This window comes from Mytilus edulis, chromosome 10 (genome assembly GCF_963676685.1).
Source record: "Mytilus edulis chromosome 10, xbMytEdul2.2, whole genome shotgun sequence".
Classification (NCBI taxonomy): Eukaryota; Metazoa; Mollusca; class Bivalvia; order Mytilida; family Mytilidae; genus Mytilus; species Mytilus edulis.
In genome coordinates, this window is record NC_092353.1 from 84,011,753 (window position 1) to 84,083,841 (window position 72,089).

A 72,089-nucleotide genomic window follows, 5' to 3' on the forward strand; every position below is an offset into this window, starting at 1 on the left:
CATAATCACATGGCAAAATCAAATAACAAAACGCATCAAAAACGAATGGACAAAAACTGTCATATTCCTGACTTGAGGGACGGACAAAAATTTATCAGCAGAAAAATCGTAACTTTCAAACTTATTTAAGAATTGAATGCTTCTTTTTGTAACTTCATTGGCTCAGGGTGTAAAAGCGTTGACCGAAGTACATTTCTAAAAATGTGCGCACGGTTAACGCTTTTACAACCCTTTGAAGTTACATAAAGTAACATTCATTACTTATAATTACATTTTTTTTAGCTAGGATCACGAAAACACGAATGTTATCATATTTTTATTCAATTCACCTGTGCACTTTATTGTGGGACCTCGTGTTATCATGAATAATAAGTTGTATTGTGTAATGCAATTGCTTAAGGAATAACACGTGATGTGCAGTTAGCCAATCAGAATAACGTATTATAATGAAACATACATCTAATGTAATTATATAAATATATATATATATATATATATATATATATAAATGTCTAAGAATATAACTTAAACACGCTAATTAATACATTAAAAAGTTCTATTAGATGTTAAATAGAAATACGCAATATTTCGATAAACAAATTAGCTTCATCGGGCGTGTGCATCTCTCAAGGTGAAATCGGATGCATGACAAAAAAATATTTTTGTAGCTTAATCTATACAAGAGTTGAGAAAAAGTGTAACATATTGATTGATGTTGCATAAAATATGTGTGTAGCTACAACTACATGAAGTTAACATTCAATCTATCTAGGTGTGGATCAGTTTGTAAATAAACTGATGCAGTTACTAAATTAAATTATATAAGTGTCTAAGAATGTAACTTTAACACACTAATGAGTGTGTTATATTAGAAACTAAATTCAACATCAGACTTAACAATCACCGGTCGTTCTATACAAAAGGAAGAAACTGTCCAATTACGAGACACCTCTTAAGAACAGGACATACTTTTGATAATATCACCTTTCAAATAATTGAGGTAAACCAAAATTGGGACTCCGAAAGGAGAAAACAGAGAGAAAGGTTCTGGATGCATCAGCTACGTACTCTTGAACCTGATGGACTTAATGAGAGGGATGAAAAACAGTTCTACCCAAAACCAAAGGAATAAATCATGAATTTTATTCTATTTAACTAAAACAACTATTTGTTTTGATCTAAAAATTGTAATGTACAATAAACGGCAAAAATATGTTTTATATACCCCATCAATCAATATGTTAAACTTTTACACAAATTTTGTGTAGCCGTCATGCTACAAAGATATTTTTTGTCATGCATCCGATTTCCCCTAGATAGATGCACACCCCCGATAAAGCTAATTTGTTTAGCGAAATATTGCGTGAATAATATATAAAATATAACAACTAATTTTATAACACTCATTAGTGTGTTAAAGTTACATTCATAGACACTTATATATGTATATATATATCAAAATTATGTATATATATACATAATTTTGATACGAAATATAATTAATTCGACTTTTGTTTATAATTATTTACATTGTACAAAACTACATATGAGTGTCTGGGTTGTGTTTACTGAATATTGAATCGTTTAAAAAAATAGAAAAATAACAAAATAAACAATGCACAATAATTGATTGCTTATACAAAAATATACGATAAAGAAAAGAGAATAATGGCATAAAGAGAAGAGAACAATGGCATCATTGTATATTTGAGAACATACCATAATCTCTTATATTAGAAAATTAAAAAAAATTCTAGCAAGAAAAAAATCATTCTTCTGCTCCTCTATTCGGTCCCCGTTCACATGACGAAAACTTACATAAATTTTATCTTCCATATGTATAGTAAAGCCCAAAGGTCCAATGATGAAAAAAATGAAAACGTCTTAATGCTTAAAGTTTATAATGAAAAATTAACAGACAAAACCAACTTTAAGACTATATCGTCAAGGATTTGGACATCTCATAAAGTCAGTGGCGTATAAGTAGTAGGGCGAATTGGGCGTACTTTTCCCTATGATTGGAGAAAATAAATGTGTTTAGCACACCTGATCCAAGGGTTCAAGTGAACTATTCTCATCTATTCTCTTTGCGTTGTCGTCCGTCTTCGTCCTCGGTTAAATTAAAAAGAAAGAAAAAGAGTCTAAAAACTCCTCTGAAACTACTGCGCCAATTGAGACCAAAAAATAGGCCAAATATATCGCTTGAGTGTCTATTTAAACTTTGTCCAATGATCCCAACTTCCAAGTAGCATGGAAGACTTTAGATCAGTGGCGGATCCAGAACTTCTTGTAAGTGGGGCGCTGACTGTCCTAAGGGGGGTGGCTCCAGTCACGCTTCAGTGATTCCCTATATAAGCAACCAAATGTTTCCCACGAAAGGGGGGACCCGGCCCCCAGCCTCCCATGGATCCGCCTATGAAGATAGTTTCCCTTCAGGAGTATAACGTTGTCATTCGTGGAGCAGCAACTTATTGGTCTTGAGGAACACCTTAATTCTCCTCAGAGTTATGACTAGGTACGATTTATTTAAGTTGTCGGTGTAGCATGGAGATGACTTTTGTCTGTATGTTCTTTCCTGTTCATCCCAAGAGTTGCTTGTTATAGAAAATGGTCACCCTGCAGTAAAATACTTGCTAAAGTGGGCGATCGACTTACCCCACGGAATATGTATACAGCCACTTCCGTCCAGTCAGATGAATCGTGTAGAATGTCTATCCCGCTCGCTGCGTTTAAACCAGGTTTAATCCACCATTTTCTACATTTGAAAATGCCTGTACCAAGTCAGGAATATGACAGTTCTTGTCCATTCGTTTTTGATGCGTTTTGTTATTTGATTTTGCCATGTGATTATGGACTTTCCGAATTGATTTTCCTCTAAGTTCAGTTTTTTTGTGATTTTACTTTTTTCCAATATTTCCTCATTTTCCAGTCACAGTAATATGATATTGTCCTCAATACGGTCGACATACTTTGCAGAGCTGACCTAGATTTTTTTTGGTCCTGAATATGCTAGAAATTTGAGGCACCTCATGGGAGTATCCAGGTTATCACAAAATCACAAATTTAATCACACAATCATTAATTGTATTTTTAAAACAATAGTATAGTAATCAAATAATCAAAAACACAGTCCCAGATTAACAAATAATTATTAATAAGTAATCATGAAATAAGATGTTTAAATATTTGTCACCGGACATTTAACAATCGACAATTAATCAATCATATATTCGTTTTTTAGTGTCTATATTTCATCAGCCTGTGAGTTTTGGTTGCCCAAAAAACGAAAAAGTTAAATCAAGGTCATATCATGGCATACTTATATCAACCAAGGTCATATGGCATACTTGTATCAACCGAACAAGTATATAACGGTATTGTGTTGAAATGTGGGCATATCGAATGGAAACATCTTTTGGTATTTAATACTTTTGTTAATCTAAACAATTAAATATAAATAAATTTGGTGTATTAACTGTCTTCTGATTGGTTAAAATTATTAGTTTTATTTTCAATGTTGTCAATTTTGATGGCGACACGCCCACTCTGACGTTGTGTATTCATACGCCAACATGTGTGTACGTTGTTATAGTGTAATATAAATAATATAAAAAGTTCTTTAATTGAGCCTTATTTTTTATAGAAACTTATTTATAATGAATGGCAATAATTTATTTTGATTTTATTGAACCATAAAACTAATTTTTGACTCTTCACATTTTACATAATCCGCTCCAACTATGATCAGCCAAAGGCCAAGTGAACATTAAAGCAGATTACTTCCGATTTAAGAAATTTAATTAACATTAGTACCATTATATATCATAATTTTCATAAGTTTAAAAGATAAGTTTGTTGGTTTTAATAAAGAGTTTGGAAGATCAATATCAAGATAGCTACTAGTATCAAAAGCATTTCTCAAAAAATAAAATGCGATACCCATAATTACCCGCCAAAACCATATAGGTGTCTTAATTTACTCTTCAACTTCGTACTTTATTCGGCCTTTTCAACTTTTTTGGATTCGAGCGTCACTGATGAGTCTTGTAGACGAAACGCGCGTCTGGCGTATATATACTAAATTTAGTCCTGGTGTCTATGATGAGTTTATTTACTGGTTTTATCCGGCATCACGTGACGGTATGAATTGTGTTGCATCAAATGCGCTTGTCTTTTATTGTCTCTTCTCTGGTTTTTAATGTTGAAATAATGACTAAAACACCAAAACCAATGACTGAAGAGCAGATCGAAAGTGGATATTAAAAGAAATTATGGAAAATCTAACCTAAACTAACTAAAATGTCCATGTTACATGCATGGCCATGGGGTGTCGTGTATGGACAACACTGTCCACAGTACAAATCTGCTTTAAATTGACTCTAGATAGCAAAGGCAAGACATAATCTAGTCTATAACAAGATTAAGAGAATATGTAAGTTAACAAAGATAAAGGATTTCAGCCAAGTTAATAACTTGCTGATTTTGGTTTGATACAACTAGAGTACGAGCTGTAAATTTATTCGAAAAATACCTGTATGGTCAAAATACTCATATGGTCCGGTCCGTTAATAACCAAACGATCAGCATATATACCATATGGTCATGACCATACGTGTACCGGTTCCAAATACCCATATGGTCCGGAACAGATATACAATTCATTGGTTAAGGTAGTTAAACACCTCCATAACTGGTACTACCTCAGTCCTTAGAATAGGAACTTAGATGTCACCATTGTATAATTGTCAATGAATCGTCAATGAGACAACTGTCCCGGCACCACATACCAAAGTAGGATGGTATAAACAACTAAAGGGCACTCAATGAAAAGCATCCAACAATGAGCAAAGTCAATACTGTATACTTACCTTTACTAACCCTTACTGAGAATTGCAACAGCCTTATTCATTTAGCCTTAAATAATAAACGTCAAAAAATTGGACAGACATCACCCAAAGAAGTTTATAGCAAGGATTTGTATAGTAATTAAGACTATACAAATCTTTGTTTATAGCAAATAAATATAATTTATATATACAACATGTACAAAGGCCCCCGAAACAATTAGAAGAAAATTTATGCTAATTCATAGATACAAAATAAATCATTTCAAGTCAGGTCCAAATGACCTGAAAAAGGATTTCAAGAAATAACTCACATCAATTTAAAAATAGACCAACGACAAAGGAGTAGGTCCGGTAAGGACTCATTTTGGCCTCAAATTTCAAGTTCATCTGACAAAAGATTTTGACCACTTTTTTAACACTTAAGTGTCCATTTCACTTGATTCAATTAGTTTATATGAAAGATTTTATTAAAAACGATCCGATTGCAGCTCAAATATGAAAAATCTCTCAAATATGCCAAAAAACGTCACTTTTCAAATTGTTTTTGTCAAAAATGAAAGTGGCCGCATCCGTGTTCATCCACAACCTTTATATATGTTATGTATTATCATAAAATACAACTTACATTGCAATATTAAGGATGAACACGAATGCGGCCACTTTCGTTTTACACGGAAACCGTCTAAAATTTAACTAAAATGATAGAATTTTGAAGATTTCAGTAATTTAGCATGACTTAATGGTGCTACAACCCGATATATGTGCATTGTATTGTCAAAAACAGCCCATATTTATGTAGCAGAAGCATTCAACTGTCCAATAAATAAGTAAAAGTTTACATTTTAACAATTTTGTAAAACTGTTATATTTTGGGGCCAAAAAGGGGCCTTACCGGACCTACTCCTTTTAAAGGGGCAGTAGCTGTCAAATTCATGGTCACCGATTTGACTCAAATTTTCATATTGTATTTAAAACAATGTAAAACTTTTATCCAAACTATTAAAAGTGTGAAATAAGCAGTTTACAGAGCATAGGGTCAATAATATGTAGTTTCGTTTCGTGTGTATTTTAGTTTAGACTCCATCTAATTAGGGTTACCATATAAGTGATATAAACATAAATATACCAATGAGTAGATATAAATAGATTAAGCCAACACGTGCACTTGAATTTTATATGTCTGTTTAATTTTATTTTATAGATTTAAAATATATGTTTCTCGTCGTTTTTACATGTAGAAGAAAGATTTTTAGGGGATCAAATCAGTCATCAAAGGATTTACCTTTGTTTCACTTTCAATGTTGACATTCCTTTCCTTCAAATAAACAGTACACGTTCAAAGCATGCGTTGTCCATCTCTTGATAGAGGTTTCCCGATTTGCTACGTATCAGGTACGGTTGGTACGTAACACAACCGTTGGTGCTGTTTTGGAGGTACCATTTAATGCATGAGATTATTGTATTCATCATGATGAAAATAAAGAAATTGAATTGCATATCAGCGATAAAAACCTTAATCTTTTATTTTATTACGATTTCACTTAAGTGTGTGTACTCGAGATTCCGCCAATTTAGACGCACCCCTTGCTTGACTGAAAGGGTACAGCGGATCCATGTACGCTCCCTAAGGATTAATGGAGATGTGTCCTTTACAATATTATCCCACCACCAGAACAATCCCCACCCAACACCGCCCAAGGGAGCGTGTAGGACACCGGGAAGTCTGTCATTATGGTGGAGGAAGCCTAAGTACTCGGAGAGAACCACCGGGCCACTCGGTGGAAACAGACAAACCAGAGAGATATCAGAAGATTGATCTCCAGGTCAAAGTAGGGGACAACTTTGACCAACCTAGGCCCCCAAAGTACCCATTCTAGTTTAAACTCCGGTCTGGGTACCAGAGATGTGTGTGAGAGGGTGGAAATTACCCTTCTGATGTACTGATATTTTTAGCACCCGAGTCAGTGAGAATCGAACTCGGGACCTTCAGCACTGTAGCCATCGGTCTTAACCACTAGACCACAAACTCACTGCTTCTTGAAAACCTTGCTCGTGATTTTATACGATGAAATTTATTTTGTGCACAAGAGAATGAATCAAACAGTCCTTACTGGAACCGAGTTGCCTCGACCTTTATATTCTAAATATAGTTTTGCGTTTCTGTATGGCTATGTTTTTGATTTCTGTATATATAGAAAAAGATTAGAAGAAAGAATGTTTTCTAATACTTAAATATAAATTGGAATAATTAGAAATTATTTATTAATAATATCTTATTTGTACCTTACTGGTGTCGTTATTACTACATAGACGGATCCAGGGGGCCTTGAGGCCCACCCTCCCCCTTTCATGGGAAAAATTTTGTTGATTATATAGGGAATCACTGTAGCATGGCTGGAGCGCCCCCCCTTTTTTAGGTCAGTCAGTCAGCCCTTATGAAAAGTTCTGGATCCGCCACTGAACTAGTACACGTGCTAATGGCAAAAATGTGTTCAAAATTGTGTTGACTTCTCATTAAAATCAATTTTTATTAATTAAGCTATCTTTTTGATCATTGGAGCAACATTTTTTCTTAAAACGCAATACACATTGTAAAAATATCGATCTATCTTTTTCCTTATATTTTGTCACTGAACTTTTTAATAAAATTGTTGATTATATTACTTAAAGAATGAATATAAATTTTATGACACTAAGAAAACCATTTTTTGAAATATGTGGTAGAAAAACTGGAGTTATTATTTTAAGTAATATCGTATTCATGATACTAGTACATGTAAACCTGAACAAATTACATTGAAACATTTACCAATAAAAATTGTCCTTAATTTTGAGTCCATAAATCAGTTGTAAATGGTGCAAAAGACATTATATAGCAACATAGTATTTTTCGTAGAACATTACGAAGAGTTAGAAAGACATATTCATATTGCATTAGACTACGTGTAAATATAGCGTCAAATTATTGCCGTTATCAGTAAACAAAATACGCTGTGTTGTAAGAAGTTTTTCTAGCATTGCTGTACGACAAAAGGATTAATGGATCGATATTGGTTAACATTACCCCTCGTAGATTATATTATACTACTCGCATGCACGTGCAATACACAAATTAACTCGCGACAATATTTACCAATATTAATGTAATAACAATATCTAGTGACATAATAATAATAAACGAACAAGATGAAATAACATCGTGATGATAAATATTTCGACATATGAAATATAACTCTTAACTATAAAGCTTTCGCACCAACGGTTACTTGCAACGGTTGCTTGAAAGCATAATCGAGTGCACACAATATTGTTTCCTATGAATACAATTAAGAAGTAACCACATGAAATTAGTCCCAAATTACAGCTAAAAATTCTCAAAACAGTTCTGCATATGATTCCTAAAACATTCGTTGATATTAAGTGTATACATCAATAATTTCCAAAAGTTAAATGACGGCTCCCACTTCGTTCTACGGTTGGCACGGTAGCAAATCGGGAAACCTCTGATAAGGCCCGGTAACTCGAATAATTACAGCACCCCCTTACGGTCATTGTCCTCGAAGTGATCGTAATATAACGACTGGATTATTCGGGTTACTGATAAGGGGTTAAATTGAAGTTCACATGAGTACGGATTTAATGAGGTCGACTAATTCACTTGCAAGTGAATCAGTCATTATCAATATTATTTAGCTTAATTTGACAAAATTGAACCATTTTGGCTGCTAAAAGCGAATTATCATTTCACTATTTCACTTTTATTATTGATTGAACAAAAACAAATCATACTTTAAATTTGTATGCATCTCGTAGCTAGTGCCCCTTTAATGTGCAGTGAATATACTGATCAGGGGTGGATCCAGTCATTTATAAAAGGGGTGTTCCCAACCCAGAACTGTATGTCCCAATTGAAATGCACTGATCGTCCAAAAAAGGGGGTCCAACCCAGGACACCCCCTCTAGATCCGCCACTGACTGATACACAGACACAGTCCACCTCGAATACTTTCAAAAACGTATTCACTGGGGTAAAGCTGATGACCGTAACTGCATTCACGGTCATCCCAAGATGTCGGATGAAAAATTAGGTCAGTTTCTGTATTGTCTGTTAAAGTGTTTCTATATCATTTTCTTTACAGATCATACATTGGAACGATGTTAATTTATAAAAGAATCACTCGGAAATCCCTTATTACTTCTGAGAAATGTGCATGAAACGGGAAATTCGATTTGAAAAAATCGCCAAGATGACCGTAAATCACAATCGAGATGACCGTAACAGAATCAGCGATTCATAACAAGGCTGACCGTAACTGCTTTTAAGATGACCGTAATTTGTAAATGATGACCGTAACTTTTAAAGGATGACCCTCAATTCTAAGAAATATCCGTATTTATATAACTATCTTTTTGTATCAAATGATTAATCGTGTTGGTATACACATAATGATATGAAAGTTTTATCCTATAGGTAGAAGAAAATAAGACGTGCTACAAATGCAAAGATTACCATATGTATCTTTTTTACAGTAGAGGGTTCAATTTTTAAAATGAATTTGCCAAAAGACATGCGTTGCACAGCCTTCAACTGCTCGACAAAAGATTTTTTTTGTTTCTGGGATTCCTTTTAATGACATATAATAAATACAAATTTTAAAAAAATGCCAAAACATTGCATGTAGTACTACACCCATTGATATTATGTCGTCTTTCATTTTGTCGTGCAAATAAAATAACAGAAATATTTTGAAAATATCATTCGAATAAACTAGTGAAGGTGAGCTCCAGCAAAGTAGATCCTTAAAATAGTATTGTACGAAAAGCGTATCACAAGGCGGAACGTTGTCAATTTGTATATATACAGAAATGTTATTCATACAGTCAGGATTCTACTTCTTCAAAATTATCTCCCCATTAAGCCAGTTCATGCTCACAGTCGTAGAAATGGAAGCCATTGTAGGGATGACGCTCTGCCAATTTTGCTCTTGAAAACTGATAAATTTATCCACATAGCACCATTACGATCGATCGTTAATTATATGTCAGTTATATTTTAAAATACAAATGTATCTACTAGCTAATGAGCATTAGTTAATGATCTTGTCTGCATTGATTCAACTTAAAAATATTGTCTGTTTGCATGTCAGATGGAATTTTTGAAAATTCTTAAGCATTTAAAAAAATTCTAATTAAATATTTCGTGGAAGGGCAGACTAAACATTTTCAGTGGTTGAAGATTATAAACCCTAGTTATCACACACACATTTTCATCATCCAAATTAAAAGACTGTCGTCAAGTACTTTTAGAAAAAATAGCTATTTGAACTACGCTACTCTGTTTTTGTGATTCATTAGATAGGTATCTCAATTGACCCATATATTTCATCTTTTCGTACTGTCATTTTTTTACGTTATAAAGTCAACCTGTAGCTTTGATATATAATAATGATAGAATCTGAAGCGAGATGCTACATATATAAAATACTCTTGCTTTGTACGTTTTAAAGACAAAATATACACCCCAAACATGCCCTTACATAAAAAGGTGCACTCGATTTTTCTCTTTTCGATACAATCGTTACCTGTTTTGGGGAATTTTTTCTTGATTCACATAATGGAAGGGCAGACACGAAAATTTCTGAACTAAAAGATTGATATGTTCTCCGTCCGTGATAAAAAAAAATTCGGAGGTTATGCATTTTCTACATCCAACTTATAGATACTATATATAAAAAAGAAGATGTGGTATTATTGCCAATGAGACAGCTATCCAGAAAAGACCAAAATGACACAAACATTAACAACTTTAGGTAACCGTAAGGACTTCAACAATGACCAAAGCCCATACCGCATAGTCAGCTATAAAAGGCCCCGATAAGAACCATGTCGTCGACTTGATATCTTATTGTTTTGCATTACTATGTAATAGATACATTGAAAACTTATGCAAATGGTGTTTTTAAAATAAGAAAATTGTCGTTTTATTTGTTTCTATTAACTTTTTAAAATTTTGCTACTATATCAAACATTACAGTTAACTTTTTATCGCTTTCTCGATAAACACAGAGCTTCGATTCTTTTGTTCTATTTCAAAAGTGTTTCCGCCTGCATATATCAAGACAAATTAAGATTTTAATCTGCTTCCTCTGGACCCATACACATGGGCTCGATTACCAAATATTCGTATGTATTATTAATGTTTTTAATGCTCCATTTATTGGCATTATGTTTTTCTGGTCTGTGCGTACGTTCGTCCGTTCGTCTGTTTGTTTGTCCGTTTGTCCAGCTTCAAGTTAAATAAAATTGAAACTTAGTACACATTTTGCCTATGGAATGATCTTTTTAATTCTAATGCGAAATTACAGTTTTATCCCATTTTCATAGTCCACTAAACATAGAAAATGATAGTGTAGATGAGGCATCCGTGTACTAGGGACACATTCATGTTTCTTCAAATTTTCGTCGTATCGCTGTAAATTTGTGTTAAAATTTTAACGTCGATATCAATAAATATTTCATTGTTTACGAGAAATATGCAATTTACTACCATTGTTATAAATCCTAAATATGGCCAATTATATTATAGTTTAAAAAAAGAAATTTATGAAACATATTTATATCCGCTAACCGAGCCCCTATTGAGATCGACAAACTCAACAAAAAAGCTTTGAATACAATACTTCTTAGAATTGATGGTCATCCTATAAAAGTTACGGTCGTCCTATATAAATTACAGTCAGTCTTTACAAATTACGGTCATCCTTTACAAGTTACGGTCATCTTTTTACCAATCACGGTCATCCTTGTGTTATGTTACGGTCATCTTGAAAATATTTTGATTATGATTTACGGTCATCTTAACGATTTTTTCAATTCGAATTTCCCGTTTCATGCACATTTCTCGGAAGTAATTAGTGATTTTCGAGTGATTCTTTTATAAATTTACATCGTTTCAATGTATGATTTGTAAAGAAAATGATATAGAAACACTTTAACAGACAATACAGAAACTGACCTAATTTTTCATCCGACATCTTGGGATGACCGTGAATGCAGTTACGGTCATCAGCTTTACCCCAGTGGTATTGGCTCTGTCCTGTTACTTAAATGAATATTAATTATGGGACGTTGTATATATTTTTGTTGGTTTTTGGTGATAATTTCAGATCTTGCTTCCAGATGGCGCTGTTAATAAACTTCCTGTTTAAAGCAAACCTCTTTCTTTTTCTAACTCGCCAATAATTCGTCTTTTCGCTGCAGTAGCACAAAATAAATTAAACAATCTTGATGATGCGATGATTTCCTATGATAATTGTGTTTAATAGGTAAGATTTAACATATGCAAATACAAAAATACAGTCTCAAATGACAAATGATGGGACTGGCCTTGTCATTTCGAACATACTCCGATACTCTCCTTTAAAATTATTAAATATACTGTAATGCATTTCGACTTAATACGCGTTATCATACAGCATTCGTTGTAGAAAATATAGGGTGAACAACACACAAATGAAACAACAGTATAGTAATGAGTAAGTTAATTAGAAACAGAAGAAAATAACTTAGTACAGTACATGATGACTACATATAAATTAATGTTAGCTATATATCACTTATCCACTTCCTGTGGAATGTACTAGGTCTATTCGCCCTGAGTACCATCCTGCAAATAGTCTGTTCGCCATGGGTTCATTTTCTCTACCTTTATTAAACAAAAATTATATAAAGGTACATGTATCGAAAAAACAACAGGTCTAATACATGTACAATGTATACGAAAACGAGAAACACTGATGAACCACATCAGCAATCATTAAACAACAGGTAATTGACTTAGGACAGGTGCAAACAAATGCAGCTGTTTTAAATGTTACTTTTTATTTAAGTATGACAAAAACAATGTAAATGTTTTTATCACTTTTCAGGAAGTTGTAACATATTATGGCATTTAGAAATAACAATATGGACAACAGTTTAGGAATGGGACAGTAAGTTATTTTTAGAAACATAAAATTCTTCTTTCTATTTTTAAACATTGTGTAATCACAATCATCATGGAGGGTTTATATTTTATGACACCAACTTCTAGGTAATTGAATTTTTGATAAATTTCTATTGATTTCTGGGTGTAGAACATAAAGTTATTAAATTGTACAAATGTAGTTTCAGATGCTAATTGTTTAAACATTCCTATGGGCATGATGTGTTTCCAAAAAAATATCATTTATATGTACTGCAATTTACATTTTACATATGTAATACATATTTATGTAGATGTATGTCTGATGCTAGGTGTAATGTTATATTAGAAAAAAGAAAAAAATAGTCTTCAATATTTTTTTGAGCATTTTAATTTGATAATGCATTTTTTGAAAAAATAGTGCTGTTTTGAAGTTGGTGATATCTAGATCAATATGTATGAAAAATAATACTTTGTTAATTCAGAAAATTCTTAGTGGAAACCTGGAATACACAGTAAGTATTACACTTAGTTAATAAATACTGTGGAAATCAAATATTAAAAGAAAGCCACATTTGTTTTAATACACATATTGATGTTTATATTTACATGTATGAATGCTTGTAAATTCACAGTATTTTTAACTAAGTTTTCTTATGTTAATTTGTTGTTTTGTTTATGTCTTCCCTACGCTTATTTCCAGAACATTTGCAGCTTTGGTAAATCATTATCAACATTTCTGTGAATAGTCCAGCCTCCTAAACCATAAAATCAACCATCAAAGCAAACCTTTTTATTTTATCATAAAATATTATTGGTTGGATGGTTGCTGAAATATTTCATGATTTTTTTAATTTTCCCTTGATGATTGACAGCTTTTCATATGAGTGCTCACATCCTTTTTTGAAAACAATACAGTGATCTTGACTTAAGGGATCTATTTCTAATTCACATAATTCCTTTTGCTGTCTGCATGTGACAACAGCTTCAAAAACGGTGTCAAATATTCACAGTATTTCAGGAGACCTGGACTGATGATTTGTACAGATCCAGTCATTCCAGTGTTGTAGTACCATGATTTTTTTTAATCTGTTTCATTTTTATGTATTTGACTTATGAATGGACACTCAACACTACACTTTATCACTGACAACAGACAAGAAACAGGGTTCCATGGTTTACTTCTAAGGATTTTGACTTACAGGATTTGTTAGGGATTGTTGTCATGATTGTACATGGATCTTTGGCAATATGATCCTTCCATTTCAGTACACAAACATTAATGTTATTTGTATTTACAAAATCATGTTGATAAAGTTTGTTAATGTTTTGGCCTTATATCACATAAGGCCATAAAAAAGAATAGGTTTGTTTGCCCAAACCCTACCTACCCAGAAAAAAGCTGCCTACCCAAATTCTTTTATTGTCCTGATTTGAAGAAGGTTTTTTTTTATCAGAAAGGCATGAAGACTAATAAACACCACATACTTGAAAAAAAAGAAAAAGAAAATGCCTACCTACCTACTCACTGTCTCAACCTTTGGGTAGGGTTTGGTCAAACCAAAATATTTTTAATTGTGGCCTAATAACTTTATTTGTGCTACAGTATGCTTGAGGAGATTACACAAAAATGACCACATAAGTGTATGCTAGTGATTTATCCCTGGATGCTGATGATTGGGAGTGATTCACAGTGAAATATTCCAATGTACTACACTTTTTTGTACCCTGCACAAATTTATAATAGAGTAGTAAATCTGAGTCATTTCCTCAAGAGCAACACCTGCAAGAATACATGGAAAATAATTCTAAATGAATTATCCTGACAACTTTAGGTGTGATCCTTGAACACAATTGTTACGCTGTTGTCTTTTACTGTATAAGTTATAGGTTTTTGCTCATTTTTGAAGTCAAGCGACCCACTGTATGTAAATATTTGTCCTCTGCATAGCTACTTTATATTGTTTTTTAATGTTCTTGCATGATTTTAATGGCAATGAAACCCAAGCAATGTTGTTCAACAGTTGGTGATTTTGGAAAATTTGATGTCTGTTTAACTTTTCCATGTTTTCAGGAAAACATTTTAACGCTATAAAAATATATATACATATACATGATATAATTACATGTACTGCATTTAAAATATTAATGATTTTTTATGCCCTACCTACGATAGTAGAGGGGCATTATGTCTTCTGGTCTGTGCGTCTGTCTCTCCGTCCGTCCATTCGTATGTCCTGCTTCAGGTTAATGTTTTTAGTCAAGGTAGTTTTTGATGAAGTTGAAGTCCAATCAACTTGAAACTTAGTATACATGTTCCTATGATATGATCTTTCTAATTTTAATGCCAAATAAGAGTTTTTACTATAATTTCACGGTCCACTAAACACAAAAAAATGATAGTGTGAGTGGGGCATCTGTGTACTATGGACACATTCTTGTTTTAATCCAAAACAGATCAGCTGTTCAATTGTGGTTTTCACCATTATTTCTTGAAATAAAATCCATTAAGTTTCGTTACTTTATCATATTTATATACTTATGCTTAACAAACCTGAATAATCCAGTCCCTCCTGTAATCATTTTCTTCTACTTGTGAGGGGCTGAAGTCCCAACACATTCAAACTTTTCAAAAAACCTGAATTTTGATTGGTGCCCTGTGGCAAAGGTGACCAATCAACAGTCCGTTCTAATTTATCAAGATAGGTTAATCCTTAGCTTATTTTGAATGGTCATGATGGTCGATGTCAATTTTTCATTGTAAATGCATTTAGGCATTAATGTACCTGTAGAGTAGCAAAATATAACCACTGAATTATTTTGGTCAAAAGCATAACAAATGATTTTTTTTTTTAATTTAATGGGTCATTTGGTCAAGTAGTCAGCACATGCCCAAGATTTCCAAGCCTGATTGCTTTGATAAGTTACAGTAACATTGTAGATTAATCCCAATTGTAATAAGTCCCTTAGTAATGGTAGTAGTTTGATGTAAAATTTAACATTTTTCTTTTCAGATATGGCGGGCAAAACAGGAAAACCCCAGGAGAACTGTCACCAGGATCAAAGAGACATGAGAGAAACATGGGACTAGGAATTGTGGGTCTACAACCCCCACAACCTCCCCCACCTAATCAACCACCTCCCTCAATGCAGCCTCCATCACAAGCTGTGCAGCCTCCAAAACCACGCAAAACTGTATGTAACACAAGTACAGCTAGCTTTTGTACAAAAACTATGTAACACTAGTAGAGCTAGCATTTGTACCAAACCGTAATACATGTACTACATTTTATTTCAAGAGTATTTTTATTTGTCTTGTTTGTGTAAAAAACTCCCTGGAAGCTTGCATTGACATGGGTATTTTTGTCTCAAATGACCTTATCTGTTCCTCAATTTCACTGATGTTAACCAAAATATATATGGAGACTATGTCAACATGTCATTTGCACTTAATACATAACAGGTAAAATGTAGATTTATTTGTATGCGTAACAATCCATTTGTTTTACAAATATATGAATATACTGTGAGGGAAATATGACAACGAGACAGCACCCAAACAACAATTAACCAACATACATCTCAAGGTCAATTATTGATTAGAATCTCTTGAATACAATGTATAGTCAAGCTCTGAAATCAAGCAGAAATTTGTGAATAAATTAATCAGAAATATTTATAGATTTAGATTCAATCACTGAAACAGATATTTTTCCACTGGACAGTTAAATTTTAAATATTTAAAGCGTGAGGCTATATTTTGAGTTAACGATTAAAATCTGTTATATTTTATTTTTATTTTTAGGGTTTATTTGGGGAAGACGAGGACAATGAAACCAGTATGTATTTCCCACAGTCATCATTCAGAACCGATAGAGATGTAAGTTTACAGTCAAACCTTTCTGTCTGAACTTTTACAAGTTTACATTCAAACCTGTTAGTCTTTCAGACTCAGTGTTTATAGCCAAACATGTTGAAATATCTTCTTCAAATTTAAATTTAAATCTCTTAGATTTAAAACATGGTTCCTGTCAAACAATCAAACAAACACCCAAAGAAAATCCTGACAGAAACTTTGTAGGCATTCGTTAAAATCCTATACTGACATTCGTTAAAATCCTATACTGACAGATATTTGTTGAAATCCTATACTGACAGATACTTTGTAGATATTCGTTGAAATCCTATACTGACAGATACTTTGTAGATATTCGTTGAAATCCTATACTGACAGATACTTTGTAGATATTCGTTGAAATCCTATACTGACAGATACTTTGTAGATATTCGTTGAAATCCTATACTGACAGATACTTTGTAGATATTCGTTGAAATCCTATACTGACAGAAACTTTGTAGATATTCGTTGAAATCCTATACTGACAGAAACTTTGTAGATATTCGTTAAAATCCTATACTGACAGAAACTTTGTAGATATTCGTTAAAATCCTATACTGACAGATACTTTGTAGATATTCGTTAAAATCCTATACTGACAGAAACTTTGTAGATATTTGTTAAAATCCTATACTGACAGATACTTTGTAGATATTCGTTAAAATCCTATACTGACAGATACTTTGTAGATATTCGTTAAATCCTATACTGACAGAAACTTTGTAGATATTCGTTAAAATCCTATACTGACAGAAACTTTGTAGATATTCGTTAAAATCCTATACTGACAGAAACTTTGTAGATATTCGTTAAAATCCTATACTGACAGATACTTTGTAGATATTCGTTAAAATCCTATACTGACAGATACTTTGTAGATATTCGTTAAAATCCTATACTGACAGATACTTTGTAGATATTCGTTAAAATCCTATACTGACAGATACATGTACTTTGTAGATATTCGTTAAAATCATATTTTGTCTCACAGAAATCAGGTTTATAATATGAAGGAATGTCACCGGGGCAACCTTTGGGTGTAAACAAAGCGTTTTATTTATTTCATCATAAAAATTTAATTAATAATATAAAATAATAAGTTTTGAATATTTTTACAAAATCTTGAGATTAGATTTTAAGTTCCATGTATAGTGGGCAGTTTGAGAGTGTAACAAATGGAATCAACCATTTACTATAACGTTTAATAGCTGAGTCACCACTTCTATATATAACCAGAACCTATTTGACTTTACAGATGATGTCATCAGGTTCCCCGTCTCAATTATCAAGTGGATTTGGAAATAGTAACTTTTATTCTCAAGGTAAGAAATTGTTCTCAAAGATAATTGGTTAATTTTATGGCACTGTAAATTCTAATTTTATTTTTAATTGCTACATGTTATGTTTGTTAAAATAAAAAATAAAAAACACTTAATTTTGAATAACTTATTTGTATAAAATATTTGATGAAATTGTAATAATTAATCTCACTTTTATATCTGACTGTCTTGTCACTTTTAACATTTATAAGTAGTGTAATCTTTAAATTGAATATCTTTATACATCTTGTTATAGGTCTCAGCAATTTTACAATGCCACAACAGAGAGGTATAACAGGGCCCCAGTTCAGAGGTACAAGTCAGGGTCATGTGACACCTACCAGCATGCATCTACCTTTAAATTTACAGCAAGCTCCTCAACAGCCATCACCAAACAGGTAAGATAAAGTATATTACTTTATTGTTACAGAGCACAATAGAATAACAAATAAAGGTGCCAATAATCATTACTAAACATACATTTTGACAGACAAAGAAATTAACAATTAAAGAAACAAGAGTTGATTAATTAGATGACTTGAAAATAATATCACTTTTTATACGACCGCAAAATTTGAAAAATTTTTCGTCGTATATTGCTATCACGTTGGCGTCGGCGTCGTCGTCGTCGTCGTCGTCCGGCGTCCGAATACTTTTAGTTTTCGCACTCTAACTTTAGTAAAAGTGAATGGAAATCTATGAAATTTTAACACAAGGTTTATGACCACAAAAGGAAGGTTGGTATTGATTTTGGGAGTTTTGGTCCCAACATTTTAGGAATTAGGGGCCAAAAAGGGCCCAAATAAGCATTTTCTTGGTTTTCGCACTATAACTTAAGTTTAAGTGTATAGAAATCTATGAAATTTTGACACAAGGTTTATGACCACAAAAGAAAGGTTGGGATTGATTTTGGGAGTTTTGGTTCCAACAGTTTAGGAATAAAGGGCCAAAAAAGGGCCCAAATAAGCATTATTCTTGGTTTTCGCACAATAACTTTAGTACAAGTAAATAGAAATCAATGAAATTTTAACACAAGGTTTATGACCACAAAAGGAAGGTTGGGATTGATTTTTGGAGTTGAGGTCACAATAGTTTATGAATTAGGGGCCAAAAAGTGGCCCAAATAAGCATTATTTTTGGTTTTCGCACAATAACTTTAGTATAAGTGAATAGAAATCAATGAAATTTTAACACAAGGTTTATGACCACAATAGCAAGGTTGGGTTTGATTTTGGGAGTTTTGGTCCTAACAGTTTAGGAATAAGGGGCCCAAAGGGTCCAAAATTGAACTTTGTGTGATTTCATCTAAAATTAAATAATTGGGGTTCTTTGATATGCCGAATCTAACTATGTATGTAGATTCTTAATTTTTGGTCCCGTTTTCAAATTGGTCTACATTAAGGTCCAAAGGGTCCAAAATTGAACTTAGTTTGATTTTAACAAAAATTGAATCCTTGGGGTTCTTTGATATGCTGAATTTAAAAATGTACTTAGATTTTTAATTATTGGCCTAGTTTTCAAGTTGGTCCAAATGGGGGTCCAAAATTAAACTTTGTTTGATTTCATCAAAAATTGAATAAATGGGTTCTTTGATATTCCAAATCTAACTGTGTATGTAGATTCTTAATTTTTGGTCCAGTTTTCAAATTGGTCTACATTAAGGTCCAAAGGGTCCAAAATTAAACTAAGTTTGATTTTAACAAAAATTAAATTCTTGGGCTTATTTGATATGCTTTATCTAAATATGTACTTTGATTTTTGATTATGGGCCCAGTTTTCAAGTTGATCCAAATCAGGATTCCATATCAAGTATTGTGCAATAGCAAGAAATTTTCAATTGCACAGTATTGCACAATAGCAAGAAATATCTAATTAATTTTCAATTGGAGTTATCTTTCTTTGTATAGAATAGTAGTTGATAATATATGTTGGAAATTTGCCAGACATGACTATGATGTCATTTTCTATTTTTATTTGCCAATAACTTTATGTAAATAACTTCATTGGAAATTTGCCAGTATAAAATGTTGCTGATGAAGCTTTTTTTCCTTATCTTATCTAAAATGTTTTTAGATAATGTATGTTGGACATTTGCCAGACATGACTATGATGTCATTTTCTATTTTTATTTGCCAATAACTTTATGTAAATAACTTCATTGGAAATTTGCCAATAAAAAATGTTGCTGATGAAGTTTTTTTTTATTGTTTTATACAATAAACAATGTATATTCACTTTTACTACCAACTAATCTTTACCATTCAGTGATAACAAGCACTTTATTTTACATTTTAATATTTTATGATGTATTTAAAAGAGTAGTTATTTTTGCAAACTCCATTAGAAATTTGAATTGATATCAGTTTTGGAAAAAGGGAAACAGGGATGTGAAAAAAAGGGGGGGGGGTTTAAATTTTTCTCATTTCAGATTTCATAAATAAAAAGAAAATTTCTTCAAACATTTTTTTGAGAGGATTAATATTCAACAGCATAGTGAATTGCTCAAAGGCAAAAAAAAACTTTTAAGTTCATTAGACCACATTCATTCTGTGTCAGAAACCTATGCTGTGTCAACTATTTAATTTTAGATTTAAAAAGTTTGAAGAAGAAATCTTTAATTGATTTGTAAAATCTTGACATTTGTTTTGTGTAAAAAAAAAACATGTAATGTCAAAAATTTGATCACAATCCAAATTCAGAGCTGTATCACGCTTGAATGTTTTGTCCATACTTGCCCCAACTGTTCAGGGTTCGACCTCTGCGGTCGTTTAAAGCTGCGCCCTGCGGAGCACCTGGTGTATAATTTACATTTATAAATATCATTTTAATGTACTACTTTTCTTTCTTGTGTATGAGCTTCCTATATTAGGAACACCCCATTACTGGGTACTACATGGTTTCCTTTATTTTCTTGGATTGAGGATTTCTGGCATTTTCATGGATATTTGATTTTGGTGGTTTTTCCATTTAGTCTTCATACATTCCTATTGTTAAATTATAATGTGTTGTAAATTGAAATTCAGGGTTCCCTGGTAACCTAGTAATCCTTGAAAAAAGATATCCAACGAATAACAATGAATCCACAGTATTTCTGCAAAAGCTGTAATGATGTTTGACAAGTTGCCTGTCTTCAACAAAAAAAAAATTCAACATGTAGCTTAACAAAAAAGTAAAAGAAATTGCAAACAATTTTACAATTTTCTACGTTATGTATTTTATTTCATCTTTTTTTAGAAACATAATATCAGCCATCGGAGGACAAAGGAGTGTGATGAACCAAAACAATATGTCTAAAATACAGAACCGACCAATAGGCTCTGGTATGCCCAGGTTAGTCAATTTGTTAGATATAAAAGCTCTCTGTTTAAAATTGAGAAAGGAAATGGGGAATGTGTCAATCGACAACAAACCGACCATATAGCAGACAACAGCCGAAGGCCACCAATGGGTCTTCAATGTAGCAAGAAACTACTGCACCCATAAGCATCCTTCAGCTGGCCCCTTAAAAAATATGTGTACTAGTACAGTGATATTGGACGTCATACTAAACTCCAAATTATACACAAGAAACTAAAATTAAATATCATACAAGACTAACAAAGGCCAGTGGCTCCTGACTTGGGACAGGCGCAAAATTGCAGCGGGGTTAAACATGTTTATGAGATTTCAACCCTCCCCCTATACCTCTAAACAATGTAGAAAAGTAAACACTTATGTCATTCAGTTCATGTGCTACTCACTTCAATGCATTTGAATGGAGACATATAGTTGGAAACCCCACCCTTTATCCTGATTGGGACGCCATTGATTAAAGGTGTATTTTTTTTTTATACGACCGCAAAAATTTTAATTTTTTGGTCGTCTATTGCTATCACGTTGGCGTCGTCGTCGTCCGAATACTTTTAGTTTTCCCACTCTAACTTTAGTAAAAGTGAATAGAAATCAATGTAATTTTAACACAAGGTTTATGACCACAAAAGGAAGGTTGGGATTGATTTTGGGAGTTTTGGTCCCAACATTTTAGGAATTAGGGGCCAAAAAGGGCCCAAATAAGCATTTTCTTGGTTTTCGCACTATAACTTTAGTAAAAGTGAATAGAAATCTATGAAATTTTGACACAAGGTTTATGACCACAAAAGGAAGGTTGGGATTGATTTTGGGAGTTTTGGTTCCAACAGTTTAGGAATAAAGGGCCCAAATAAGCATTATTCTTGGTTTTTGCACCATAACTTTAGTATAAGTAAATAGAAATCTATGAAATTTAAACACAAGGTTTATGACCATAAAAAGAAGGTTGGGTTTGATTTTGGGAGTTTTGGTCCTAACAGTTTAGGAATAAGGGGCCCAAAGGGTCCAAAATTGAACTTTGTGTGATTTCATCAAAAATTGAATAATTGGGGTTCTTTGATATGCCGAATCTAACTATGTATGTAGATTCTTAAATTTTGGTCCCGTTTTCAAATTGGTCTACATTAAGGTCCTAAGGGTCCAGAATTAAACTTAGTTTGATTTTAACAAAAATTAAATCCTTGGGGTTCTTTGATATGCTGAATCTAAAAATGTACTTAGATTTTTAATTATTGGCCTAGTTTTCAAGTTAGTCCAAATTGGGGTCCAAAATTAAACTTTGTTTGTTTTCATCAAAAATTGAATAATTGGGGTTCTTTGATATGCCAAATCTAACTGTGTATGTAGATTCTTAATTTTTGGTCCAGTTTTCAAATTGGTCTACATTAAGGTCCAAAGGGTCCAAAATTAAACTAAGTTTGATTTTAACAAAAATTAAATTCTTGGGCTTATTTGATATGCTTTATCTAAATATGTACTTTGATATTTGATTATGGGCCCAGTTTTCAAGTTGGTCCAAATCAGAATTCCATATCAAGTATTGTGCAATAGCAAGAAATTTTCAATTGCACAGTATTGCACAATAGCAAGAAATATCTAATTGCACAATATTGTGCAATAGCAGTTAATTTTCAATTGGAGTTATCTTTCTTTGTATAGAATAGTAGTTGATAATATATGTTGGAAATTTGCCAGACATGACTATGATGTCATTTTCTATTTTTATTTGCCAATAACTTTATGTAAATAACTTCATTGGAAATTTGCCAATATAAAATGTTGCTGATGAAGCTTTTTTCCTTATCTTATCTAAAATGTTTTTAGATAATGTATGTTGGACATTTGCCAGACATGACTATGATGTCATTTTCTATTTTTATTTGCCAATAACTTTATGTAAATAACTTCATTGGAAATGGCAAAAAAAAAACTTTTAAGTTCATTAGACCACATTCATTCTGTGTCAGAAACCTATGCTGTGTCAACTATTTAATTTTAGATTTAAAAAGTTTGAAGAAGAAATCTTTAATTGATTTGTAAAATCTTGACATTTGTTTTGTGTAAAAAAAACCCATGTAATGTCAAAAATTTGATCACAATCCAAATTCAGAGCTGTCTCACGCTTGAATGTTTTGTCCATACTTGCCCCAACTGTTCAGGGTTCGACCTCTGCGGTCATATAAAGCTGCGCCCTGCGGAGCACCTGGTTTAATATGAAAAAAATCTTTAAACTAAAGTGAATACAAGACATCTTAATGTTGGTTTTTTTTACCACTTTAAAGTTGGGGCTTACAATTTAAGTTAATTATAAGTCCTAGTTTAAGTTCAAATTTATTGATTTTTGTATATTTGTTTTGTCAAGAGTCAGATGTAATGTAATAAGATTAAAAAATAGATGTTGAAATATTAATTATGTATTGCATGTTTTTCAGTTCAAGTACACCAATATCAAATATGAACAATATGAACAACAGTTTTATATTTGGACAGAGTAGTCGACAAAGTAAGTGCTTAGATTGATAGCAATCTATTATTTTATGAAATCCAGTTTTAAATAGTCAACTTATGGTGGTTTTTTTTCGCACACTTAAAACACTGAAGCTTCAATAACAATCCACCATTTGATAAAGGTGAAAATTGAAGGTCACTGATGATCTAGGAGGTAATTTAGTATGAAAATTGAAGGTCACTGATGACCTAGGAGGTAATTTAGAATGAAAATTGAAGGTCACTGATGATCTAGGAGGTAATTTAGTATGAAAATTGAAGGTCACTGATGATCTAGGAGATAATTTAGAATGAAAATTGAAGGTCACTGATGATCTAGGAGATAATTTAGAATGAAAATTGAAGGTCACTGATGATCTAGGAGATAATTTAGTATGAAAATTGAAGGTCACTGATGATCCAGGAGATAATTTAGAATGAAAATTGAAGGTCACTGATGATCCAGGAGATAATTTAGTATGAAAATTGAAGGTCACTGATGATCTAGGAGGTAATTTAGTATGAAAATTGAAGGTCACTGATGATCTAGGAGGTAATTTAGAATGAAAATTGAAGGTCACTGATGATCTAGGAGGTAATTTAGAATGAAAATTGAAGGTCACTGATGATCTAGGAGGTAATTTAGTATGAAAATTGAAGGTCACTGATGATCTAGGAGGTAATTTAGAATGAAAATTGAAGGTCACTGATGATCTAGGAGGTAATTTAGAATGAAAATTGAAGGTCACTGATGATCTAGGAGGTAATTTAGAATGAAAATTGAAGGTCACTGATGATCTAGGAGGTAATTAAGTATGAAAATTGAAGGTCACTGATGATCTAGGAGGTAATTTAGAATGAAAATTGAAGGTCACTGATGATCTAGGAGGTAATTTAGTATGAAAATTGAAGGTCACTGATGATCTAGGAGGTAATTTAGAATGAAAATTGAAGGTCACTGATGATCTAGGAGGTAATTTAGAATGAAAATTGAAGGTCACTGATGATCTAGGAGGTAATTTAGTATGAAAATTGAAGGTCACTGATGATCTAGGAGGTAATTTAGTATGAAAATTGAAGGTCACTGATGATCTAGGAGGTAATTTAGTATGAAAATTGAAGGTCACTGATGATCTAGGAGGTAATTTAGAATGAAAATTGAAGGTCACTGATGATCTAGGAGGTAATTTAGAATGAAAATTGAAGGTCACTGATGATCCAGGAGGTAATTTAGTATAAAAATTGAAAGTCACTGATGATCTAGGAGGTAATTTAGTATAAAAATTGAAATATTTGTTGAGATATGACCTGTATGAGCTACAGATTAAAATTGGAGCAGTCATCAATGCATCTAAAAATTGAGAATGGAAATCGGGAATGTGTCAAAGAGACAACAACCCAACCATAGAAAAAACAACAGCAGATATGTTTAGATTATCATGTTTTCTACACATTGATATCGCAAAATATCAGCTCTGAGCTACAATGTGACCCTTTTTGGCAAGCTAAATAAGGAAGACACTATAACACTATTTACACAACAACAAGTAGAGAATGATAGAGAATAATGCTTAGAATTGAAAAGAAGTTATACCTTTTTTGTAACCAGTAGGTAAACAAGACGAAATATCTATGAAAATTAGATATCACCCCAAAAGAGGCCTGGCTTGTGGATCAGCCGTTTTAACAAAATGCAACCTAGTAGCATGATAGAAACTTTATAGTCTGCATAACGCTTAGTGTATTTTTTATTTGTAGTATTTGGAAATGATGAGAATCAGCCTGGTTTGGATTTATCTGAGTTCCCAAGTCTGAGTAATCGTGGTTCCCTACCAAATAGCAGTGGTGTGTCATCCATACGTAATTATGGTAAGTAAAGATGATGGTTAGGTAGGATTCCGTTATTTTACAAGTAGGATAAAAGATGAAATTGAATTTGAAATTTCTTGTATGCAAATCAAGGGCAATCAACTAGTTTTAAATTACAGCTCGAATAAAAATAGGAACATAGCATTGAAGGAAAAGTCAATTAACCATAGATTCCATATAAGTGTCTGATTCTCAGTACTGTAAAGACATAAATCACAAAAAAAATAGTATCTTATGTAAACTTCATCTTTATGGAAAATGAGGTTTAAGTGCATAAAAAACATGATATTAAATCTTAAGGTAAACTTTGCCTATGAAAGTCTAAAAATTTAATTCCAAGGAAAATTAACAGTATTTTTTTACCTTTGTTTTACACAGTTTTTAGACAGGAATAGATAAATTAAGTAAAAATTCTCCTATTTTTTTCTCCCTCCTAAATATTAATGTTATTGATAACTGTATGCAATATTTATAGGTATGGTGAGTAAACCTGTGTCGGATCAAACACCAGAATTCCAGATACAACAAGAAGACTTCCCAGCTCTACCAGGTGCTACAAGTAAGTTACTGTAAATGCACAAACTTTGGCCATGTTTTTTGTTGATCCTTCAACTTTTTTCGATCCTACTTTCTGTCTTCACCTGTCTTGTCTTAATCGGCGTCCACAAATATTCACTCTGTGGTAAAAGTTTTTGAAATTTTAATAACTTTCTTAAGCTATACTAGATTTTTACCAAACTTGGACAGAAGCTTCTTACAATCAAAAGATAGTATCAAGAGGAATATTTTCTATTAATTTTATACTCATTTTTGTTGAGCCTGTGATTACCAGCTAAAGTAGGCCATGTCTTAATTATTGTGGAATGACAACAGGATTGGGTTCACAAAATAAAAACTTGTGTTGTAAATTTTGATAGCAGGTTTGGAATATTACATTTCTGTATTTAAAAAAAATGATTAATCTGACATTTATTTCTAATGTTTGACAAGCACAACAATAAATACAGACAAAAATATCTGAATTTACAGTAGTTTTGTATTCTTAACATTACAATATGAAAAATCACATAAACAAGTGTAATTAAAAAGCATTAGCTTTAAAGAACTGGATGATTGAAAATTGAAAATATAATTTATTTTGATTATTATGAAGATTTAGAATTAAGAATTTCTGTTTATGTACATTTCTCAATGAGGACTTTTTATGAGGGCAAACATAAAACAATGTTTCTGCATAAATCTCATGCAAATTACTGGTTTATATTGTCATTGTCATGTGAGTGTCATTTGGCATTTAGTTGGGCATAAAAGTAATAAGAAGAATTGGATTGTGCAGTAGTATTGAATCCCCCAAATACAGTTTACGATATTTATGAATGTAAACATATATCAGTAGAAACTTAAATTATAAAAGTGTCTATGTGAAATAAGCACTAAAACTTGTGTTCGTACCCAACAATGTAGTTATATGAGCTATAAAAATATGCTTTTAGTATTCCTTAAATTATGTAAGGTATTTATACACCCTCAAAAACAAAACAAAAAACTTACAATTGCAGATCTGAGAGTACTCACAGTTACTTACAGCTAGTTCATGTAGTACAAAGTTAATAACAACTGAGCAAATCCCATACTGCCTAGTCACCTATTAAAGTCCTTGAAATGACAAATGTACACAATATCAAATGAGAAACTTACAGCCCAATTTAATTTTATATACAAAACAGTGAATGAAAAACAAATATGATATACATCAACAAACGAAAACCACTGAATTACATACTCCTGAACAAATTATGTATGTGTAATTATTTATTTAAAAAACCCTGCAAATCATTTAATCAGTTATTTTTCTTTTTGTAGATCCACCATCAAGTTCATCAGGTGACGCTACTTGCAAAACGGTAAATTCTAAAAATAAAGATAATGATAGAAATTATAATTAAACTTTTATATACTGTAATAGCAGAAATTTTTGTGGAGTATTAAATTTCATTTATTATGTGCAAAGAATATATCCATGAAATTAAAACCACCACGAAAATTTAATATTTATATAATATCACTTCCATTTATTGGAATCCACGAAATTAAATTCCCATGAAATTTTATTAAGACACAAAAAACACGAAATTTTAACCCCACGAAAATTAGTGTTTCTACAGTATTTTATAATTTCACAAATGATATGGGATGATAATAGTCAGTTTTAGCCCAGTTTCCTAATGTGACAATTCTTGTTACTCCACACAATACTTTGTAGTTTTAAAAATAATCTTGCACAGCAAATAACTTTTGTTAGGTGGTGATTGAAAAAAACAATAAAACAGGGGTTGATATCAGATGCTCTTAAAAGGTAAGCATTTTTCTCCACATGTGGCATCCTTAATGTCACCACAGTACTGAAGTGATTGTAGATATTTCAAATAATTGGCACAAATAAGACAGAATCTCAAATATCAACTAGATCTATTTTTATCAAATGTTTAGAGTGAAATAAATACATACTGTAAAAATTAGGTGGATCTAAAGAAGGTCCCAATGATGCTTTAGAATGTCTAACCCCAAATCTCCAGATTTAACTGGGAACATCACTGAAAAATTATAGATCATGTTTGATTTACCTATGGAACCTTTAAACTAGCTGCCTAATCCAAATCAAATATGACCTTCGATCTCCACATGTTTCAGATTACAGAGAATTTTTCTGTAGATGATCTTATTTGCTTAATATTGCAGCCTACAAGTTTATCATCAGGGATTGGGGATACAAGTTTACTGAAGGATGGTAAATATCCTGGTGATAAGGCTCCAAAGAGAGGAATCCAGACACATCAAGATGGTAGGTCATAGGTCAACAGGCTTTACTACTATGTAAATGTCATAATTACAGCAAAATGCCTCTTTGTTTTAGAGGGAAAACGTAAACGTGTATAATAGTTCATTAAGCATGTTTAGTAAAGAGAATTTTTTTAGATTTCAAATAGGGAGGTAATTTTCAAATGTCAATATGTTTTCCACAAGTTCATGTACAAACAAAAAAGACTGGAGTAAAAATAATATAAATACAATGAACTCCGAGAGTGAATTATTTTGTTACCATCTCCTGCTATGTTTATTTATTATTCTTGTTTGGTTACTAGTTTCAAGGATTTTGCAGGTTAATAGAAAAATCTCAGATACTTTTAACATATATACAGATTTATATATTTGGCATAAATTCCCATCTATCATCGGAAGACTTACACATCAGTCCATGGTGAAAGCTAATAATTTTATTATTGTTATACACCTGCTATAAAAAAAAAAAGTGGGGGTATACTGTTAACCTCTGTCTGTCCTGTCTGTCTGTTCATCCATCCCATGAATATTTTTTATTGCATCTTTCTCAGGAACTACATAACAAAAATTTCTGAAATTTGTTTTTAGGTTTATTTGAGTCAGCTATACTGTTTGATTCAACACCAAGCAACTTCCAGTTTACTGAACACTTACATCTTTTTACATATGACACCTAAGTTGAAAATTTCTGTCACATTTTTCTCAGGAACTACATTACAAGGATTTCTGAAATTTGGTTTCAGGGTTTATATAAGTGGGCCCATATCGTGTGATGTATCTTCAGATTCATCACTCAACAACTTCCTGTTAACCGAACACTGATATATTTTTACATTATTGAAATTATCCACTTGTGGCCCGGTTACATCAGTGAGCAGTAGCTTACAGTTTTACTTGTTTTAGCTGAGAGATTTAAGCTGGCCTAATATGAATGTGTTAGGCAGTTTATATTATACTTGTGATATGAATGTGTTAGGCAGTTTATATTATACTTGTGATATGAATGTGTTAGGCAGTTTATATTATACTTGTGATGTGAATGTGTTAGGCAGTTTATATTATACTTGTGATGTGAATGTGTTAGGCAGTTTATATTATACTTGTGATGTGAATGTGTTAGGCAGTTTATATTATACTTGTGATATGAATGTGTTAGGCAGTTTATATCATACTTGTGATATGAATGTGTTAGGCAGTTTATATCATACTTGTGATGTGAATGTGTTAGGCAGTTTATATTATACTTGTGATGTGAATGTGTTAGGCAGTTTATATTATACTTGTGATATGAATGTGTTAGGCAGTTTATATCATACTTGTGATATGAATGTGTTGGGCAGTTTATATTATACTTGTGATGTGAATGTGTTAGGCAGTTTATATTATACTTGTGATATGAATGTGTTAGGCAGTTTATATCATACTTGTGATATGAATGTGTTAGGCAGTTTATATCATACTTGTGATATGAATGTGTTAGGCAGTTTATATTATACTTGTGATGTGAATGTGTTAGGCAGTTTATATTATACTTGTGATGTGAATGTGTTAGGCAGTTTATATCATACTTGTGATATGCAGTGATTTTGCTAGCGCTCGTCACTTTCGTATTTTACGAAAGGGTTTTCTCATTGACGAAGGTATTTCAAATCAATTTCGTCACTTTAATTTTGAAAGTGTAAAAAAAAATTCGCAATAAAATCTATAAATCTACCTGTCTTCATGTTTATGACAAGTTTATGATCTCCAGGTAATTAACATTTTTAACAGGTGTTACAAGTTGTGATTACAACTAATCCGCTTATCGCCATCGGATGGGTCACTAATCCGTTAATTATTATTACATCCCATAATTGAATAACCATCATAATTTATATTTCCCCAGGAAAACCAGTCAGTCGGCAAGTCATTTCAACAACCAGCTAGGAGTTTAGTTTCGTCAATTAATCAAAAATGTAACAACCCGGTCAGTTGGCATTTGAATTTCAATATTTTTCCAACGATCTGAAGTTCATTTGTCGTAGATTCGTCATTCGAAGGCATTTTCGTCATATTTGATTTAAATTTTCATCAAAAAACTTTCGACAATTTCCATTTAAAATAAAGAACTTTAATGTGTTTATTCAAAACTTTCACGAGTTAAACAGGTGCTTCCTGTATTGTGTTCTACGCATGCGTGAAAGTATTCCTTTGACTATTTATAGACTTTAAAAAAACGTAAAATACAAAATCATTTAATCGCGAGAGACAAATATCTCTTACTAAAGGAATTTAAATCAAAAAATGATAATTTCCTGATGAATCCGGACTCGTTTTGAATTTATTATCCACGTGTCACTTCCCGTTTTCGTTTCATTTTAAAACCGAAAGTAGTAAACGTGATCTATTGTTGATTTGTTTACAACCTACTTTCAGTCATTATTATAGTTCCAAAAAGGATTTTACACATTTCCAACTTGAAAGAAATGATTCCAAATATCGATTTAGACCTTTTATATGGATAATGATTATGCAGTGAAATAATCATTGCAAGTTAATTTCTGCTGTGATTCCTTGTTTAAAAAAAATAGAATCCAACTTTTGTTGATCAGGAATGACCCCTGGAACAAACTGAAGAGAAATTGTGAACTAAATTTCTGGATTCCATGTCAGAATCTTTCATAATAATGGCCAATACAGTCAAATCATACAATAACTGCCAATCATGCTGGTGCCTCAATCCCTTAAAATCTGACAAAGTCAAAAGATGAAGCTAGTAATATACATCATTGGCCCCTTGCTTTTACACAAAATAAGGTTGATTTTAATAGCGCGCAAAAGTGACTAAAGCCCTCAAAATCCTAGCTTAAACCCTGGTGATATGAATGTGTTAGGCAGTTTATATTATACTTGTGATATGAATGTGTTAGGCAGTTTATATTATACTTGTGATGTGAATGTGTTAGGCAGTTTATATCATACTTGTGATATGAATGTGTTGGGCAGTTTATATTATACTTGTGATATGAAAGTGTTAGGCAGTTTATATTATACTTGTGATGTGAATGTGTTAGGCAGTTTATATCATACTTGTGATATGAATGTGTTGGGCAGTTTATATTATACTTGTGATATGAATGTGTTGGGCAGTTTATATTATACTTGTGATATGAATGTGTTAGGCAGTTTATATTATGCTTGTGATATGAATGTGTTAGGCAGTTTATATTATACTTGTGATATGAATGTGTTAGGCAGTTTATATTATACTTGTGATATGAATCTATAATCTATAATGATAAACTATATCAGCTGAAGCACCTGATTTCATTGCCATGCTTTGTACAGGATAATGTCTTTTTATTTGAAATGTATATACTGAAAGGTGACCAAAAATAGTTTGGGAACCACACATACTATTATACTTTTCCTAATGATCTAAACATTTTATTAACTGTTTTAATTTCAGGTACTGTATCCAATATTCCAAATGGTATGGTAAATGACCAGTTTGGTATTGTTGGGTTGCTGACATTCATCCGCGCTGCTGAGAACGACCCAAACCTGGTGGCCTTAGCTCCTGGAATAGATCTGACAACTTTAGGTTTAAATCTGAACTCACCTGAGTAAGTGTTTGATAATGTCATACGAGTAAGTGAGCAACAAAGTGAGTTCCAACCCTGCTCGTGCAGGTGCACTCAACTCCAATCTTAATTGACTAGGATTGTCAGTTTTCCTATTGAAGGTCAATGGTTTTTTCTAGGCACTCCGGCTTTCTCCACTAATAAAAACTGGCCGCCAAGAAATAGCCCAAATGCGGTGCTTAAAAATGGCGTTAAAACACCAAAAATAAATCAAACAATAAATCAAAAGAGTAATTAAAGTAAGTGGTTTGTAATGAAGTGAGAATATTTGGCACTAGAGGTATTTAGTATCATAAAGAATTTATCTAGGCACTTTTATCTTTCTTTTGATTTTCCTTAATAATTTAGTTATTTGGAATTAAAGAAGAATCTGGGTATATGTCAATTAGCATCTAAATGGGGCAGAATTTAAGTCTTTTTTATTTGTTTTCAGAGATATGAAATCTAAACTTTTAACTAATTTATGTTCTACAGTTTATCACAGATAAAAAGAGTTTTGTGAAAGTTACAAAAACATTCAAACAGACTATGAAAAGAAGTATTGGAACGAGAGACCTGAAACATAGGTAGAAACACTGCCAAAGCATAAGTCACTATTTTTTGTCATATTTTTCTTATACACCACCTTTGAAATGAAAGTGAAAGTAGAAACATTTAAGTTATCTCCCTTTGTCAGAAAAAATCTACAACAGGGATCAAATACAGGTATAAATAAATATCTTACTTACTAATTGCTGTTGGTGTTTACAGAAATTTATACAGTACTTTCCAGTCGCCATGGAAAGATTTGCCGTGTCGCCCACAGGATATAGGTTAGCATAATGTACAACATAAAAATAACTCGTCTTTATTTGTATGGTGTTCATCTGTTTATATTATTTCAATTCTTTTGTAAAGGGTACATAAGTAAGAAGAAAAATGACCTATGAATAATATATATTTTGGTTGGAAAATGGGGAATTTGATTTGAAAATTGACCAAAAAAATTTAGATTATATAAACAGATGTTTTACATTAAGAATGAAATGTGAATCATTAGACACAATGATTCACATTTCTACTAATATATAGTAAGATTGTCACTGTTGCTGTTCTATCTCATGTTTCACAATACAGAACAATTGAAATAAAAAAAATGAAAAGAAAAAGAAACATTTGAAATGAACAGTATACATGACAAATATATTTAACAAAGGTTCTCCAATAAATGTATCATCTTCAATTGAATACAGTGCAAATTGTGAAATCTAAAAATTAAGGTGTCATAAAAAGGAAAAAAGACATCACCAAAAATTGTTAGAAGATATCAGTTGGAAAATAGTATTATCAAACAAAGAAGCAGATAAATGATGTACGAGGGGCTGGTTAAATAGGAATTTACATTTTCATTAGATAATTTTAAAGCTTAGGCAGATATTGGACACTGTGCATTGATTGAATCAATAAATATGTTTTGGAGAATCTTTACCAAAATGTGAAATTGTATATAAAGGAATAGTTTGTAAAATGCTGATTGGTTTTCTTCAGAAACCTGTACAGTACTTTTCAGTCACCTTGGGCCGATTCACCATGCAGACCTCAAGATATAGGTCAGCTTTTATCAAGTGTTTGCTGTGCTTACTGGCTTATATATCACCATAAGTGTGATCATTGCATGGTTATATAATCGCATTGTTTCATCAACTTTGAACCAAAAATGAATGTCGTTCTCAGGGGAGGTAATTTTGTGTCCTAGAATAACTGTTCACAACTGTAAGTGTAGTTGACATTATATTTATACCTGGATTTTAGTGACCGAGTTGCACAATGTGAACCAACTCTTCTTATTTTACAAACAGTCCAGTACTGTGGATTTATTCTTATTTGGTGGATATCAATTTTTGTGGATTATGTGGATAAGAATGACAATATTTTATAGGGATAATTGCAGACTTTTGCAAAACTACAACTTTGAATATCAACAAAAATGACAGTTTTCCTCAATCCATAAAAAACTGGTACCCACAAAAATGATTGAATCCACAGTACCAGGACTTCATAATGTGAATCAATCCACAAAGTATTATCTTTGATAGTCCCAGTGAAAAATTGTTCCATTGAACTATGCTTTATGATACTGTGGATTCATTATTATTCGTTGGATACCAATTTTCGTGGATTTCATGGGAACAGTCAAACCACGAAATTAAATATTCAACGAATGATAATTTTTCTGTAGGTTTGTATGCAGACTTCAGCAAAACCATGAAATTTAATATCCACGAATATGCAAGTTTTTCTTAATCCACGAAAATTGGTACCCACGAAAATAAATGAATCCACAGTAGTCCATCTTAATTATTTGTCATAAACTTGATCATAGCTTCAGTTGTGAACAGTTATTCAGGAAAAGATAATGACCATAACTGGGAGAGACATTCAAATTTTTGGTTCATTGTGGTATGTTTGTTAAGGCCATACTAGAAACAATTTTTGTTTGCCATGGTTTAAATGATAATAATTTTGAGCTTCTAAAATGTGGAATAAAAAAGAATAATGTGAAATGTTCTTTTTGTTAGCTCTAGCTTGATTTTGGACTATCTAAGAAAAAAAGTCAAGATTAAATATTTATTTAAATTTGCCAAAAAATTGTGGCGAGACAGGTTTTAAAATCATCAATTTGTTTGTTGGATTTGTTTGTGGCAGAAAATGGCAAACAAAAAATATTTATTGTTGGCCTCACAGCTTTTATTTTGTTGCAGTTAAAAGTTGTGTTCACATTTTTTTTCTCACAAAAAATACATTAGAATTGAAAAAAAGGGGAAAAAAAGAAAAAGAAAGAGCAGATAATTCGTTTTAAAAAAGAAACTTTTATTACTTAGATGCCTTTGTCCCTGAAAAAGATAAAGGATAGGGTTTTTATGTGTAGATTTTTTGAATTTTACTGATTTTTCTTTTAAACCTCCAATTAATATAGTCATAAATTCATAATTCATAACACCAGTCTAACATGTCATATATAAAATATAATATGTATAAAGTAGTAGTTATCTCCCTTTGCTTACAAAAATAGTTAATAGTTATCTCCCCTGCCTTTTCTTTGTACCATCAAAGCTATCATTTCGCTGGCCAATACATAGGCATTTATTCATAAATAGAAATAATATGAATTTCACATTAACTGTTTTCGTTATAGCTAATATTTTGATCTGTTAAAAGTCATCAATAATAACATAAATTCAAACTACACTACACCTCAGGTGAATTTTGTCATCTCTACCTGTCCACAGTGGTAGTAAGCTCTCAAGATGGTCTACTCTGCATCCAACCTATGGACTGGAAATGCCATTACCCCGTATTTTATTTTCATTATAAAATGGAGGATACAATACTTTGAAAAATTAGTTAAATATTTTTACAATATCTAAAGTAAAAGTATCTGACAAAATCCACATGAGGTGCGATAAATGACATAGATTTAACAGTTGACTCTAGTAAATGTGAACTTCAGGAGAAGTTTAATTAATATGAATATAGTCATAGTTTTTAAACATTATGATTTGAAGGAGAAAATTTACACTTTGATCGGGACAGGATTCAATTGAAATTTATAAGAGCAAAATTTGCCTATGTTTTCCTACAATATTCTTTGTTAGGCCATATTGATGTCAGTTTGAAATGAATTAACCTCCCAACCTTATCTCTTACAACAGTAAATTGGGGGATCAATTTATTTTTCTTTGAATTGAAGTCAAACATTTTTTCGGTTTCAATCTTAATTGGTACTCTGTGGGCAAAAAATTGTATGAAATGTTTTTTCATTATTCTGACATGTAAAATCTTTAATCATTTTTTGATAACCTGAATATATTTCTGAAAGTTTCAAGAATCTTTCAATTATTGCCCCCTATATGTTATATATTTTTACCATTGTAGCACAAAGACGCAATGTGACATCTAATTTAATTTCTCACTTATAAAGTGTGGGAGACATTTGGCTACTGGGCAGCAATTTTGTTTAACTTTTAGGGTCTGGAATCTTGAACCAAACATATATTTTTTTGAACCCCTTATTAGTAGAAAGCATGCGATAAGAAGCCATTAAGCATCTCAAACTCATGATTTCCTCTTAACCCTTTCCTCCATTGAATTTTTATTTTTGCATACTTGATTCGCATAAGGATTTTTCAATAAAATGCTAGAAAAATGCTTTAAAGTATTAATGCATAGAAAAAAACAAATATTTCATCAAATAAATTAAAGTCAGATATTCCTACGATATTCCTTTTCATATTGGATACAAATTTTATTAAGTCTACTGCAGACACTTTGTAGTCAAAGAGTTTTAACTGAGGTACTACACAGGCGTCAAAAGGCGTCATTATGGAGTAAAGGGGGTGGCATCAAAAGGCGTCACTATGGAGGAAAGGGTTAATAAACTGCCTTGAAATATTCCTTAAACAATGTTTTCTCATTTTGAATCTGCAAATATGACTATACTTTTCACAGTTTGGTCTTACATATCAAAACCAGCCAAATTTTGGACTGAATACTGTATATTGATTGGTTTACTTGATTTAGTGGACAATTATTAGTTATTGGTCCAAAGAAAAACAAACTTTATTATTTGTAGTTTATGATAAATAAAATTCATTCATTCATTTTGCCTAAAAGTTCTCCCCAAAAAATAATTAGAACATTATATTCAGCAAAATTCTATACCTGCAAACCAGTAAATTTTGGACTAAGGTAATAAGTTCAAGGAATTGTATTTGGCCTTGGATGATTTAATATAACTTTAGATTTATGAATATTTTCTTTTGTCACCATTAGAACAGCATTTTGGAGGAAAATGTAGCAATCACTTTTCCTAAATGTGAATTACTTTGTTTTTTTTATGAACAATTGTTTTTTTCTATATCTGCTTTGTTTTTTTATTTAACACACTAAATATTTTTAACAACCTCTTAATTCACATAAACTGTCTACCTTGAGTTGTCTACCTTTGCTAGTTATCAATTAGTAACAGTATAATTTGACTGAATATGGTTGTGTAACTTCTCAACCAATGATGTGTTTTTTTTTATAAATGTTAGAAATAAGTGTAAAAATATTGTTATAACATATTACTTTTCATGGCATCAAATATTTTAGATTTGTTAGCTATAGTATAAGCATGTTCATGGGGAATTTATTTTCATTACAAGTTTGATAAATTGTTTGTTCAAATTACTGTTAAAATATTTTGCAAAAATGAGTAACAATGGCAATAATTGCAGGTTACAAATTAAGTTGGTTTGTCTCTTAAGGTAGCACAATACAAAGATTTTATAACTCCAACTCCCAAGTTATAAAATGCTGTAACTTTCTTAATAATGCTTGAAAATTTATAAAATTTATAGTTTTGGATAGCTAACAGATTACTCTTTCAAATAAATGCAATGTTAGTATTATGCAACAATTATGTTACCAATTATAATGTTAACTGTGTCTAAAATATTTTTCACCAAATTTCCATTTTCAAATGAAATTAGCTTCTGCATAGGTATCCCTAGAGGGTTGATTTTATTTTATGTTGTTCCTATGGCCATTATCTACAAAAGGGTGTCTCAGATTTCAGATAGAATGTATAGAACAAATTTTACACCTAATTGAACATTATCTTCTTTTATGTGGTTAGGATGTTTACACTAATTAGAGATTTATGAGAGAATGGAACACCATAGAGACAATCTGAGACACCCTTTTGAAGCCCATGATGTGTTGATTAAGATTCCGTTAACATTTTCTGTATAGTTAAAGAGATGATAGAGCTAAATTCATTCAAGTGAACTTACCCAGATTTTGCCACTAATTACATAATAATTGATTACATAATGATTGCATAATAAAAATATTGCATTCATTTAAAAGATTAATCTTTTATCTATCTATATATACCTCTCTTATTATTTTCTATGCATTCATAAGAAAGTTACAGCATTTCAAAGGTTAGTGATTGGAAGTAAAAAAATCTTTGTATTGTGCTACCTTAAATTGATTTATTTGTTAATTAATGGTGTCTCAGGCGTTGCTGTTTCAATCAATGGCAGCTATGCTGTCAACAATGTATTAGTTTGTGATTAGGTCAGATCAAGAAGAACCCCTTGTTGCATGACAATCATATTTGGTTTGCAGTTGTATAAGAACTCACACATCTAGTACAACAGAAATATTTTGACCTCACCCCTTCAGTAATGGTCTATGGACATTAAACATTTTTTAAGTTCACATTTTCAAACTTGTTATAGAGTCAGTTTAGGTCAATCATATTTGGTAGGCAGTTGCATAAAAACAGGCCTATTGACTTGGAAATGTTTGCATAGTTTATTCTTTGACTTTGTAACTTTTGTTGTTTACATGTTAAAGTTTGTGTGAAGACAGAAGGCAAGGTCAAAGGTAACTTCTAATGATCATGATCAGTCAATGATATTTGGTATGCAGTTTTATCATTATTGCCAATTTTTAGTTTCTATAGAAGTTCATTGTTTTGGATTGTTTTGTATAGTAAATATGTTAAAGCATTGCTGTTTTATTTCAATATCTGCATCATCCTCTTAAAAAACATAAAGGGGAGACATATATCTGTATCAACAGTTTAAATTTGAGAAAGTTATGTAAATTTTTTGTAAATTTTTCGTGCAGGTTTAAATTGCATTGGTTATATTCATTGACCAAAATAAATGAAAATAAAAACCTTATGAAAAAATTCTGCTTTTATATTTAGAATCATGATTTTTTCATACATGATCATCATGATATTAATTCATGCATAAAGTTCTCACTTAACATATACAAATGTACATGATATATATGAAATATTGCAGATACATTTGTATCGGTAATTCTCAATCTATAAACTTCTTTTTTTTTTATTAGGAATAGAAATACTGTGTATAAACGATTCTTAGAAAAATTGTACTAAAATTTATGTCAAAAAATAATTTTGAACACTGTTTTAATGCATGTGAGATGTAAAAAAATGCTATTATGCAAAACAGGGAAGTAATCTGTAGATTTACTATGATTTTCTTGCATTTTAGATTTCCATGTTCCAGCTGAATATTTAACCAATATATACATCAGAGACAAGGTAGGACTTCATATATATATATATACATATATCACTGATAAGGTACTCAATGTACAATTGAAATATGTATTTGAAAAATGTGGTTTATATTTAAAAGTAAACTGCTTATCCAAATACAAATATGTTTAAGAATGTTATAAATATGACCCAAAAACTTAATTTTGAAGTAACTTTGAAATTTTATTAATAAGGCTTATTAATTCCTGTGTATTACTGGCTGAATCACTTGATATATATTTGTCAATAGTGTTTTTGTGGCCACGCAAAGAATTATGGCCCCGCAATGAAGTTGTCGGTGCCATATAGTTTTAACCTTGTCCGTCATTCCAAAATTCCATCAATCTGTCATTCCGCCATTCCGCAACAAACCATTATATAGAGTTTTTTTCTAAAGAAATTTTTGGTTTGTGAGTTAACCATGATGAGTTACAGATCAAGTTTAAGTTTCGTTCCTCTCCACTAATTTTTACTGAAATTACCAGCTTTGGACTTTGATAAATTGTTGAAAATCACAGTTATACGGACTTTTTTTATGCCCCACCTACGATAGTAGAGGGGCATTATGTTTTCTGGTCTGTGCGTCCGTTCGTTCGTCCGTCCGTCTGTTCGTTCGTTCGTCCGTCTGTCCCGCTTCAGGTTAAAGTTTTTGGTCAAGGTAGTTTTTGATGAAGTTGAAGTCCAATCAACTTGAAACTTAGTACACATGTTCCTTATGATATGATCTTTCTAATTTTAAAGCCAAATTAAACTTTTGACCCCAATTTCACGGTCCACTGAACATAGAAAATGAAAGTGCATGTTTCAGGTTAAAGTTTTTGGTCAAGGTAGTTTTTGATGAAGTTGAAGTCCAATCAACTTGAAACTTAGTACAAATGTTCCCTATGATATTATCTTTCTAATTTTAATGCCTAATTATTTTTTTTATCCAATTTCACGGTCCATTGAACATGGAAAATGATAGTGGGAGTGGGGCATCCGTGTACTTTGGACACATTCTTGTTTTAAACTCTTTCAGATATTGGGATGATTTTTGGCATGTGAGACTACCATCATGTTTGTGTCCACATGTGTTATTGAAATTGCAGATTTTTCAACTTTTTGAGATGGTGCCATTTGTGTTGCTTTGACACATCTAGTTTAGTATATCTGTTAATGAATGTCAACAAATATTCGCCTTTTGTTTTCTTAAAAAACACAACAAAAAACCAAACCAACAAATTCATATTTTTAAGTTTATCAAGATTTGATTATTAAAGTTAAATAAAAACATAATCACTATGAGTATTATGAACCAAGTCTTTTGATTTCAGCTAGCACCAATCAAGTTAAACAGATATGGTGAAGATTTATTGTTTTACTTGTTTTATATGAATGGTGGAGATGTTTTACAGTTGGCATCAGCAGCTGAGTTGTACGTACTTTTTCTTAAAGATTTAAAACTGATTTTGAATTAAAAAAATTACTAGATACACAAAAATTAAATAGCTATTCAACTCTCAAAGAACATACAAAATGGACGTATAATTGCCTTAAACACACCATGTACCCCAATCTGATATTCCCAACAGTTTTCAATCCAGAGGAGCAAGTAATGAAAATGTTTGTAATGACGGAAAAGAAAATCTTGATCCCAATCCCATGTTGCATAATTCCTCCATATTGGAGTAGGATCCAAATTTTACCTACCCACTTTTACAAACCTTTTCATTATTTGCTCCCTCCGCAGTTTTGGACAGGGATTTCTATTGTGTTTAAAGATAAGAAAATCTAAAGCTACACCAAAAGTTTTATTTTTTATTTTTGGGGATTTCCTGACTTAAAATTTTGGCAGATGTCATGGCAAAGATTAAAAAAAATAACAAAACTTGTTCATTGCCAACTTAAAACAGAAATTAGAAACATCCTTGGGTATATGTAAAAGCTCAATATTTATGGCTAAACAGCAAATTATTATCATAAATAAGATTAATGGTTTTACACTAGTAATTTTGGGGCCCTTTATAGCTTGTTGTTCAGTGTGAGCCAAGGCTCCATGTTGAAGGCCGTACCTTGACCTACAGTCTGCACCAAAAACTTTTTTAACTACTAGTCCAAAGACCAATGTTTCGACCAAACAAAGTTTTGCAAAAACTTACTAGTCCGAATGAAATTTTACTAGTCTGAGGCATCGGACTTGTGACTAACCGTGCAGACTGGACCTATAACGGTTTACTTTTATAAATTGTTATTTGGATGGAGAGTTGTCTCAATGGCGATCATACCACATCTTCCTATATCTATTTACTTTCTTCAATTGAATTATTTAAAAAAAAAAAAAGTCAATTTTTCCCTTGTTTTCTTAAGATTTTCTCATAAAAATTGTAAAAAAAAAAGGATTTTTAAAGGATAAACTTACAAGTAAAACAGAACTGTTGTCAAGTATACATTATCAAATTATCTAATGAATCTGGGTTTTCAGGTACAGTCGAGACTGGCGGTACCACAAAGAAGAGCGTGTTTGGATCACAAGAGCACCTGGTGTAGATCCCATTCTTAAAACAAGTACATATGAACAGGGAACATATTATGTGTTTGATACAAAATACTGGAGGAAAGTACATAAGGAGATTTACTTAGAATATGAAAAGTTAGAAGATCGGCCAAACCTGCCACCTACGATGGTTCATTGACAGCTGCCACCAATTGTAATGCATAACTGTTTTAGTATAAATGTGTGTACAGGTGTAAAGAATGAGAGATTAGTGGTGTGAATGAAAGCAGTTCACAGGAGTTGAATTTAGTCAGATTGGCATGAATGATTGATTTTTCTTCAGTTCATCAAACATCAATTCATTTTAATTTATAACTTTCATTTTAAAACAATTTTCATTAATTAAAGTGCTGTTTTAAAGTTTTTAAGTACTAGTTTAATCATTTATGTTATATTTAACAAAAAAAATCTGTTTTGTTATAAAGTATATTTTTAAAAACTCTGTTTTTTTATTAGGTATATTTAAAAAAAAAAAGAGCATTATATTTTTTGTTGGCATTTTATTTTGGAATCTTAGGATTATCTCCCTTGCACCAATTGAATACATATGAATTTAGATGAAAGTTATAACATGCCATTTCTCTTGTGTATGAATGTATGTGTGTTTTATGTACAGTGCAATGTAGTCAATAAATTCTAATGAAACAAGTCTTTGCTATAGTGTTTACTTTTACCTGCCATAGAGTTGTAGTTAATCACACGGTACTTTACCTCTGAGTAAAAGAAGCTCTTCTTGGCATTTGCTGTCTCAACTTTTTGAAAAATGATATTGATCTAGATGATTTGTGTTCTGTATTTGGTTACTTTCCAAATTATATAGATTAAATGCATATATATCAAGGTCACTTTGAAGTACTGGTCCAGAAACACAGTCTTCGTCCCTCAATTTTCATAGTCTACAAATATAGTCCATAAACATGATAAAAGATAGTATGTTACTTACCAAGTTTTTTATGCCTTACCTAAGATAGTAGAGGTGCATTATGTTTTCTGGTCTGTGCGTCAGTTCGAATTATAATTAGAGTTCTGACCCCAATTTCATAGTCCACTGAAGATGGGCAATGATAGTGTGAGTGGGGCATCCATGTAAGACACATTCTTGTTTTATACCCTTTTCAAATGACTGTTTTCAGTCGTACTAAGTTATTATTTACATAGGCGACAAAAGCATTTTTACTATAAAAAATCAGTTTAAAAAGCTGTCATATTCTGAATTTTTAACACCTTTGGGTGAGGATAAACCTTCCAAACACATATGGTGCTGCAACTTATTTTGCAAGAACAAAGTACTGTACTCGGGAATTTTTGAAATAGCATGAAATGAAGATTGATTGATCGTTGATTGTCAGTTGTTTGATGTCCAGTGGAAAATGGTTCATGCATGTACAGGATGAGAATAATTGAACAAAAAATACGATAGAGGTCATGCAGGTTGACTGCCACAGGTATGATGAGGGTATAATGGATAGGGACAGGAATTATGCCTTGAAACAGGTTACCTATCAAGCCCTCAAAGAGTTGTTGCAAGGGCTCTCAACGTGGTTCAAAGAGTCTGGCACTCACTTTACATGAGGCATCCGATTAAATGTCCCCATTCTGACTGGACGCAGCTGTAAACTTGTACTTTCCTCACACCTAACATACAAGGTTTTATTGCTGGTCAGAGGAAGACCAATGGTGATTATATTTATATTCCCTAGTCCCCTTTGTGGTTTATAAATGAAAAAAACATTGTTTCACTGAATTTTTTTCTCAATGCAAAGAGGTTCTTCGTTTTGTAAAGTATGAAATTGATCCATTCTTGCAGAGGTTGTTAAATTTACAAATATTTGCAAGCATTTGAACAAAAAATATGAATACTATTTCTTCACCAAAAGCTAACATTAATGCCCCCGCCATAGCTGAGGTGACAGTAAGTTTTTACCTTATTTGTCTGTATGTAGGTACTTCTATATGTCCCAAAGTTTGTTTCCGTACTCTTTCTTTAGTTTGCTTCAACCAAATGTTATGAAAATTGTTGCAATACTCATTACCACAAAATAAAGATCAAGTTTGAATTTTGGTGGTGTCACTTAAACTGTTCAAGAGTTATTCCTCTTTAAAAATGGAAAAATTGGGTAATATTTTTGCGTTTCCTTTCTCTAACTAGAGTAGCCCTAACCAAATGTTATGAAAATTATACACTGCTTATTATTACAAATATAGATCAAGTTTGAATTTAGGTGGTGTCACTCTTATTGTTCTAGAGTTATGCCCCGTAACAAGCGGAAAAGGTGCTGAATTGTTCGTTTCCATTATCTGAGCTAAGTTTTCTTTAACTTAATTTTATGAAACTTATACACAATATTTTTTACCATGAAACTTAGATCAAGTACAAATGTGCGTAGCATCACTTTACTGTTCTTCAGTTATGTCCCTTTTTAACTTTATATGATATGCAAGAGGCGCATCATTTGTGTCCCATGGACACATTCCCCACTTATTTTTTATTTTATATAGATAAGACTGTTGGTTTTCCTTACATTAAGGTTTCTTTTTTTTTTGTTTTTGGAAGCAGGTAGCATTGGGTTTTTTTTCTCCGTTGGACAGAGTAATCAATTGCACTTAAAGTCTTATTGTGACTGACTTTAAAGCTCTTAAGTTAACTGTATTTTTAGACCTCATCTCAATTATATTTCAGGCCTCACAATTAAATTTCATGCATGGTCTCAACTTTACCAACATAGTGCAACAAGATGATTTTTTTTTTTACATCATATCTACATAATACCTCTTTATAACTTCAATATGATGAAGATTACAAGAAGGCATTTCCCTTTTCATGTCAAGCAATGTATTAATAACATCTACTTGGATATTCAAGTTGTACATAATGTTGTCTAGGTGTACATGTATAACCATACTTGACCCAGTTAACAAATTTACTAAAATATAAATAATAAGTTTGAGGAAGTTGATAAAAAACTCCATGGCATGTGAAATCATTTGAACTTTTTTCTTCACTTGGAGTCGGTCATCGTTGTAAACTTTTCGAACAAACTTATCTGAAATACCCGGTACTGGACTTTAAAGTACCAACTTATACCAGAGTGTACCCGAAAGAATCTAAATCTAAAAATATCCTTTGGTTTGATTAATCAGCAAACATGGCCACTGTTGCTAAAAATAGAATGTAGGGGTAAACTTACGGTATTGACTTTTCTCTGAAGAAGATCTAAAAATAGGTAATCATCACTGAAATCTTTAATTAATTCTTATAGGAGGTATTACCCATGAAGGATGAGTTTTATCAATATTTACAGAAACTACATCAAATAGACTGAGAGAATCTTCAAATTGTTAATATGATCAGCAAAACCTTTAAGATATCATTCAGAATCGTGGTCATTAAACAATTATTTTTTATAACAATTTTCGTAGTTTTTTTGGCAAATACTTTATTAAAAAAACACAGAAACAAAAGTTCAGTACAATAAGATCTACAAATGCATCAACATGTCTGTAGTTTTAAATTGATGCCTTATAGGTGTTATTGCCCTCTAAGTGTATAATTTCTAATTATCAATTTACTAACGAAATATCAATGTCCCTAGCGTCTGTGTCATAGACACCAAAGAGGTGAAGCCTTTTTAAGAATTGATTGCTTCTTTTTGTAAATTTATTGGGGTGTAAAAGCTTTGACCGAAGTACATTTTGTATGAAGCGCGGAAGCGCTTCATTCTAAAAATGTACGCACGGACAACGCTTTTACAACCCTATAAAGTTACAAAAAGAAGCATTCAATACTTATAATTACATGTTTTAGCTATGATCATGAAAACACGAATTTTATATATTTTATTATTTAATTCACTTGTGCACTTTATTGTTGGAGCGCGTGTTATCATGAGTGAAAAGTTGTAATGAGCAATGCAACTGCTTACGGAATAACACGTGATGTGCAGTTAGCCAATCAGAATAAAATATTATAATGAAACATACATCTAATGTAATTATTTCCCTGTATTGTTTCATTCACAGTGAACACCAATTTATAGAAGTTGTTAAATCCTACTTGAAATTGAAATTTCAACAATTTTACCTTTTTTCATGAAATAAAAACGTTATTCAGTCTTTAATGTTGCTGTTGCTTTGATTTTGATAGATAAAAAATTACAACTTTTTTTCTTTTTTTTTTTTGGTTAGATTTGGCATCGAAGAAATATGCTTATCAAATTGAAATATAGCTTCTTCCTATGCTCTGTCCGATATTATTTGGCTTCTTGACAAATTACGTGGTATGGTACCTAATATACACATAAGGGGTGTTAACAAAAAAGTCAATAGTCTTGGAATACCAGGGTTGAGTTCAATATCGTAGCGGCTACGTAGCTGCTATCAATATGTATGTAACAACTAGTATATAGCTACACGTTCAATAGTGAAAATCTACGTAGCACTACGTAGCTGCTACGATATTGAACGCAGCCCGTTCAAGGTATGAACATAGATGATGTGACGTATTTTCATGTCCTATAAGTAGCATCTATCGGGCTATTCAAAACATGATTTACCTATCTAATCGAATGAAAAGAACTCCGGTGGAAAGCCCTAGCTCTTTAGGTTTATTTGTCCTTCAATATTAAAAACAATTAGTGGGACAAATCCTCATAGTTTGACAGAATCTGTTCAAACTGCTGTTTTTACCATGCATTTTCAAGCATTTATATACCCCTGGTGGTCATACCACTTTCTGAAAGGTAAACAAACCATAGGTTTAGTAAGGTAATAACCTAAGGTCGTTAGTCTACTCGTTAGCATTGTTTTACATTTGACATGTTAAGTCTTTTTACATCTTGCTATATTGCTAATTGTTGCAGGCTGTACATTGACCCTTGGTCTACGGTGAAAATCTGTCTCATTGGCAAACATACCACATATTTCATTATTGTTCAGACTATGTTCCTTAGTTTGTTACGGCACATGGACATGACTTATGATGTGGCTTGTTTTCACTGTTTTTGTGTCTTCAGAAAACCATGAGTACATTACGAAACATTTGACGTTCATATGTCGTGTAGTGAGTCTTTCTGCTTGGCGTTTCTGTACACAAAATGTATGCCACTAACTATCCAAGAGCAGAATGAGCAAACCTGGCCTTGAAGGTATAAAACTTTGCTCAGTGCTCGGAGCACAAAAATCATGCTCGAAACATGAAATCCAGCAATTTGATTGGTTGATTTTCGAGTCTGAGTACAAAAATCATGTTCGAAAGTTTTATGACCGTGAAGCCAGGTATACCCTTTTAGGCGAAACATTTTTGAGGTTTAATACATGCTCCAAATTCTAGTAGCCTATCTTTTTTGGTGGATCCTTTTTCGAAAACCACCGCTGAACAGAAAGTCAATGCCTGTGGGTTTTCGTTAGAAACCTTCAATTAAGTTGAGTGCGTCACTTCAGAACTACATAAACACATAAAGTTTCCTTAAATGATTATTTGTACAATTTTAGTCACTAAATACTTCAATTTAGATGATTTAAGATAAAAAATAAGTTCCTCGTGTGCAGTTTTGATTTTATCAAGTTTAAAAGTATCAAAATTACCTCAATATATGTGAGAAAATGTGTATCAATGATACTTAAAACACAATACTTCATTGTTAGGTGTAATTATTGTATTGTACGTTGACTACTTTGATCTACTTTATACCAGCCAAATTGCATGTGTTGTGTGACCAATTGTATGATGGATACTTTATAGGCACTGGCTACGGTTACATTGCAATGTAACAATAATAAAAATGTTAATGTTACATCGGAGACTAATCGCTGGATGCAAGGTTTACGGTTATACATTGTGTATTGTTACGTTAGATTGAAAGATATTGTAAATAAACTCATTGCAGATACCAGGATTGAAATTTGTTATTTGCGTCAGACGCGCGTTTCGTCTTCATAAAACTCATCAGTGACATTTACTGTGGAAACTGCCTTTGTAAATAAATATTTAAAACATATATATTTGCAATATTGAAAAATTTCAAATAAACGTGTTCAAGTTTTATTTTATTACATAGTACTATACCCAGTATAATCGAAGTGCATTAACATAACAAAACCACAATGTAACCGTAGACACTTATATTATTGTTTCATTCGCAATTAATCAGTTCCTTGCCCAGGCCTACATTCCGGCAATTAGTCTCCAATGTAACAATAACTTTTTAATTATGGTTACTTTCAATGTAATCGTAGCCAGTGCCTACTTTATGAACTAAGAGACAAATGGAAAGAGTTGGTATTGATTTGCTTTATAAAAAAGAATGGCCAACGTAGATACAAGTATCTTGTCTTAGGGAGGGATAAATCCTACTTTGTAAAGGACCACTCTGATTCAAACAAAAAATTCTCTGAAACTGATATTATCAAGATGCTTGATTTCTTGATTGACAACATATTTGTTACGTTCGGAGGACGTGTTTTTCAACAGACAGTCGGCATCCCAATGGGAACAAACTGTGCCCCTCTACTTGCCGACTTGTTTTTTTTATTATTATGAGGCTGACTTTACGCAGGAACTTCTTAGGAAGAAAGATAAGAAGTTAGCAATATCCTTTAACTCTACTTTCCGCTATATAGATGATGTTCTTTAACTAAATAATTCAAAATTTGGTGACTATGTGGAACGCATCTATCCCATCGAGCTAGAGATAAAGGATACCACAGATACAGTTAAGTCGGCCTCATATCTTGACTTACATCTAGAAATTGACAATGAGGGTCGGTTGAAAACAAAACTTTAAGACAAAAGAGATTATTTCAGCTTTCCAATTGTGAACTTTCCATTTCTAAGTAGCAACATTACAGCAGCACCTGCATACGGGTATATATCTCCCAATTGATACGATATTCCCGTGCTTGCATTTCCCATCATGATTTTGTTGATAGAGGGTTGCTGCTCACAAGGAAGCTATTAAACCAAAATCATCCCTTCGTAAATTTTACGGACGCCATCATGAGTTGGTTGACCGTTATGGAATAACCGTTTCACAAATAATATCGGATATGTTCCTTACGTCGTAACTACAATCCCCTTCCCTTTCATGTATGTGACCTACAGAATTAGACTATTTACCGGATTTTTAATCACATAAGCAACACGACGGGTGCCACATGTGGAGCAGGATCTGCTCACCCTTCCGGAGCACCTGAGATCACCCCTAGTTTTTTTGGGGGTTCGTGTTGTTTATTCTTTAGTTTTCTATGTTGTGTCATGTGTGCTGTGTTTTGTTTGTCTTTTTCAGTTTTAGCCATGGCGTTGTCAGTTTGTTTTAGATTTGTGAGTTTGACTGTCCCTTTGGTATCTTTCGCCCCTCTTTTATGAGATATCTTATAAATTATAAGATATGTTATAAACTTTATGAGAGACATTTATTGCTCAAATGCATACCTGGTGCAGTTAAATGTATGCCGTTCATGTTATGCATAACGATTGTTATTTAATTTCATCTCTCTTGGGGCTTCCGTTTCGTGGTGGGTTTAATTCTTAAGCAGGGGCTAGCAATTTTTTAGAACGGTTATAGGCCTATTATAGCGTCAAACCCTTACTCTAAAATCAGTATACATGTTTTTGAAAAATCCTCTACACAATTTTAAAATGCTTTTTACCTGTTCTACAAGTCCAGAGTAAAAAAAAAATTCATGAGACAAAATAGAAATTTAAGTGAGCCTAAAAAATTATTATTTTGGGGGGGGGGGGGGTTCTATCTGTAAATATACACAGCCAGACAACAATATATTGAACAATATATATGTTTTTGTATTCTTACTTTTTCAACTTTATTTCATACATGATATTTAACCTGCTTTATAAGACCTGAGGCTTTTTTTGTCTGTTGTTTAACGACATCTATACGTCTCCGAGGCTCCGATAACGTCACTATATTATATATGTCCATCCAAACAAAAACATTGAAAGACTGATATTTGCGTATCCTTACTTTTTCAACTTTAATGTATTTTATTTAAATTTACACGATACTAGTACCAATATATATTTTAAACCTCTGATAATCACTTAATTTTTTTTTTTATATTTTTATGCTTCAAAAAAACTCTTTTAGTCCTTTGATATACCCAAAAAGCAGATTCTGTACACTAAGAAATAGGAACTGAAACTATGTTGACTTTTTAAGTACAAAAGAATTAGATATTTTATGAACAGAATAGGTCCTAGATTTATGTATCAGAACAATGATTTCATAATTAAAGTTATAATAATTATTGGAAAAAACTGTTTTTAATACACGAAATTTGTTTCCTCTTAAAATATACTTAAGGACGAATTAAGTCTATATTATAGGAAGCACTACACGTATTTATCGGGAATACCCAAAATATTTTATAAGATGAAAAGCGAAACAATTCTGCTATAGTGCATGTCCTTCCTCGTGAGGTCTTGGGTGAATTTTAAGATTGTTATGAAAAATGCATAATTTATTTTTGGATCTACAAACTTGGTCGGCGTAAAGCAAAGAAGATACAACTGACAGGTTAGCTGTATATATTTTTCTAATTAAGGTTCAATATATGATAAAATTGAGAATGGAAATGGGGAATGTGTTAAAAAGACAACAACTCGACCAAAGAGCAGATAACAGCCGAAGGCCACCCATGGGTCTTCAATACACCCGGAGGCGTGCTTCAGCTGGCCCCTTAACAAACATGATAATGGACGTATATACTAAACTCCAAAATATATAAAAGAAACTAAAATTAAAAGTCATACAAGACTAACAGAGGTCAGAGACTCCTGACTTGAGATAGGTGCAAAAATGGGGGGGGGGGGGGGTAAACAAGGTTTTTGAGATTTCAACCCTCCCCCTATACCTAAAGCTAATGTAAAATACGTCTAGCCAAAGTAGAAAAACACAAAAACACAGCTATACGCAAAGTAAAACTCAGTTTAAAAGAAGTCCAAGTCCGATGTCAGAATAGGTAACAAAAGACACTGAACAAAATAACAATAAAAAATGTTTTGGATAGTTTTGATTGGGCTCAACATTTGTATTTAATAATATTTTTTATCTTCACATTTTCAGTTATAATTGCCAAAATCTATAATTAAAATTCCTGTAAAAATTATTCAATGTTAATATTGACTGATGATTTTATTTACAGAGAAAATAATATTTAAGTGTAAAAATACATCCTACTCCGATCACCTTTATCAAAATAAGAGATTTGTTTTAACTGAAGTTTTCTTTTGTCACTTGTGGAACAGGAACATTAAGAAGACAGATCAGTATTATGTATATGTATGCCAGATCCAAACGACACAGCTTGTCTTAAGACATACTGGCATATATTTATAAGCAGTTTGCTTCCTAGTACTGTAGTCTTTAATGATCATTTGTTAAGGAAAGACACATTACATTTTTTTCGTATTTTACATTTTCATATCGATTCATGTTCAATCAAACTTCGGTCTGTTCTCTTTTAAAACTGCATTCAGATGATCATTGTATTCGTTTTTTAACCTGTTCTAAAATTAGAGTTTATTGAAAAGTTTCATTTAATAAGTTGATATAAAAATAAAAGCAGGTCATATTTTACAGGGTCTTTGCCATGGGGGTTTTCCCAACATTTGACTCTTAGCCAAAAAGGAAGGATATACTAGTATTTAAAGTGACGTTTGGGTGTAATACTGCACAGTCTCGTACTGACTTCCGAGTGACTTAAATGTTTAAAAGGTATTAAGTGTTATCAAAGTTATAAATGCAAATAAAAAATATTTACTTACATAAACATGGATTAAAAAACATAAACATGGATTTAATGTTGAGATCGTACGAAGAAAACAGTCGGGTATTTTTTTTGTACACAATTTGCTGTGTATTCAATTTTTGTAGAAAATAGTTTTTTTTGTAACATAATATTTTTAGTAATTGGTTTTTTTTTTTCTCTCTCTAGCATTCTTACAGGAGAACAAAAATGCAATATTTTAAATAATTTATAAAAAAAATATGTAGAAATATTTTCTTATAATAGTATTTTTTTTCCTTTTACAGGTGCAGACATGACCAAAGGATCAATAGTATCGAGCAATAGCCAGAATGGACAGGGAACAATCGAATCCTTGAAGAATGATGAACAATCTGGATGCCAGGGAAACCTTAGCAATTTACCTGATTTAAATCTGCACAAGGATAATGTTCCTGGCATTAACATTGCTGAATATGTTCAAAATCTTCCGGAATTTGTTAGAAATAAAATAGCCGGATTTTTTGGAACAGGACTTATTGAACAAGAAACAGTAGACATAGAGAACATAAAACACTATTTAGTTGTCTCACGACATTGTCATCATCTTAAATCAGTTTGCGAATCAAAGTTACTGTCGACACTAAATTCTGTCAACTGCCAGAACTATTTGGCCATAGCAGAACAATTTGGTTTGGTATTGCTACAAACCAGCGCGCATCAGGTGTACAAGAACAATTTTTCAAACAGTACACATCCACTACTCAAATCCGCTGATCTAACCGGTGCACCGCAATCTCAAACAAAGAAAACCTCGTGTAAAACCTTCAATACTTTCTTCACCTGCGATACAACAAGCGGTAAACGAGCGTTAACTACTGTTGTTTTGGATTCAACAGAACAAGTTAAATGTTACAGAAATATTAAAAAGGGGGACAAAATTAGCAAACAGTTTCAGTGTTGTTGTATGCAGGATGCTGAAGACCACCCGCCGTATGTGTACTGGTCGTTTGGAAAATGTTTCTACAGATATGACCCAGTACTGAATAAATATAAAAAGCTTTCAAATTTTCGCTATAGTCGCTCAAAGTTCAGTTTAATTTCACACAATCAATTCTGCTTTGCAATCGGTGGAACATCTGACAGCAAAACAGTTCGTCAAATTGAAGAGTACAATGTTTGTCAAAGGTCGTGGAAAACGGTGTCCACACTTCCGGTCGAGTGTCAAATGTCATATTCAGCCTGCGTGTTATATGACAACAACATTTACATCTTTTCTGCAGCAACAAATAAAGATGGTTGCAGCCAAAACAGGACAGTGGTCTGCGTGTTTGACCCGGTGAAAAAGAGCACAGACATTGTTGCTGAAATACCATTATCGTTTACTCAAATCAAAGCTTGCGTTCTTGACTCACAAATCTATCTGGCTTCAGACGAAGGAGATTTTATTCGATTTGATCCAAGTAACAATTGTTTTGTGAGGTGTCAAAACCAAATTATGAAAAGTAAAGACTTTGGGATGTACACGGACGATGATTGCATTTTTCTTGCAGGAGGCTGTAATAGTGATGGAAAGTGCAATAATATGATCCGGAAGTTCTGTCCCGTTACCGGGCTGTGGACGAGACTCTCTGCAAAATTACCAGACTGCATGGCGGTATATGGAACTTGTCATATAAAAATACCGACGACTTGTTCCATCATACCGTTCTATGAAACAAAACTTTTTGAAATTCCTGCAAAGTGAAAACGTTGATGCTATTCGTAATGATTGTTATTGTTATTGTTTTGTTTGATGTTTTGAATGTTATTATTTTGAATCGTTTAAAATAAATTTTATGGAATAAATGGATTTTTTTATAAATCACATCAGGTAAATTTACAGCAAAAATATTAAATTAATTTTAAATTGTTTTTTTTTTACAATTTGGTGTTAATTGAAGATCTTTTGATTGTATCTGATAATTCTTTTTACAAATTTGAAAAGACTCTGGACGATTTAAAGTTTAGCACACACGGATATTGCTTAAGACAGTGTGTTGTCCTCTTTATGTCGTTTAGTTATTTGTTCGTTGGGTTGATGTCTCATTGACGTTTACCTTTCATTTTCTTTTATTCATACAATTTCGAAAAACGTAAAATTTCAAGAAGTTGTACCAAACTGGAGTATGTGGTGAATAGTTTTAGCATGTTAAACATTAGCCCGATTTATTTTGTGAGTTTATTGTTCTACAGTTTTATTGTTAATTTTGCATTCTAACGGATTTGATTCGGGTTAAACTGATTAAGTTTCTGTAATCGAAATGGTGTCTGCAACATGTCACAGTTATTACAATGGATTCACATGCAGAGAGAGAGAGTGACTTCACTACATGTGCATTGTCTTTAAACTCGCCATTCAGACAACACAAATGTTAAATTTCGATTTGAGGCACATTTGTTTTTTTACAAATATACATGTAGCAACTCAGAGGGAAAATTCAATTTGAGGTTTAATTTATGTTTTAATATATTTAATATTTTACAGCTTATTTTGCATAGTCATGCATGCAGTTGTTACTTAAGCCTCATGTGGAGCTAGAGATTTGTATTGGTCAATTGGTCAATTGGTGCCTGTTTGGCGTTCAGTGGCACAAGTTTCAGACATATTTTGCCTTTTACATTCGAATCCTTATTCATTATAAAGTTTAGAGATGTGAGACAAATATTTATCAGAGTTAAACTGAACTTATAGTAAGTCGATTGTACTTTATTTATCAGAGTTAAACTGAACTTATAGTAAGTCGATTATACTTTATTCTGTATTTCCTTCCCATTTTATCTTTTCTTTATATTTTTGTCCGCTATGAAATATTCTGCAAACCACATCTAGAGCCTCCTAAAAGTTTTGAGCGTATTCTGCCGCGAAATAATGGTTCACATGTAAAAAAAATTATATCACCAATTGACTCAATCTTTTACACATATATATCGTTAAGTAGATCAGACAACTACACAGCTACTTTTGCATAGGTACTATTTCTGTACTATTTCTGTACTTAAAATCTGTAGTAGTGGACATTTTCTTTTAATATTTAGTACTATTTGTTTACTTTAGAATTATTGTAATATTTAGGTACTTGTATTTTCCACTACTTGATTTGTACTTAAAATATTGGTACAAAAACAATACTTAAAATGATCACAGTATTCCATGTTTGAACATCATAACTTTATAAAATGTGAAGAAGACAAACTTTCAAAATGCTAAAAATGTAACCGTGTAACAAAAAATCTGTAGTACTTAAATTTCAAGTACAAATCAAGTACTGTAAAATACAGGTACCTAAATATTACAATAATTTTAAAGTAACAAAATAGTACTGAATATTAAAAGTAGATTTCCAGTACTACAGATTTTTGGTACAGAAATAGTACCTATGCAAAAGTAGCTGTGTAAGCAACTTTTCCGAAAGAAGATTAATTTTTGTAACTTAAAATAGTTATTATTTATCAATCCTCTAATAGCATGAATAAAAACCAAAATTGTGAATAAAAATAGCCTTTATTGAAAATATTCATATGTTAAGAAAACAAAAGAATGCTTAGGGTTCCCTAGCGTAACCTATTTCATTATTGATAATATTTAAGTTTTTATGACAATCAAAACTTTGTACAGTGTGTACAGTACTTAGTGTCTTTTTGTTGTTTGGATATACAAGTACCCGGCCACGTCCACTCTGTGTTTATGTTATATGCATTTCTATTTATCAATGTTATATGCATTTCTATTTATCAATCTGATGAGTAAAGCCTTTTTCAACTGATTTTTATAGTTCGTTCTTATGATGTTACACCACTGTCCCAGGTTAGGAGAGGGTTGAAATCCAACTAACATATTAAACCCCGCTACAATATGAATGTATGTGTCTGTCCCAAGACAGGAGCTTGTAATTCAGTGTTTGTCGTTTGTTGATATGTTACATATTTGTTTTTTGTTAAATTTTGTGCAGAAGTTTCTTCGTTTGAATCGTTTTACATTAGTCATTTCGGGGCCTTTCATAGCTGACTATGCGGTATGGGCTTTGCTCATTGTTGAAGGCCGTACAGTGACCTATAGTTGTTAATTTCTGTGTTATTTTGTCTCTTGTTGAGGCTTGTCTCATTGGCAATGATGCCACATTTTTTTTATATTTGTAACTGTTATTGAAAAACTTAGGCTCTAATATAGTTCTATTTTCGAATTTGAAATATTTACAGAATGATAGTAAAACCGCCGTATACATATCTATAACTTGAGATGTTTCAAAACTCTTTCTCCTTCCAAGATACAGAAGTATTTTAAATCCTTTAATTTATATGACGTTGTTTCACACGTTTTTCCCACGAAATATCTCTCTGCTTATAATGGATTTTGTTTTTTGTTGGAAGGGATGATGTGTTGATTATAAATGCTCGAACGTCTCCTGATTGATCATTCATTTTTTTTTCTCTGGACGCCAGACGATTTTTGATTTAACACAGTGTATATAAATTTGTGTGTTGCTAGAGACCGCATGTTGATATCTAGTTGTCGTTGGGATGCTGTCCAAACGATGTATAACCTACCTCTCTTTTCAAATGTAAAACGCGGTTTTAACCCGCCAACTCCCGCACTATAAATACACAACCAATTATCCGCCGATCAACGGAAAGTAATTCACGTCATTTTGTTTAATATTTTTTACTTATTTAAAAAACTTTCAATATTTAGGTAACACCATTCCGTCATAAGGAAAGTAAACGTATAATATTTTGTTTGACTATAAATAATCAGCAAGAATCGATAATAAGATCAACATGATATTTTTGACAAAAGAATTTAACATTTCAATATAACTTTCAAGTATAAACGTCATGACCGAACTATTTGTAGTATATATATGTCAATGACATGTGTCGATTTTTTTCCATAGAAAATATCTTCAAAGTTCTCCGCATTGGTATGAATATGATATTTGACATTTGTGCTGATTAGTGTAGGTCTTGTAGGACTTGAGTTATAAAATCGTTCAAATAAAACGTCATAATCATATTTTTAATATGCAAATAAAGAAACATGAAGAATATTGTACAACAACACAAAAGATACTATGTATGAGAAAAATAGAATAATGTAAAAAAGAAACCCTGAAAGTTCGATTAATGATTATAAACACTTATATTAAGGTCCAATTAATGACCATAGAAATGCACATAACTCCTATATAAAAGTCACAGGGCCATAAAAATGCACTTTGCTATTATATCAAGGTCACAGTGCCATAGAAATACACTAAACTCATATATCAAGGTCACAGGACCATAGAAATGCCCTTAACTCCTATGTAAAGGTCACAGGACCATATAGAATCATATTCAAAACAGTGTGGTCCTGGCCATTGATTGACGACCTAAATTATCCCATTGACTGGGACAGATTAGGTGAACGTTTGTCTGTAACGACCATTGCTCACCTCTTGCTTATTATAGAATTTAAACTGTGGGTCACCAAAGGTTCTTAACGCCTTTAATAATAAAATAATTCGAAAAATTATTCAGGAATAACCTTTATGTTTTGATTTATATTATTGATATAAATCAACACATCGTATTATTCCGGATTCGTTTTTCGAATTTTTTTATTTAGGTGTTCAGAACCTTTGGTGACCCCACAGATTCAGTGTCTTTAACAAGTACATAGTGAGCAGTGATTGTTACCGACAAACGTTCACCTAATCTGTCCCAGTCAATGGGATAATTTAGGTCGTCAATCAATGGCCAGGACCACACTGTTTTGAATATGATTCTAAATACACTTTGCTATTATATCAAGGTCACAGGGTCATAGAAATGCACTTAAATCCTATATAAAGGTCACAGGGCCATATAGATGCACTTTGCTATTAAATACCAAGGTCACAGGGCCATAGAAATGCACTTAACTCCTTTATATAAAAGGTCACAGGACCATAGAAATGCACTTTGCTATTATATCAAGGTCACAGGGCCATATAAATGCACTTAACTCCTATATAAAGGTCACAGGGACATAGAAATGCACTTAACTCCTATGTAAAGGTCACAGGAACATAGAAATGCATTAACTTCTTCGGGCTTTATCTTCCCTTGGTATATGGAACACATTTACAATTTTCTGTACTTCGGTGAGATTGTCGTGCAATTTCTAACAAAAATTCGTTAGATTTGTGTGTATCTTTTGTAGGCTGCTATCTGTATCTGTATCTGTATAATACTGGAAATGAACTCAAAATACTGAGTAAAACTTATCCAGGAAATGTGTGTGCGCCACTGATGTCTAGTCGCGCGATATAACTGCCTTAAAACTTTCCACAGTTTTACAGTTCACGGCAGCATTTGGTAGTAAGTTCCAATCAATGATAGTTTGTGGAAAAAAAGAATGTTTATAAATGTCAGTATTTGCTGATAAAAGTTTTATTTGTTTGACGTTAGAAGTTCTGGATGGTCTAGTATTAAATTCTATGTGATGTTCAGTGGGGATGGCTACCAGGTCGTTCACTATTTTATACAGTAGTACCAGTCGTTGTTCTCGTCTTCGTTCCACAAGAGGTTTCCAACCAAGGTCTTTCATCATGGAGGTGACACCTAGTACGTCTATAGTCTTTGAAAACAAATCTAGCTGCTCTTCTTTGTATGTTCTCTATGCGATTTATGTCTTTTTGTAGGTATGGGTCCCATACAGTGCCTGAGTAATCTAAGACTGATCGAACTAGCGAGATGTAGGCAGTTTCCTTAAAATGTTTGTTGCAGTGTTTAAGGTTCCGTCTGATGAATCCAAGTGTAGAATTGGCTTTGTTGCAGAATTTGTTTATGTGTGATGACCATTTCAAATTATCGCTAATAATTACACCTAAGTATGGATTTTCATTGACCTGCTCTAATATGTGGTTACTTAGTGTATAACTGTATGTGAGCGGGGACCTGCTACGGTGAATTGACATGACATAGCATTTACTGGCATTAAAACGCATACCCCAGTCCTTTGCCCAGTTGTCAAGTGAATCTAGATCTTTCTGTATTTGGAGTTGGTCCTGTGGTGTCTCAATGGTATTATACAGAAGACAGTCGTCGGCAAACAGACGTACTTGTGATTTTACACATAGCGGCAAGTCATTAATATGACATAGAAAAAGAAGGGGACCGAGGACAGTTCCTTGGGGCACCCCTGAGTCGACGGAACAAGATGAAGAAAATTCTCCTTCGACGATAACTCGCTGTTGGCGTTGCATTAGGAATGATTTAATCCATGCATTTGTATTACTATCAATTCCATAGTTCTTTAATTTGTGTAGGAGTTTTCGATGAGGCACAGTGTCAAATGCCTTACTAAAGTCCAGTATGGTTAAATCAATTTGCTTCTTGGCATCAAAGGATTTCATGATGTCATGCATAGTAATTAGAAGTTGACTTTCGCAGGAATGGCCACTACGGAAGTCATGTTGAAGTGAGGTAAGTATATTGTGTGCTTCCAGGTGTTTCAGGATGTGCTTGCAAACTATGTGTTCAGAGTTTGCAGCAAACACAGGTAAGTGATACAGGTCGGTAATGTGCCGCTGTATGTCTATCTCCTTTTTTAAATATTGGACTGATGTTAGCGTTTCTCCAGTCAGATGGAAGAGTACCTGAGTCTAGACTGAGCTGGAATATGTGACTCATTACTGGTGCTAATTCAATTGAGCACAGTTGTAATACTTTATTTGCGATGCCGTCTGGTCCACTAGCTTTGCTGATGTTTAAGTTTCTCAATAGTTTTTCTACTCCTTGTACTTCGATGTTGATGTTTTTCATACTTGGGTATTTTGATTCATGGGTCTGTGGTAGTTGATCTGATGCGTTTTCCTTGGTGAAGACCGACTTAAATTGGTCGTTTAGTAATTCTGCCTTGGATTTGCTGTCCTGATGTAAAATTCCATTTTTTTTAATTCCAGCTACACCTATATTGTCAGTACGTTTGGACTTTATGTATCGCCAAAAAGGTTTACTATTGCCTTCCGCCAAAGCTGCATCTAGGATTGTGTTGACATACTGCCAGTGAGCTTGTCGTACAGCTTTTTGTGTAGCTCTTTTATGTTGTTTGAATTTTGCCCAGTCGTCTGGCTTTCCTGTGTGTTTAGCTTTCTGAAATAGTTTGTGCTATCTGTCTATTCGTCTTGTATTTATAGGTCATCATTTTTGTTCGTCCTTCTTGTATCATTTTCCGTTTTAATGTTTTTTATATTTCTTTTTTTTTGTTATCTTCATGCCACCTCATTTTTTGAAAAATTGAGTTTGCAAAATATGCATACGTCAACGAAACAGAAACCAAATAAACGACCCTGCACCCAATTGTGATAAAAACACCGGAAGAAATCTCTAGATTATAATATTGTCGTTGCTTGACAATTGGCCATTTATTAAAATTGTTTTTATTTTCAGTTTCAGGAAAAAACGTCCTTATGTGTGGTTATAATGTCGTAATTGTTTACAATACTTTATTTGAACCGACAAATATTTGAACATAACGGATGCTCATCTGTGGAAAACATAAATGATTTCATAAGATTAAGACGGTCATTTCCGACATCATGTACACACTACTTTATCAAACCGTAATTTGGCTGTAAACATCGAAATTTACACACGTTATTTGAAAGCAAATTGTATTATATTTTCACATTCCTAGCTTCCCTTTCTTTTAATAACAAATCAAGCTACTCGCTTATCACATCAGATGCACCAGTTGTGCCAGATGCACATAATTCAGTGGCACGAGTAAATCCTTAATTAATTTATCTCTTTACGCATTTTATTAAGTTAAACCACTTCTTTCTATAGCTCGGGAAACATACGTATGTCTCGTCTGTTCGTTTTGCCGTTCGTACGCCTTTCCTTCTGTATAGCAATAATTAAACTGCATGGTAAAAATCAATGAAATTTACTCATTTGATGTACATTTGAATCTCTTATTTCATTTTGTCATCATGATAATTTTTTAGGTTGACTTTGGGAATGACATGGACTTTGTCATATATCTGCAAATTATGTAAATTTAAGACACAAAATAAATAGATGTCCGAGATACATTGAAAATAGTCAATAGGAGAAAGACATTTGTCTACACAATTGGCCAAGGCTATCTAGATCTGTCCATCTCAGCAAATTACTTAAAGGAAAAAAAGCAGAAAATATTACGGAAAAGTCAACCATTGTCGTGGGTCCTGATTTCAGACAGTGCAATTAATATTTGACTGGGTTAAAACTAGTTTTGTCAGTTTTAACCCTATCCTTATTTGTTAAATGTAAACAGTTTTAAACACATTTTTCACCATAGCTGCAATTGTTTGTATAATCTTGATTGTACTACGTAACTGATTCAACAGTAACAGATATATCGGTAATGTTAAGGTGTAATAATTAACTGCAAGCAAAGATCTTTTGAACAAGCAGGTAAACATAAAATAAAATATATAGACAAATATTTGGTCTATCTTTCTAAATGAATTCGATATCTTAATTAGTATCTTGTTAGTTAATTTATTTAAGTAGGTCTTATAAGATTGGTTGATTTTGAATGTAGTTTTAAATGGTCTTTATTATGTGTGTGTCTTACATGACAGACGGTATTGAGATATATCGTACGAGGTTAAGAGGTTATTATATACGATTATATAGGACACACGTTTCTAACTACAATGCACCTTTGTTAAAATATCATCAAAGTAGTATAACTGCGTGATACCGAATTATTTAAGAAGTCTCACGTTCGTACCAGAACGTTCTTATACTGGGGTTCATTATAATAGTGAAGTTATGAGAGCATGTTGATACTAAGATAGAACAAAACCCACTAAAAGACTGAAACCCTAAGTCCTGACTATGATTCTAAATTTCTGTTTTTTGTTGTTGATTGAAGCCTTGATATCTCTCATCCTCCTTTTACAACAGATTTATGAGCATTTGTGATAAGAACACAATGCCGTTCAAAATGTTTTAGTACACGGACGACAGGTAGGGACAAAATTTCTCAATTCTGACTTGACATTTATCGCATCTAAGTTGACATTTATCATATCCAAGTTGACATTTATCGCATTTAAATTGACGTTTGTCTCATCAAAGTTGACATTTGTCGCATCTATGTTGACATTTATCGCATCTAAGTTGACATTTATCGCATCTATGTTGACATTTATCGCATTTAAGTTGACATTTATCGCATCTAAGTTGACATTTATCGCATCTATGTTGACATTTATCGCATCTAAGTTGACATTTATTGCATCTAAGTTGACATTTATTGCAAATCTGAGTTGACATTTATCGCATCTCTGTTGACATTTATCGCATTAAAGTTGGCACTTGTCGCATCTAAGTTGACTTTTATCGCATCTTTGTTGACATTTAACGCATCTAAGTCGACATTTATCGCGCATCTGAGTTGACATTTATTGCATCTATGTTGACATTTATCGCATTAAAGTTGACACTTGTTGCAACTTAGTTGACATTTATCGCATCTATGTTGAGATTTAACGCATCGTTGTTGACATTTATCGCATTTTATTTGACATTTGTCGCATCTAAGTTGACATTTATCGCATCTTTGTTAACATTTAACGCATCTTTGTTAACATTTAACGCATCTTTGTTAACATTTAACGCATCTACGTTGACATTTATCGCATCTGAGTTGAAATTTATCGCATTTAAGTTGACATTTATCGTACCTAAGTTGACATTTATCGCATCTAAGTTGACATTTATCGCATCTATGTTGACATTTATTGATTCTAAGTTGACATTTATCGAATCTTAGTTAGCACATATCACATTTAACGCATCTTTGTTAACATTTAACGCATCTACGTTGACATTTATCGCATCTGAGTTGAAATTTATCGCATTTAAGTTGACATTTATCGTACCTAAGTTGACATTTATCGCATCTAAGTTGACATTTATCGCATCTATGTTGACATTTATTGATTCTAAGTTGACATTTATCGAATCTTAGTTAACACATATCACATTTAACGCATCTTTGTTAACATTTAACGCATCTACGTTGACATTTATCGCATCTGAGTTGAAATTTATCGCATTTAAGTTGACATTTATCGTACCTAAGTTGAAATTTATCGCATCTAAGTTCCATTTATCGCATCTATGTTGACATTTATCGCATTTAAGTTGACATTTATCGTACCTAAGTTGACATTTATCGCATCTTAGTTGACATTGATCGCATCTAAGTTGACATTTATCGCATCTATGTTGACATTTATCGCAACTTAGTTGACATTGCTCAGTTTCTTGTTGACGGTTCTCAGCTGCACATCTAGTTTAAACTAAAAAATGTCAAGTTGAAACGAAAAAATGTCAAGTTGAAACTAAAAAATGTCAAGTATAAACTGAGTCATGTCAATTAAGTTGAAACTGAGAAATGTCAAGTTGGATCTTAGAAATTGTCAAGTTTGGACTGAGAAATGTCAAGTTGGATCTTAGAAATTGTCAAGTTTGGACTGAGAAATGTCAAGTTGGACCTGAGAAATGTCTACAACGAAACTAGAAATTGCAACTCCAGTTTTTGGTGGGGTTCGTGTTGCTTAGTCTGTAGTTTTCTGTGTTGTGTCTTCTGTACTATTTTTTGTCTGTTTGTCTTTTTATTTTTAGCCATGTTGTTGTCAGTTTATTTTCTATCTAAGAGTTTCACTCTCCCTCTGGTATCTTTTGTCCTTCTTTTATAAGCTAGAAATGTCAACCTGGGAATGCGAAATGGCGATTTGGAATTAAGACATGTCAAGTAAGAAGTCAAAACGTCAAATTGTAAGTAAGACAGTCACACGACATAGTAGAAATGATGAATTTAAATAATGTGCCCTTCCAATCTTTCGTACTTTAATACCTCTGTTCTTCACATAAACCTTTCTTGATGGCAACGCACATAGTACAACCTACCGCATTATAGTTTAACAGATAGCAAATACATTTTAAATTGTTTTTAAAATACATAAGAACTTGAGTCGTAAAGCAATTGTCAATATTATTTATTTTCAACAAGCTATTTTAAAAAGTATTCAAAATGAAAATTACTCTGTATTTAAAATTCTTCGCTTTGGTATAGTTGTGTTGTTAAATTGTACTTGACATTTTTACTGTAGTATATATTTATATTACCGATGTTTCCTTATAAGAAGGTCTGTATGTTTAGCTGGCACGAATTTTACTCGTCAAAGTATATTAATTAGACATAACAAAAGATTGATATACAGATAAATGGAGCAAATCTATGACGTAGGTAATACAATGCACCGAAACGTTACGGTGTTCAATATTTAGTACTCGCGAAAAAACGATAAACCGTACTTAATTTTTAGCTTGTCTTGCGAAAAAACTGTGTGTATATATATGACCTGATTTGCAAAATACAAATCTAAAGAGATAGCTTTGAATGCATTCTCCCATTTCCTAAGTGCAGGTGAAATAAATTACTTATATAAAATACTTAAAGTTGTGTTACATTTCAATCTATAATGAACGAATACCAGTGATATACTTTCAATGTAAATTCACTCTTATTAAATAAATTCATTATGACTTTTTGGCTCGTGTTTTCTCTATGTATTTGTTATCAATAAGGTAAACCTTTATTTTCCTGTATATGCTTTAAATGTCCGCCGCTGGACGTTAAGCAAGTATCAATTAAACGCAGAATTCGGTGCTTTTCGTAACGTATATGTCTATTGTTAGATCTCTTAAAACTAAATACAAGTTTACAGAGAAACATACATTATAAATACATATACATTAGTTGTTCACACTTCTATGTATGTTTTTTTTCTTTCCTGTTGTCGCCCAAATAAATCCCAAATACATGTGTTAGACCCCGCCGCAATTGTATGTCCCTGTCATATAAATTTAGACTCAGTCATCGCGAATCGGATCGATTTTATACAGCTTGACGTATCTGAAAATACACATTGGTTGAACAATCGCATACATATCTATGTTGACCAGTACATGTATTTATGTAATAATGTGACATTCGTTCGATTCGTCACTTCTCGATCCGTCTCGAAATTCCAATTTTTTAAAGTAACATAAGAATTAACACTATACAAATAAACACCATTAGATTATTTGTTAAGCAATAATCAGTGTAAATGATCTGGATACATAAATTGTTATTTTGTTTGTTTGTAAACGAACTTGATATCGAAATTGCCAATCTAAGTACGTAGGTTTAAATAGATCGATTGCTTTACTATGACACATGTCATTTTAATACACTAGTAATTATTGCTTGATCAATCACGATAAACTGTACTACCGGTGCAATACGTAATACTTGATGTACTTATATCTAAAAATGCTGTACACGATGGAAAAGTATAAAGTACTACAATGGCAATATGAACGGCAATTTTTTGTACATGATAGCAAAACAACGCATTGTAGTTGTAATGACATTCTGAAAGACAGACACCAATCGTATGTACACGATAGCAAACTAGAGGCTCTTAAGAACCTGTGTCGCTCACCTTCGTCTATGTGCATATTAAACAAAGGACACTGATGGATTCATGACAAAGTTGTGTTTTGGTGATGGTGATGTGTTTGTAGATCTTACTTTACTGAACATTCTTGCTGCTTACAGTTATCTCTATCTATAATGAACTTGGCCCAGAAGTAACAGTGGAAGATATAGATCTCGACCTGATGCACAGTTTTATCCTGGTCAGTTTTGCGTTAAATGCTTTGGTTTCAGAGATATGAGCCAAAAACTGCATTTAACCCTATGTACTATTCTAAGCCATGTAAGCCAATTTGGTTCTCGGGTGGGGTTATCGGACACAATTTTAAAACTATATACCCTAAAAATGATTGTGGACAAGTTTGTTTAAATTAGTCACAGAAGTTTCAGAGGAGAAGATTTTTGTAAAAGATAAAAAAAAATACGATTTTTTTTTAATTGACTATTAAGGGCAATAACTCCTTAAGGGGTCAAATGACCATTTTGGTAATGTTGACTTATTTGTAGATCTCACTTTGCTGAACATTATTGCTATTAACAGTTTATCTCTATCTATAATAATATTCAAGATAATAACTTAAAACGGCAAAATTTCCATACAATTACAAAAAGAGCAGCAACCTAACAACGGGTTGTCCGATTCATCTGAAAATTTCAGGGCAGATAGATCGTGACCTGATAAACAAATCACCCATCGTCAGATTTGTTCTAAATGCTATGGTTTCAGAGATATAAGCCAAAATCTACATTTTACCCTTATGTTCTATTTTTAGCCATGGCGGCCATCTTGGTTGGTTGGCTGAGTCACTAGACACAGTTTTTAAACCAGATACCCCAATAATGAGTGTGGCTAAGTTTGATCAAATTTGGCCCAGTAGTTTCAGAGGTGAGGATTTTTGTAAAAGTTAACGACGACGGACGCTACAAGTGAAAACAAAATACAGTAATTTCCTCTAATGCAGGGTTCACACATTGCCGATTATGGCTCCCGTTTGAGATCAGACAGCGATAAGACACGAAAGGTGAGAAAGTCGGATTACTATCCTCAATTATCTGGAATGTCCAATCATTGTATGAACGCAGTCGTTTAAGTTCATACAGATTCCTACGGGTCGGGAATGGTCCTGATAGTTCGGCGAAGCACCCCGACATTTAAGTGCGTCCCGTAACATTCGGGGAAACTCAGCCGATTTTGTCTAGTAGGATTGCAAGCGTTACTATGTCGTGACAGCCACGGCTGTATCGGATCAAACTCCTAACATTGTTTTGTGTTTTCTGGACGGTGTTCTGTGGAACGGGAATGATCTGGAGAATTTTTTCATTGCTGTTTTTCTGCCGATTGAGTCCAGATTGCACCCAGATCTTGTCGATTGCGAACCGTCTTTGCCGAAACCGTTCCGGAACAGTCCCGTTATTAATACGGAATTCGTCAATGATACCCACGTAAGAGTCCCGACAATTACAGAATACAATACGACTGATGACAAAGACGTGTGTAATGCGATAGAGCGGACTGTGATAGGATTACGTTCCGACAGTACCTGATCATCCCGAGTATGCCGACATTTTTCGAAGGGATAAGTGGTCAGCGTCGGTTCACTGGCTGGTCACTATCTGATCTCTGTCGGATTACTTTCGGTAGAATCGGTCGTGGTAAGATCGCAAAAGTCGCTGTATCATCGTAGCGAGAGCGTAGCGAAAGCGTGATTCTATTCGGAGAGACTGCGCTACGATCTCACAGCGACGTTATTATGACCTCACTACGACCATCACATTCTGCGCTTCCACTACGACTATATCACGTTTACAACACGCTGTTTAAGACCACAGTACTGTTCTAGCACGCCCATGCCGTCCTCATCACGCTCTTTTTACGACCTGACGACTTTCATACTACGACCATCATTCTCATTGTCATTTTCATATAAAGTATTAAATCTCTCCAGGTTTTGTTTGTCTGTATGTACTAGTAATTAGGAGCTCTTGTCCATTTTCTCTAACAGCTCAACCATGCTTGACACATTTGTGTCATCTCTGCTATGTTCGCTAAAATATCGTCATTTGAGTTTGATGGACCAGCAATAGGTTGTAATTTAGGTTGGATTTTTCGGTCTGACATCTCTGTTGGATCCGGATTCATTACTATCATGCAGAGCTACCTCTACCCCTACCGCCACGCCCACGTGTTGTAGTAGATTTTGGTGGCATGACTGTATTGCTTCCGAGAAATCTACGAATTACTAAGTAATCAGAAATAAAAGGAATTGATATTGAACACGATGTTGACGTTATTGCTGAGAACGTAGTAAGGTCGCGGTATGAACGTAGAACCGTGGTAAGAACGTGCTATAATCGCAATAGAAGCGTGGTAAGATCGTTTTGCAATCGGATAACTCGTGGTATAGTCGTAAAGAGAAGGTGATGAGCGTAGTAAGATCATGATAATCGTAGTAAAGGCGTGGTGAGAACGTGGTATGATCGTAGCGGGATCGTTGTAGAAGCGTAATGAGGACGAAGTATAGTCAAAATTAACATTTCCATGCCGCTCATACCGCGACCTCACCACGACCTGAATTAATTGTAGATTGCAGTGAGCGTGGTGCGATCGTGGTCTAGTGGGACTGGGGCTTTAATTATTTTGATTATATTGAAATAAGCAATGAAAAAAACATTCTCAGTTTTATGTTTAACTTTTGAAGCCATCTATGTGGTGATGGTGTTATTCTTAATATAAGAATCAAACTATTAAACTAATCGTTTTCAATTATTTAGAGATAATATATTTTTATGAATAAAACAATAAAACGTTTTAACTAAGACCGACAAACGAACCCTCGTAGTTTTTAAGCGGTAAATCAAAATTATGGTTTTAATATCTTTTTATTTAAAGTGCTTATGCATGCAAAGTTGTTAAGATTGTAAGGTCAATAAAAGTTTAACAGTTACTTCAATTGATAATTAATTAAATATAGAAAATAAAACAGACTAATTTATAAAATATTTAAGGCTTTTAAAGGGGTATTATCTGTCAAATTAATGTTCAACTTCTCATATTGGATTTATAACATAGTAAAACGTATATTCAAGTTATGAAAGGTTTTTAAATAAACGATTTACAATATTTATGCACGTACTGGATTATATGTATCAGCATTTCGACTGTACTTTTGTCTAGACGCCATCTTATTAACCACCAAGGTGAACTCCGAAAGCTTCCGACGGTCATATAACCTCGGATATAAACATTAATATAGATATAGATATGGACTTTTGTAGGTCTGTTTGAATTCAAGTTATTGGTTAACATATGGTTTTTAACTGTATAAGAATAAGATTTTGTGGATTAAATCAGTGTACCAAATTATTGACCATTGTTTCACTTTCATTTTCCCCCCTTTTTAAGTAACCAGTCTCTAGCTAATGGGTTACATTAAAAGGTCACATGAATACGGATTCGAAGAGGTCGAATTATTCACTTGCAGGTGAATAATTCATTATCGATATTTCTTAGCTATTTGACAAAATTGAATTAAACTGGCTGCTAAAAGTGAATTATTATTTCACGATTTCACTTTCAGCAATGATTGAACAAAAAGAAAATAATTTTATTTATTTATTTCTCGTAGCTTATGCCCCTTCAAATTTTTCAAACACCTTTTATTTTTTGTCGTGCTACACAATAAATTTCCTGCCTATCATCTTGGTTTACCAAGAAAACAATATTTTGCCACTGAACGTTAAGCAAACAGCAATGCAACAATCTTTCAATTAAGAATTTAATACTTCTTTTTGTAACTTTATGGGGGTGTAAAAGCTTTGACGGAAGTACATTTTGTATGAAGCGCGGAAGGACCTCATTCTAAAAATGTGCACACGGTCAACGCGTTTACAATCCTTTGAAGTTACAAAAAGAAGCATTCAATACTTATAATTACATTTTTTAGTTAGGATTATGAAAACACGATTTTTATCAAGTTTTTATTTAATTTACCTGTCCACTTTATTATGGGACCTCGTGTCATCATGAATGATACATTTTATTGTGTAATGAAGTTGATTCAGAAATAACGCGAGATTGCAGTGTAGCCAATCAGAATAATGTATTGACAAATGAAACATACATCTAATGTAATTATTAAATAATAAAAATATGTTTAATGCCCGAACCGGTATCCAATCATATAGAAATATGGCGATAAAAGTGTTATGTCTCGCAATGGTGTCCGTTTTACTGTTTAAAAGCTCTGCTTGATTCTGATGTCTCATGTCAGGAATGTGCAACAATATCTGTAAAATCCATTACATAATCTCCTTGAGGAGTTTGAAGTTGGCCTGTTGAAATACAACATTATAAGCATTAACGAATGTCAAATTTAAAAGAACAATTTGTAACTCTTTGTAATTTGTGAACTTCAAGTGAAGATTTTTATTACGTGCTCAGATCGTATCACAATCTCGCTTTACGAGACACCAGGTTAAAGTTCTGTCCTCAGTCTGACCAAACGTGGTTTTAATCTCAAATGTTTGATGAAATAAAAAATGTTTTTGAAATTGATTTGCCATAATATAATGAACTTTTTACTGTTCACAACTCCTATTTGTTCTTACGGGAAGAAATGTCAAATATTTGCGGAAGTATAAAGTCAACAACCGATTTTATCAGCTTAAAATGTAAATATTTAAAATATTATCTTTGACAAGTTGTATCTGTCTGACTTTAAGAGGAAATACTTACACAGATATTTTATATCATAAATTTTATATAAATAGACATGGTATATCATATCAAGTTTTTAATATTTTTATGTAAATAAAATTCAACCATTAGTAACGTTATTTCCTACAGCTAATCAAAAACAGATTTCCCACTAAAGGTTGCACTTCTGTAAATATAAACAATAAATTTCCCCAAAGAAACTCCTCAATCTGTGCCACTTTTACTATGAGGCTTCGTAAAAATTTATATCATAGAATGGAAAATTGATATGCACTTCTGTTATTTTCAAATGTCAAAACATAGGGCTGTGCGGTATATTCAAAGAATTTATTTTTCTTGAACTTCTAAGATTTTAAACATATATACTTATCCCTTCACTTTGGGTTTTCCTCAGATTCAATTTGGCCGCTGTCCATTTTTTTTACACTGGTTAAATTCCCAAGTTCTGCCTCTATGAGATGAATAGTAGAGATCATATCCAGAAACCAGTAGAAAAAAGTGTGAAACAGCTGTAATTACAAAGAGTAATCTAAATGCCATTTCATTTTTCATCAACAATTATTAATGTCACGAACCTGGATAGCGGGTAGGTTCATTTTTCATCAACAATTATTAATGTCACGAACCTGGATAGCGGGTAGGTAATCTTAGAGTTCGTACCAGAGATTTTTGTAATACAAAGAAGGCATACTAAATGGTAGCGTTTTGGTATCGAATGGTCAAGTGGTTTGGTCCCACTAAGATGAACGATGGACATCAATGGCTTAACAGAGGGACGAAAGATACCAGAGGGACAGTCAAACTCAAAAATAGAAAATAAACGGACAACGCAATGGCAATAAATGAAAAAGACAAACAGACAAACAATAGTACACATGACACAACATAGAAAGCTAAAGAATAAACAACACGAACCCCAACAAAAACTAGAGGTGATCTCAGGTGCTCCGGAAGGATAAGCATATCCTGCTCCACCTGTGGCACCCGTCGTGTTGCTTATGAGATAACAAATCCGATAAATAGTCTAATTCGGTAGGTCACATTTATAAACGGGAAGGGGATCATGTTTACGACGTGAGGAACATATTCGATATCATTTCCATAACGGTCAACCAACTCTTGATGGCGTCCGTAAAATTTTCAAAGAGATGATTTCAACTTCACCATTTGGATTTTTTGATTTAATAGCTTTCTTGTGAGCAACATCCCTCTATCAAGAAAATCATGATAGGTAATGCAATCACGGGAATATCGTATCAACTGGGATATATTTTCACCGTATTCAGGTGCTGCTGGAATGTTGCTACTTAGAAATGGAAAGTTCACAATTGGAAAGCTGAACTCATCTCTTTTGTCGTAAAGTTTACTGTGTTTGTACTTCCATGAGCAACATGACGGGGGCAACATGTCGTGCAGGATCTTTTGAAGCACTTGAGATTAATCCCAGTTTTTGGAGGGGATTGTGTTGCCGAGTCTTCTAATATTCTTCTAATATTTTTTCGATCGCACCCGACGCACCCCCCTTTCTGACGGACTTAAATTTGTGTTAAATTTCCATTGCTATTGCTAGACAACAAGTTCTTCACTAGGAACGGTAACAAGCAGTGCGGTTTAACATTGCCATATAAGCAGAGAGAAAACCAGGTTCAACCCACTATTTTTCTTAAAATAACATATACCAAGTCTAAAATATGGCGTTTGATTTTGTTGCAGGTCAGTGTTTCTGTTGTTCTGTTCTTTTCCTCATATAATTGATGTATTTCCTATATCTTTAGTTTGCAACTCGGATTTGTTTTTCTTCAACAATTTATGCATTTCGAACAGTGGAATACTACTGTTGCCTTTATTACAAACCATTTCTTTAGAAATTTTGACTCCCTCCGAAAGGAATCAGGTAATCCATGTTTGTGTCTGTAAGTACTATGTGTGTACCCTCATTGTACTTGGTAAGTTGCTACTAAAGAGGTGCAGGGGATAATAAGTGTGAACTTTTTTTTGCCCTTTGTTCTCTCTGTATAAGGTATGTTTGTCTTTTCAGAGAATATACCCTGAGATAAACTTTAGGCGTTTATACTTCAAATATTTCATTTCGAATGCACCTGATTATGATTCTATCTGAGGGTGACACGTTTATTGTTTGCTAAAACAATGATTTGTATATAAGTCGGTATATCCTTTATCACGATAAACAGTACTACTATTGTTGAATATTTATGTAACACAAAAATAATGGGTTCTGATTA

General features: G+C 32.6%; 2 protein-coding genes across 7 annotated transcripts; both read left to right on the plus strand.

The window, feature by feature from the left end:
- Nucleotides 1-11,999: 11,999 nt before the first annotated feature.
- LOC139492040 (CCR4-NOT transcription complex subunit 2-like) lies at nt 12,000-42,484 on the plus strand. 4 transcript variants are annotated; one of them, XM_071280105.1, is made up of 18 exons: nt 12,017-12,172; nt 12,776-12,838; nt 13,296-13,325; nt 15,825-16,005; nt 16,616-16,690; nt 17,964-18,030; nt 18,284-18,425; nt 21,262-21,357; nt 23,808-23,878; nt 25,621-25,731; nt 26,207-26,290; nt 27,595-27,635; nt 28,471-28,573; nt 32,021-32,177; nt 32,946-33,007; nt 39,257-39,306; nt 40,617-40,717; nt 41,765-42,484. In XM_071280105.1, exons 2-18 carry the CDS (start codon nt 12,792-12,794, stop codon nt 41,973-41,975), a joined length of 1,629 nt encoding a protein of 542 aa, XP_071136206.1. In that variant the 5' UTR covers nt 12,017-12,172; nt 12,776-12,791; the 3' UTR covers nt 41,976-42,484. The 4 variants fall into 4 exon arrangements, with proteins under 4 accessions (XP_071136207.1, XP_071136208.1, XP_071136206.1 ...); XM_071280103.1 differs by lacking the exon at nt 32,946-33,007 and adding an exon at nt 33,723-33,784 and having other exon boundaries at nt 12,025-12,172; XM_071280106.1 differs by lacking the exon at nt 13,296-13,325 and having other exon boundaries at nt 12,000-12,172.
- Nucleotides 42,485-50,153: 7,669 nt separating this feature from the next.
- On the plus strand, nt 50,154-53,425 carry LOC139492041 (uncharacterized). Of its 3 annotated transcripts, none has more exons than XM_071280110.1 (2): nt 50,154-50,367; nt 51,886-53,425. In XM_071280110.1, the coding sequence occupies exon 2, from the start codon at nt 51,894-51,896 to the stop codon at nt 53,322-53,324; it is 1,431 nt and encodes a 476-aa protein (XP_071136211.1). In that variant the 5' UTR covers nt 50,154-50,367; nt 51,886-51,893; the 3' UTR covers nt 53,325-53,425. The 3 variants fall into 3 exon arrangements, with proteins under 3 accessions (XP_071136211.1, XP_071136209.1, XP_071136210.1); XM_071280108.1 differs by lacking the exon at nt 50,154-50,367 and adding an exon at nt 51,441-51,567; XM_071280109.1 differs by lacking the exon at nt 50,154-50,367 and adding an exon at nt 51,548-51,682.
- The last annotated feature ends 18,664 nt before the right edge of the window (nt 53,426-72,089 follow it).

What these genes read in the sequence shown, in the direction of transcription:
- LOC139492040 (XM_071280105.1), top strand. Translation starts at nt 12,792, where the DNA reads ATGGCATTTAGAAATAACAATATGGACAACAGTTTAGGAATGGGACA. An exon ending in GTGACGCTACTTGCAAAACG is followed by an intron (nt 27,636 to 28,470) that starts GTAAATTCTAAA and finishes TTAATATTGCAG; the next exon opens with CCTACAAGTTTATCATCAGG. An exon ending in TTGGCATCAGCAGCTGAGTT is followed by an intron (nt 40,718 to 41,764) that starts GTACGTACTTTT and finishes CTGGGTTTTCAG; the next exon opens with GTACAGTCGAGACTGGCGGT.
- LOC139492041 (XM_071280110.1), top strand. Translation starts at nt 51,894, where the DNA reads ATGACCAAAGGATCAATAGTATCGAGCAATAGCCAGAATGGACAGGGA.